This window comes from Erinaceus europaeus, chromosome 2 (genome assembly GCF_950295315.1).
Source record: "Erinaceus europaeus chromosome 2, mEriEur2.1, whole genome shotgun sequence".
NCBI classification, from domain to species: Eukaryota; Metazoa; Chordata; class Mammalia; order Eulipotyphla; family Erinaceidae; genus Erinaceus; species Erinaceus europaeus.
Window position 1 is genome coordinate 120701014 of NC_080163.1, and position 72089 is coordinate 120773102.

Consider the following 72089-nt stretch of genomic DNA (forward strand, 5'->3'; position numbering starts at 1 on the left):
GATCAATGAAAGAGGGTGAGACATGTTGGAGAAAGTCCCATGTAACTGGAACTTGGTCTACAGTAAGGAGGAGGAGGATTGGAGACAGGACTCAAGTGGTTAGTGAGTCCAAGTACTGGGACTGTGACCTTGCAAAGGGTTTGTGTTTTTATCCTGAAAGCAATCAAAACCTACAAAAATAGTAATTTTTGTACTTTCTTTATTAGAGGAATAATGGTTTACAGTCGACAGTGAAATACAATAGTTTGTACATGCATAATATTTCCCAGTTTTCCACATGACAACTCAACCCCCACTAGGTCCTCCTCTGCCATCATGTTCCAGGACCTGAACCCTCCACCCAACCCCAGAGTCTTTTACACCAACTCAGCACACCAACTCCAGTCCAAGTTCTGCTTAGTGTTTTCCCTTCTAGTCTTGAACTTCTGTCTATGAGTGAGATCATTCCACATTCATCCTTCTGTTTCTGACTTATCTCACTTAACATGATTCCTTCAAGCTCTATCCAAGATGGGGTGAAGAAGGTGAAATTACCATTTTTAATAGCTGAGTAGTATTCCAATGTGTATACATACCACAACTTAGCCATTCATCTGTTGTTTGAACACCTAGGTTGCTTCCAGGTTTTGGCTATTATAAATAGTGCTGCTATAAACATAGGTATCGCAAATCTTTTTTGGATGAGTATGTTTGGTTCCTTAGGATATATCCCCAGGAGAGTCATAGGGAAGGTCCATATCTAGCCTTGTGAGAGTTCTCCAGACTGTTCTCTACAGGGGTTGGACCAATTGACATCCCCACCAGCAGTGTAGAAGGGTTCCTTTGTCCCCACAACCTCTCCAGCATTTGTTGCTGCTACCTTTTCTGATGTATGACTGAATAGCAATTTTCTAATGAACACTTTGAATAGCTGTTGCATTAAGGGCACCTTGTCTGCATTAACACCCCTGAAATGGCTGAAGAGTCTTATCTCATCACTAACTCCTTTGTGTCAACCAGATAGTAGGTTCCCAAGGCTTAGAGGCCAGGCCTGGGCCCCTCCATCACTTCATCTCCACTACCTGTGCATCAGGTTTCTTAGGGTCTCAGTTTTGTTTTTCTTTTTCCCCAGGGTACCAGATAGAAAGGGGAGGCACTGCACAAGAGAGATAACCTGATCAACACAGCCTCAGTCAGGTGACTGAGGTCAGCATCACCAGTGAGAAGTCTGGTAGACTGGATCCTGACATGATGTAAGAAGACAGGCACTTTACCTCTGTGGTCTCTCTTCCAAACCCACAACCCCAGTCTAGCCAGGAGTAAAACATCAAACAAACCCAAACTGAAGGACATTCTACAAAGCATCTGGTCAACACTCCTCTAGCTCAGGTCATCAAAGACAACTCTGAGAAACTGTCAAAAGCTTCAGAAGATGTGATAGCTAAGTGCCACATGAGATTCTGGATGAAATCCTAGAGCAAGTCAAGTCATCAGGAAAAAAAATTGGAAAACTAGGGGGCTGAGAGATGGCTCATCCTGTAGAATGTATATTTTGCCAAGCTGGAGGACCCTGGCTTAAGGCTCCAGCCACCACATGGAGCACCAGGCAAAAGGGAAGGTTTCACAGATAGTGAAGCAATGCTAGGGTTTATCTCCTTCCCTCTCTGTCTCTCACCCACTATCTGGAGGAGAAAAAGAATTCACCGTAAGTGTTAGAGTCATATAGATATGAGCTCCCGGGGGGGGGGGGGGTAAATAAGTTATGCACTTTATTTGTGAACTGTAATAACATATCTTACTAATAGAAGATGTGATTAGGGAGTTGGGCAGTGACGCAGAGGGTTAAGTGCACGTAGTGCAAAGCGCAAGGACTGGCTCAAGGATCCCAGTTCGAGCCCCCGGCTCCCCACCAGCAGGGGAGTCGCTTCACAGATGGTGAAGCAGGTCTGCAGGTGTCTGTCTTTCTCTCCCACTCTCTGTCTTCCCCTCCTCTCTCCATTTCTCTCTGTCCTATCTAACAATGACATAAATAACAACAATAATAACTACAACAACAATATAAAAATAACAAGGGCAACAAAAGGGAAAATAAATAAATATTTAAAAGTTTTTTAAAAAACCCTCAGTCCCCACCTGCGGGGGGATCTTTGTGCATGGTGAAGCAGAGCTTCAGGTGTCTCTCTGTTCCTCTGTCTCCCCCTTCCTCTCGATTTCTGGCCATCTCTATAAAATAAATAAAGACAGGGAATCAGGCAGTAACACAGCAGGTTAAGCACACATGGTGCAAAGCGCAAGGACCGGTGTAAGGATCCCGGTTCGAGCCCCCAGCTCCCCACCTACAGGGGAGTCTCTTCATAAGCAGTGAAGCAGGTCTGCAGGTGTCTATCTTTCTCTCCCCCCTCTCTGTCTTCCCCTCTTCTCTCCATTTCTCTGTCCTATCCAACGGCAAAATCAATAACAACAACAATAATAACTACAACAATAAAACAAGGGCAACAAAAAGGAATAAATAAACATTAAAAAAAATAAGAAGATATGATTAACAGGAAAACTGACTGTAGACAAATGGGAGCACTCCATACTCTGCAATTTTTTCCATAAAGCTAAAATGGCTCTAAAAAATAAAGTCTATGCTTTAAACTCACATCCATAGGCTCATCTTATAAATGACGAGTCATTGCTATGGCATAATGCCAAGGTAAGCAGCTCTGTTCTGCATGTCAAAGGGCAGAAAACTCAAGACTCATGGGAAATGTCTGTCCTGCAAAGAAGTTCCATGCTAGGTAGCCCAGGGATGGCTCTCCAGCTCTCTGCCACCTGGGCAGGGGTCTGGCGATCAGATGGTGACAGCATTCCCTTTGCCCACTCCCCAAATACAATCGATGCCAAGGAAGGAAGGCCCTGTTCTCTAGACCGTCCACCCCAATTTCACTTGTTCCTCACTGTTGAGGGCCCTAGGTGACCAGCATTGTCTTAGAAATCAGGAAATTCAGTTGGGTCTGAGCATGGGACCTCTTGCACTGAATCTCACATGGAAGGAGTAGTTGCCTGAACTAAACCAGGGCTCAGTGTGTGGGGGAGAAAGGAGAATGCATGTCAGGGGCTGAACAAACCCAAGGTACATTCCTGTCCTGTGACTGGATGCAGTCTGCTTACAAGTACATAGCTGAAACTCCATCTCTTTGTCTGAATGAGAGAATGATGCTCTAAAACTGTGGTGAGATTTAGCAGTTGAGAGGACCTGTTTACTGCCATAGCAACAGCTGCTTCCCAACAAATGTGAGTTCCCTTGGTAAGAGAATCTGTTGTCAATTCGATAAACACTAACCTAAACACACACACACACACACACACACACACACAGTCTTTGTGCTCATTAGCCAACTTCAGTCACCCAAAGCCTTGACTGATAATGTCTGTTCCCTCCAGATCTAGAGAAGTTGCTCTCCTGGGAAGCTACTCCAACATGAAGCCTTGGTCAGGGAGTCGAGGCTACAGAGAAATGCTTCTTTTTTTTTTTTTTTTTGAATTTTTTTCCTTTTTGTTGCCCTTTTTTTTTTATTGTTGTTGTAGTTATTATTGTTGTTGTTACTGATGTCATCATTGTTGGATAGAACAGAGAAAAATGGAGAAAAGAGGGGAAGACAGAGAGGGGAAGAGAAAGATAGACACTTGCAGACTTGCTTCATGGCCTGTGAATCGACTCCCCTGCAGGTGGGGAGCCAGGCCTTGAACTAGGATCTTTAAGCCAGTCCTTGCACTTGGCGCCATATGCGCTTAACCCACTGCGCTATAGCTGACCCCCCAAGAAATGCTTCTTGGTCCCCACTCAGTAAGTGTTACGGTCACCTACAGATTATTGAAGTGATTAGTTCTCACTTGATGAATAGGTTTAATATAAGAACATAGATTCCTAGTAGAGGAAGAGGTTGTACATCGACTCCAGAAAATTGCACTTGCTTTAGAATCCGTAGCTCAGCCACTCATGCAGTTATTCATTTAGTTGTTATCCACAAAACATTCTATAAGTGCCCACTATGTGCTGGGAAGTAAGCTGAACTCCTGGTCTACAAAATTAAGTTGAGTCTCAATAGTAAGCACAAGCTTCAAAACACATACACATATATACACACACACACACACACACACCACAACCCTTTGGCATTTTTTTTTGAAGCTCCTCAATCTGAAACGAAACAGAAATTATATGCCTTACTTACAAAATCATTCCATCCCCCACAATCTAAGATGACGTGTCTGACAGTGTGGTTCAGATTTTCCAACTATAAATTGCCTTTAGGTCAAACCCAAGAACTCAATGGCAGTCAAGGAAACTTTCTTGAGAAAGCACGCTCTAACAGTGGTTTTGAGTGGAAATATCTTGACAGTGACAGCAGCATGGTTGAATTTCACACCAGAGAAAGGAAGCACTGACTTTAACCTCAAAACAAGTGAGACTCCTCTAAATCAGAAAGCCTGGACTAGGAACCTATGAGCAATTTTCCCAATACGAAGATACTTTAAGGCAGGCCCAGGATGGCTGAAAACCTGGCATAGAAAGAACTAAAGGTAGTGGAATTAGAACAGTGGTAAATGCCAGTGAGGACACAGCCAGCAGACGAAGTAGGAGGAAGTGGCTTTGAAAGCCATCACCCTCACAACAGGCTGAGAAGCAGAAACTTAACCACGCAGGGTGCATGGCTATTTTCAGACCTGGGGTTTTCACCCCATGTCCCCAATGCTGTAGGCAGTGTAGCTCCAATACAACATCATCATGTCCTGGAATCACAGAAAAAACCAAGAGAAGCCAGGACTGAGAAATGGCATAAGGGCGTAGCTCCACTGTGAAGTCTTGGACATATGATACCCACTCACCGGACCTCGATTTCCTCATTTGTTCACTAAGACTGTGTCAGTGAACACTGGCTTCTGTAACATACAACCACAGATCTGGTGCTTTACAAAAACATATATGTATCATCTCATGGTTCTGGAGGTTAGAAACCTGACATGGGGGGGGGGGGTCAGGCGGTAGCGCAGTGGGTTAAGCACACACGGCGCGAAGTGCAAGGACCGGAGTAAGGAACCCGGTTCAAGTCCCCGACTCCCCACCTGCAGGGGAGTCGCTTCACAGGCGGTGAAGCAGGTCTGCAGGTGTCTTTCTCTCCCCCTCTCTGTCTTCCCCTCCTCTCCTGATTTCTCTCTCTGTCCTATCTGACAACAATAACAACAATAAAAATGACAACAACAAGGGCGACAAGGGCAACAACAAAGGCAACAAAATGGAAAAAAATGCCCTCCAGGATCAATGGATTCATAGTGCAGGCACTGAGCCCAAGTATAACCCTGGAGGGAAAGAAAGAAAGAAAAGAAAGGAAGGAAGGAAGGAAGGAAGGAAGGAAGGAAGGAAGGAAGGAAGGAACGAACCTGACATGGGTTTCACTGTGCTAAAGTCAAGGTATGTTCAGGGATGAGTCCATTCAGAAACTCCCAGGGAGAATCTCTTTCCCTGTCTTTGAGTTTTTAAAGACCCCTACATTCTGTGGTTTGTGGATCCTCCCTCCTCCTTCAAAGCCAGCAAACAGGAATGCATCTTAGTCTCTCTCCCACCCTCACCTCCCCGTCCTCCTTAGGTGGACCCCATAATAATAAGGGACCATCTACCATCTACCTTGAGGTCTTTAGCTGAATCACACTGGTCAAGTCCCTTTTACAGTGTGAGGCCACAAACTCACAAGCTCCTCTGATTACTAAGGTATGAATGTCTCAAAAGATTCAGTCTGTCCACCACACACTCATCAGTGGTGGGGCAAAGCTCTCCCATTATCCCTATGATGTAACCCCTGGTGGTGTGTCTGTCCACCCAACACTAGTCCACACCATTGATACGGTTTCCTTTTCCAAATGGACATGAGCTGAGAGAGTAAACAGTGGCATGCCCCCCTCAAATGACCCCTGATCTTAAAGTTAAGCCTAGGTTCTCTAAGACCACAGTGGACAGCTTGGATCACCCAAGTTCCTCACAAGAACTCTGAGAGATGTGTCTCTCTTTTCAGATCAGGCCTCCTGACACTGCTCAGATGTCTCCCTGGAAACACAAACTCTTTTTTGTTTTAATTTCTTTATTGGGGAATTAATGTTTTACATTCGACAGTAAATACAATAGTTTCTACATGCATAACATTTCCCAGTTTTCCATATGACAATACAACCCCCACTAGGTCCTCTGTCATCCTTTTTGGATCTGTATTCTCCGCCCCCCAACTCCCACCCCAGTCTTTTACTTTGGTGCAATACACCAATTCCAGTTCAGGTTCTACTTGTGTTTTCTCTTCTGATCTTGTTTTTCAACTTCTGCCTGAGAGTGAGATCATCCCATATTCATCCTTCTGCTTCTGACTTATTTCACTTAACATGAATTTTTCAAGGTCCCTCCAAGATCGGCTGAAAACGGTGAAGTCACCATTTTTTATAGCTGAGTAGTATTCCATTGTGTATATATACCATAACATGCTCAGCTACTCATCTGTTGTTGGACACCTGGGTTGCTTCCAGGTTTTGGCTATTACAAATTGTGCTGCTAAGAACATATGTGTACACAGATCTTTCTGGATGGGTGGAAACACAAACTCTTATGGTGAAAGGTAGCATTCATTCACTGGAGCTTGTGATAGGCACACACTGCAATACCTAGAAAGAGGCAGGAGGTTCACAAACACATGACACAGGTGTCCCCCACACACACACCCTAACCTCCCTACTGTCTGAACAAATCTAACACACAAGTATTTGAAGCCACTTCCCTGCATGGCTGAGACCCAAAACCTGGCCACCAGGCCCTCTATACACCTACAGAGTGCATTCTATCTCTCCCTACACTCCTGGCAATGGAGCCAGCTTTCATTTCAGGCTTTCCTTCCCACCCTGTCTACCTGATCAAGTCCTTCCCCTTTTCTGGCCTCAAGCCCAGTTATACACATTATGTTTCTGTGAAGCAGTCAGCAAAGAAAGAATCAGAACTGCCTTGCCTGAGACAGGGACCCATAAAACAACAACAAATGAAGCTAGGACTATAGACAAATTTGGGGTGGCAGAATCCTATTTGAGGATCCTGGAGATGGGGTCAGAAGTCATTAGGTATCAGGAAAGCCTGGGAGGAGGAGTGAATTCCAATTCAGCAACTCCCAGCTCCTGGGAGTTCCCTCTCAGTCTACATGGTACATGCTGTTACCTTTGCAACTGTAAGCTTTCTCTCACTTGGGTGAGCTAGGGCACGGGGTTCAGAATATGTGACATTGCACTTGGCACTGCAACTGAGAACAATAGTAACTCTGCAGTTCAGGTGGATCTCCATGCAGAACCTGTAAGAACCCTTGTCAAGGAGGACCTTGGTTGTCCCATAAAAGCACCACAAGATGCCCTGCTCCACTAGCACTACAAACACACAGAATAAGACCACAGCAGGACACAGCATCTGCCAAGGAAATGCTGCAACAGAATCAGAGGGAGCACCCAATACTAGGGAACGTGGGCCCTTGGCCTCAGGACATGACATCCCGTGTGAACAGACACATTTAAGTAAGACACAACATCCCTGTGTCCCAGACACACTGCTCTGAGAGGGTGACCCATAATGCACCAGGGACCTTGGGTACAGCCTGAGGCAAACCCAGGATAGATGATGGAGCAGCGACCCGCTGAAGGAAGTTCTGTTGTGATGAATGCCAGTGTAGGTAAATGACACCCCACAGCAGGGAGATGACAGGGAAATCGGACACACATGCTGGCTGGAGAACCAGCTCTGGGTTTGAGGCAAGGTGGAAGTAAAAGTACAAAGAGGGGCAAGGCTGCCTAAGAGCACACCACCCTTGCAGTCACCCTCCCCTGGAGTACCCCTGAGCTGAGCCTGCACACACCCCCTGGGGTCCCCATCCTCAGGGCTCCCAGACCTTTCCCAGCATGATGTCACTGCACCTGAGCCCTTCCCAGCTCAACATCACCGTCATCCACCATGACTCAGTCGAGGAGTTTAGGGCAGTTGCACAGTTGCACCTGCAGCCGCGGCTGCGCTGTGAAGGCGACAGGGGCTGAGGGTCCAGCGGTACTGCGGGGGGGGGGGGGGGGGCGTAGATCTGTCTCACTCCCCATAAGAAAGGTGATTTCTGAGTCACTATGGAAACAGAAACCCCCCGAGGGGGCCACATCCTACCTGGAGCCACATGGAGGTCTGCAAATCGTCCAGGAAAACCCCAGAATCAATTCTTGGTTTTTAAGTTGGCGCTCTTCAGAGGTGTGTGATGAAATCTCGCGAGACCAGCTGGTCTGGATGGGATTCTTCTCGTCCATGCGGCCAGACTCTAAGACTGCTTACGTCATACGTACGTCATACACACCTGCCTCTTGTCATGGCCACTGCCTTGCTTCCTCTCAAGAGGCGAAAGGGAGAGCGGGTGTGATGACGTGTTTGGCGGGTGACTATAGAACGAGACGGTGACGTCATTGCTGTGGCCCGCTGCTGTGTCTTGATTTTATTTTATTTTTTATTTTTTTAGTTCTCTTCAAGGTCCTCGAGTCTGAATCTCTCTTTATCGCAAGTGCGCATGTGTAGAAGAAACTACACCTAAGTTTGGGTGCAGTAGGGGGTTGCAGGCATCCCTGGGGTTGTGGGCAGGTGTCCAGGTCAGTGAGGGGGACTACGGTATGTGCTATGTCGTGGTCAGACAGACTAGGCTGTCTGGAACCATTGCTTTCCCTGTAACTGCTCCCAAAGCGATCCACAGTCAAAGGCTCAGGTGTGCTTCCCGAGACCTGCAGATGAGCTCCTACCTGCCACCCCACATGCACCCCACTCCCTCTCCCCCCACTCTATTCCCCCCTACTCCAAGACCAGGTCCCTTCCCTTAGGCCAGTCCACTCCCCTTCCTCTACACTCCTCCTTCCCCCTCCCACCTCTTCCTTCCTCCTCCCGCCTTCACCTTCTCCTTCTCCTTCCCCTCCCCTACCCTCCCCCTCTTCCTCCTCCCCATGTCACATCCTACCATAGGGCACACAGGAAGTATGTTAAAACTGGGTTCCCAAGGCAGGCAGCCTTCTTCATTCACCTAGGCAAGACACTGTCTGCCTTTCAAGAAAATGAGTGTCTGTTGCAAAGCTGCTTTTCGGGGGGGGGGGGGGCTTAATTTTAATTGTGCTGAGGCACTTTCTGTAGAGTAGACCTACTGGATGCCAGTAGCACCCAACTTCCTAGCTGAGACAAATGAAAATATCTCCAGACATTGCCAAGTGTCCCCTGAGATACTTACCTTAAGTTGAGAACCAGTGACTAGTACAGAAAATGATGACACTAAAAAGTTATGAGAAATGCATTATTATACTTGTCAGGTAATTAACAACCACAATTCCTTCAACCCTAGCTAGAGGGAGGCTCAGAGGTCTCCTGGTCTACTCCCAAAGAGCCTTGAAAGAGAAGTGTGTCTCTGACATATGCAGATATAAGAAGTCTTTCCCTCCCCCCAAGAGTTAAGACATTCAAGAAAAAACACATTCCATTGCAGAGACCTAGCTGCAAAAATGAGCACCTATAAAAAAGTCATGTGTCTGAGCTGGGCAGTGGCACACCCGAGTGAGCACAAACATTGCATGAACAAGGGCCTAAGTTCAAGTCCCTGGTCCCCACCTATAGGTTAGGGGGGAGTATCATAAGCAGTGAAGCAGTACTGCAGCTGTCTCTCTTTCTCTTTTCTCTGTATCCCCTTCTCCTCTCAATTTCTCTTTATCTTATCCAAAATAATATTAATAAATATCTTTAAGCAGAAAAAAAAAAGTCATGTATTAAGTTACCTTCTAAAACCAAAACTTGTCCCACCCAGGCCAGCAAGATATGAGCACAAGTGCCAGTGAAAAGAAAAAGGCAGGAGGGATTCGGGCTGTAGTGCAGCGGGCTAAACGCAGGTGGCGCAAAGCACAAGGACCGGCATAAGGATCCCGGTTCGAACCCCGGCTCCCCACCTGCAGGGGAGTCGCTTCACAGGCGGTGAAGCAGGTCTGCAGGTGTCTATCTTTCTCTCCTCCTCTCTGTCTTCCCCTCCCTCTCTCCATTTCTCTCTGTCCTATCCAACAACGACAACAACAATAATAACTACAACAATAAAACAACAAGGGCAACAAAAGGGAATAAATAAATAAAATAAATATAAAAAAAGAAAAAAAATTTATAAAAAAAAAAAAAGAAAAAGGCAGGAAACTAAGTGAAATGCTGTCTCTGCCACTCTGAGAACTGCCTGAAGAGGTGAGGGTGGGGGACTTCTTGGGTACAGGTATTCCAGGTGTAGCAGAAGACTTAAGTGAGGAGGTATGTACTGGCTACATCTGACTCGAGTTGGACTCCTGAATTGGGAACTCAACTCTTTCCCTTTCTGAGATTCCTTTATTAACCTAATCAAAAATCGCTTTCCTCCTGGGTGTCAGTTTCTTCATCTGTAGAACAAAGAATGCGAATCAATGCCTCTTAGAGTGTTACAGTCACAGAAAGAGACAGAGCCATTGACCCAATGGAGGGGATCTGGAAAGGGATAAACCTGTGCAGTATGGGTAAACTATAAGGCAGAGCCTGACAAATTTTCTCTAACATTGTAAAGGACCAGATAGTAAAGATTTTAGACTTTGGGGGCCCTGAAGTCTGTTACAACTACTCAACTCTGCCACTTTAGCAGGAAAGCCACCCAAGGCAATATGTAAATAAATGCACAAGTGTGGGCTTCAATAAACTTTTTTTAACTGATAAAAGGCTGCAGAGACAACTTAATGATATGCAAAAAGGCTCTCATGCCTGAGGCTCCAAAGTTCTATTCCAGATACTACCATAAACAAGAGTTGAGCAGTGCTCACTTAAAATGAAAAAAATATGGGCTGGGGTTCAAGCCCCCAATTCCTATCTACAGAGAGGAATCTTCATGAGTGGTGAAGCAGTGCTGTTGGTATCTCTCTCCCTCTCTCTCTTTCTCCTCCCTTTCTTTCTCAATTTATCTCTGCCTCTATCCAATAAATAAATGTTCAAAGATAAGGCAAACCAAAAACATTTTTTAAAAATAAGTAGACTCATTTATCTACAACTACAGGCAGTGGATCAAATTTGTCAAATTAGCTGACACTGTAGGGAAGCCAGAAGACAAAATGCAGGAACGAGGACAGGCTGTGGTCAAAACCAAAAGGACAGGGTTTAAGAATATTTCCTGGAGCCCAGGAAGAAGCATCACTGGGGGAAAGGGTGAAGGGTATTGGGGAATGGCACACCAACTCAGGGAAAAATAGAGAAAAATGAGAAAACAGGGTGCAAGCACTCTAATGCTCCTCTCTTCTGTTCTCATACTAGGACTCTGTTGCCTGAGCCCTGGAGAAGACAGAACAGGAGGCCTGTTCTTGGTGCACAGAGGTCAGCCTCCAGTGAGTAAGTAGAGTGGGTATTAAGACAATGGAAGGCATCTAGCATGACAGACATAGAACACTATCTGTTTAGAGAGATGCCCACCGATACTCAACTGCCCCAGGGACAGGCCTCTTTTTTTGTTAATTTTTATTTATAAAATGGAAATATTGACAAGACCATAGGATAAGAGGGGTACATTTCCACACGATGCCCACCCCCAGAACTTTGTATCTCATCCTCTTCCCTGTTAGCTTTAACCCTATTCTTTAACCCTCTAGGAGTATGGACCCAGGATCATTGTGGTACAGAAGGTGGAAGATCTGGCTTCTGTAATTGCTTCCTCAGTGAACTTGGGTGTTGACAGGTGGATCCATACTCCCAGCCTGAGGGACAGGCCTCTAGAAACTCTTAGTTGTCACTGTTCTGTATCAGCAAGCAATCTCTCAAGTGTCTCTCCACCTCACCTGCCCCAGGGAGGGGTGGACCCCACCCCTCTCTACACCTCAGATGCTGGAACATCACTGTCATTAAACAGATGTCATTAGGTTATGCAAAAAGATTTTCATGCCTGAGCCTCTGAGGTCCCAGGTTCAATTCCCCAGCAGCACCATAAACTGAAGCTGAGCAGTCTCTTTCTTTCTGTATCTCTTTCATTAAAAGTAAAATAAAATATTTTTCTTCATTGGGGGGGTTAATAGTTTACCGTCAACAGTGAAATACAGTAGTCTGCACAGTGTAACATCTCTCAGTTTTCCACATAACAGTTCAACCCCCTCTATGTCCTCCTCTATGTCCTGCCATCATGTTCCAGGACCCAGCACCCGCCCCCCCCCCACACCAGTGATGTCTCTACAGCCATCCCAGCAGCTGACCTTATCCTCACTATGTACTAAACACTTTCCATGGGTGATCGTACATCATCCTCACAGCATACTTGTGAAATATAGATGATGGAGAATTTACAGCCAGAGCTACTGAAATTCATGGAATGGACATTTTCTCCCCAGTGACTCACAGGTACTCAGCAATTGAATCAAGATTGAGCCGGTTGTGTCTGCCTTCTCAGCCTATATACATGCCATCTGCAATAGCTCATACTGGACCTGGGTTGCAATTCAGCTTTTCTCCTAATCTGTGTCCTCCTTCCTCCTTCTCTTGAAATGCCACCCTCACCACCCTTCGGGGTCTGCCCTTGGACCACTAAGTCTGCTGCCTGGCAGTTCTATCCCCTGGGGTCCCACCTTCTGCCCTGTGTCCCTGTCTGACCCAGTGATGCAACAGCCCCACCAGCCTGCAGTTGAACTATTCTGAAATGTACAGTAGACCAGGCCATCTGCTTCCTCAAACACTGCCTTCTGCCTTGGTTGGGACGCAGAGAAAACGAGCAAAGACACCAAAGCAACAGTCACTTTATTTATGGACTCGGAATTTTCTAACTGGCCAGGATTGCTCAATGCCTCGAGTCACACAGGGGGAGCATGGAGGAGGTCAGAAGCTGCGGGAAGGGAAATGCTGAATGCGGAGATAACATCTAGGGCTGCTAAAGGCACTGTGATTTTTTCCCCCTGAAAGGTTCTTCAAGACAGTGGCCAAAGCTCCTTCCTCTAAGTGTTTTCCTTAGAGATTTTTATTTTCTAGAGTCTTCATTGCTAGTCCTTATCAGTCAATAAGCTGGTAGAGTTAGTGGTTACTGTACATACTAGGTACCTCTACCTATGTATAACTCATAAAATGTCAGAAGCCATAGGACTGAATCTCAGAAATCTTGATAAAAACATAGTCTCATGCCAAACCTAATGTCAAATTAGGGCAAATTTCATTTTTTGTGTATTGAGAACCACAAGGCAGGCCTCCCAGTTAAAGCACATATTTGTAAAATGCCTTGTTTTCTCCAATATACCCAAGCATGCATACAGTTGCCCCACTTCCATTTCATTCTTCAACTCTGTGTCTCTCCAGCAAGAAGTAACCCACCCATGATGAATAAAGCACAGACTGAGCTCATAGTTTTGTTTTGGGAAAATGGGGAACTGTCTCTCTGAGTGAGTGTTGTCTCAGCGCTATATGCTGCAAAACTTCCATTCATTTATTTATCCTTACAGATCCCTATGGCATCACTCTCGTTTTCTGTTTCTTTGTAGGGCTATAAGGACAGAAAGGAACTAGCAGGTGTTCTGAGCATATGCCAGGCCATGCTGAATATGCAGTTTCCTGAACCTCCGACTTCCCCTATTGGACCCCTGCATTTTCATGTTCTAGCTCATGTCCAATAGTCACTTGTATCTGCTTCTCTCACCTGCTGCCATCATTACCTGAGCGCTGACCAACCTACCTTCATCACTCATTCAATGAATATTAGCCCAGTTCCCTCTGCTTTGGACCAAAAACTAAAAGCAAAGTAAATAAGCAGGTGCTCCTTGTTTTTATTCAACAGAAGGGATTAAACAAGAAATTCCATTCTGCGCAAAGCACAAAAACTGGCGAAAGGATCCCAGTTGGAACCCCTAGGCTCCCCACCTACAGGGGAGTGGCTTCACAGACAGTGAAGCAGGTCTGCAGGTATCTATCTTTAAAAAATATATATTTATAAAAAGGAAACACTGACAAAACCATAGGATAAGAGGGGTACAACTCCACACAATTCCCACCACCAGATCTCTGTATCCCATGCCCTCCTCGATAGCTTTCCTATTCTTTATCCCTCTGGAAGTATGGACCCAAGGTCATTGTGGGATGCAGAAGGTTGAAGGTCTGGCTTCTGTAATTGCTTCCCTGCTGAACATGGGCGTTGACAGGTCAATCCATACTCCCAGCCTGCCTCTCTCTTTCCCTAGTGGGGCAGGGCTCTGGGGAATCAGAGCTCCAGGACACAGCAGTGGGGTTGTCTGTCCGGGAAAGTCTGGTTGGCATCATGGTAGCATCTGGAACCTGGTGGCTGAAAGAAGAGTTAACATATACAGCCAAACAAATTGTTGACTAATCATGAACCTAAAGCCTGGAGTAGTGCAGATGAAGAGTTGGGGGGGGGTCTCCATTTTGTAGATAGCTAGTAGGAATATTCTAGTTATATTCTAAAGGTCCTGTGGCTATACTAGTTTTATTTTTTTCCCTCTGAGCCTGAAATCTGATATGCAGGTGGATCCAAGTTATTGTCTGGGGAGATGATGTCATGGCTGGGAAAAGGACCAGAAAGTTGTATCAGGGAAGAGTAGCTCCGAAATATGGGAAAGGTGTATAAATATTGTTGACTATAAACTCCATCGATTTGATCTGATCTGGGGCCCATATTCAGCTTAGCTGAATATTATTATTACGTGAGTAATATTAGGTGAATAATAATAATATTATTATTATTAGCTTATGTGAACTCTGCATCCCTGTAGATCTGAGCTCATATTCTGTGGTCATGAGTAGGAACATTCCAAGCTGCCCCAATATCAGGACCCATCTTCCTCAGGTGTAGCATAGAGTATGTTGTCCAGCCTCCCTTCAGGGAATGGAACATTCTCTATCATTGTTGATCCAAGTTGATGTCTAGGTCTAATGGGGGTCCACAAAGGGGTCAATTTTGTCGTTCCTGATAGAGATGACCAATAACAATGAAGACAGGAATTTATTCGAGGTCTAGGCCCATCATGCCTGTTTGGGAATTTCAGTACTCCCTGAATACAGCCCCAGCTGATGGGGTGGCCTGATAGTGACTAAAGAATCATTGTTAAAGTATGCCAGTCTCTTGCCCTTATTCAGCTTTTGCAATCCTTGCTTTGATAAGGTTAGCTTTGGAGTGAGTGAGAGAACTGTAATAGGAAGTAGGTGAGGAGGGTATAAGTCTAAGTAGACACTATTTCATTATGAACTTTATACTGACTTACTGCAGACTATTGTGTACTTTTGCTTTCAGGTATGTATTTTGCTCTAATTTATGGATACATGTGAACATATGCTCTATCTCATGGGACCTGGTCTATATCTAGGTTTTGGAACTTTATTAGGAATTGAACCACCTGAAATGGAATTAGAGAATCCTATGAAAGGAAAGGTCTCATCTGAGTAATGAGGCTGAAGGGTTGACATTCCACGCCTGACATCTGTGGACACAGTCTGAAGTGAAACATTCTGAGGAGGTACTCATTGCATTGACTAGGTTGGGATCAGTGGATGCAATATCATTTGGTATGAATTGAGAGGAGCATGCAGGAAAGTGAGCTCCATCCTAGAGGCACCAGGACTGGGGGAAATATAGGCTCTATAGAGGAAGTAGGAGATTCCTACTGTCTTGGGTTTTAAGAAGGCAATAGATGGTTAATACTATAATCACATTTTTTGGCCATTGGGTTAACTTTGAAATATCCCTTTGTTAGGATTTGCTGTATCATACCCAACATCACCAAGTTTATGTCTTTTGACATTATTTATATATAGCTGTTCCACCAGTTGCTTCTGTTCACCCTGGTCTAAGCTTTTAAGAGCGTCAACATATCGAAGACTCAGCCTATGGTCTGTGCATTAAAAAGTCTGAGACATTCAATTAATTTTTACCCTCTCATATTAATTAAGTAGTGATTTATATGACTACAAATTAATAGGAGTGTACATAAACACCATTGCCACCACGGAAAGACTGTGTCCCATCCCATCCTCCCCCCCACCTCCCCAGCCCGTGAAGCTGAACATCCACCTTCACCCTCAACCAAGAGTTTTTACTTTGGTGCCTACTCCAAATTCAGTCAAATCCTGCTTTGAGTTTCCCTTTCTGTTCTTCTTTCTCAAATTTTGTTGATGAGTGGGATCATGCCATATTTGTCTTTATCTTTCTGACTCAGTTTACTTAACATAATTCTTTCTAGCTCCATCCAAGATGGGTCAGAGAAGGTGGGTTTATTGTTCTTAATAGCTACATAGTATTCCATTGTGTATATATACCATGGCTTTCTCAGCCACTCATCTGTTGTTGGGCATCTGGGTTGCTTCAAGGTTTTAGCTATTACAAATTGTGCTGCTATGAACATACGTGTACACATATCTTCTTGGTTGGATGTTATGGAGTCCTTGGGGGTATATCCCTAGGAGAGGAATTACTGGGTCATATGGAAGGTCTGTGTCTAACCTTGTGAGAGTTGTCCAGACTGCTCTCCTCAGAGATTAGAACAATTAATGTTCCCACCAGCAGTGCAAAAAGGTTCCTTTGTCTCCACAACCTCTTAAGCATTTGTTGCTGCTGTTCTTTTTGATGTATGCCATTCTTACATGGGTGAGGTGGTATCTCAGTGTCGTCTTTATTTGCATTTCTCTGACAATCAGTGACCTGGAGCAATTTTTCATTTGTTTGTTAGCCTTTTGGATCTCTTTTGTAGTGAATGTTCTGTTCATATCCTCTGCCCATTTTTGGATGGGGTCATTTGCTTTTTTGTTGCTAAGTTTGCTGAGCTCTTTGTATATTTTGGTTATTAGTCTCTTGTCTGACGTATAACATGTGAAGATCTCCCATTCTGTCAGTGGTCTCTTTGTTTGTGTGATAGTTTCTTTGACTGTGCAGAAGCTTTTCAATTTGATGTAGTCCCATTGATTTGTTTCTGCTGTAGTCTTCCTTGCAGCTGGGTTTGTATCATCAAAGATGTCCTTGAGGTTTAGGTGGGAAAGTGTTCCACCAATGTTTTCCTCTAAGTATTTGATAGTTTCTGGTCTACCATCCATGTCCTTGATCCATTTGTAGTTGATTTTTGTTTCTAGTGAGATAAAATGGTTCAGCTTCATTCTTCTGCATGTTTCAACCCAGTTTTCCCAGCACCATTTATTGAAGAAAGCTTCCTTTCTCTATTTAATACTTTGGGGCCCCTTATCAAATATTAGATGTCCATAGGTATAGGGGTTTAGTTCTGGGTTTTCAGTTCTGTTCCACTGATTTGTGTGCCTATTTTTGTTCCAATACCAGGCTGTTTTGATGATGATCGCCTTATAATATAGTTTGATATCTCGATATATAGTTTGTGATGCCTCCGTTTCTGTTTCTTTTCCTCATGATTGTTTTGGCAATTCTAAGTGTTTTCTGGTTCCAGATAAGTGACTGTAGTTTTTGTTCTATTCTCTTAAGCTTGGTGGGACGTTGATGGTTACCGCATTAAATTTGTATATGGCTCTGGGGAGAATATTCATTTTAATTATATTAATTCTTCCAATCCATGAGCATGGGATATCTTTCCATTTCTTGGTATAATTTTCTATTTCCTTGAATAGTGATTCATAGTTTTCAGTATACAAGTCTTTCACTTCTTTGGTCAGGTTTATTCCTAGGTATTTTATTGATTTTGCTGAAACAGTGAATGGGAGTGATTTCTGGATGTCCTCTTCTTCTGATTTAGTGTTTGCATCTTAAAGAAATGCCACTGATTTTTATACATTGATTTTGTAGCTTGACACCTTGCTATATTGCCTAATAACTTCCAGTAGTTTTCTGCTGGATTCTTTAGGTTTTTATATGTATACTATCATGTCATCTGTAAATAGTGAGAGCTTGACTTCTTCCCTTCCAATCTGTATTCCTTTGACTTCTTTCTCTTGCCTGATTGTTATGGCAAGAACATCCAATACTATGTTGAAGAGTAATGGTGATAATGGACAGTCCTGTCTAGTCCCTGATCTCAGGGGAAATGCTTTCAGCTTCTGTCCATTGAGTATGATGTCGACTGTAGGTTTGCTGTATATGGACTCCACTATCTTGAGGAATTTCCCAAATATTCCCATTTTTTGTAGTGTTTTGAGCATGAATTGGGTGTTGGGTTTGTCAAAGGCTTTCTCTGCATCTATTGAGATAAGCATGTGGTTTTGGTTTTGCTTTTATTGATGTGGTGGGTAACATTGATTGACTTACGTATGTTGAACCAGCCTTGCATTCCTGGGATAAATCCCACTTGGTCATGATGAACAATCTTTTTGATATAGTGCTGTATCCAGTTGGCCAGGATCTTGTTTAATATTTTGGTATCTATGTTCATCAGAGATATTGGTCTGTAGTTTTCCTTTTTTTGTGTGTGTGTCCCTGTCTGCTTTTGGATCAGGGTAATGTTGGCTTCATAGAAGGTGGAAGGGAATGTTCCTGTTTCTTCAATCTTGTGGAAGAGCTTTAGAAGTATAGATATTAACTGTTTCCTGAAGGTTTTGTAGAATTCATTTGTAAAGCCATCTGGTCCAGGACTTTTGTTGTAGGGAAGATTCTTAATAACTCTTTCAATATCTTTATCTGTGATTGGTACATTTAGGTTTTGTAGTTCTTCTTGGTTCAGTTTTGGAAGGGCATATGTTGCTAGGTATTCTTCCATTTCTTCCAGTTTCTCTAGCTTGGTGGCATATAGTTCTTTTTTTATATTTTTTATTTATTTATTCCATTTTGTTGCCCTTGTTTTATTATTGTAGTTATTGATGTCATCATTGTTGGATAGGACAGAGAGAAATGGAGAGAGGAGGGGGAGACGGAGAGGGGGAGAGAAAGACAGACACCTGCAGACCTGCTTCACTACCTGTGAAGCGACTTCCCTGCAGGTGGGGAGCCGGGGGCTTGAACTGTGATCATTACGCTGGTCCTTGCGCTTTGCACCACCTGCACTTAACCCGCTGCACTACAGCCTGACTCCCAGTGGAGTATAGTTCTTTGTAGAAGTTTCACATGATTTCCTGGCTTTCTGTGGTGTCAGTTGTGGTATCTCCTCTATCATTTACAATTCTATTTATTTGAGTCTTCTCCATTTTTTTTTTTTTTAGTGGGTCTGGCTAGGGGTTTGTCAATCTTGTTTAATTGTTCAAAGAACCAACATTTGGCTTCATTGATCTTTTGTATGGTTCTCTTATTTATTTTGTTTATTTCTGCTTTAATTTTAGTGATTTTGGTCCTTCTGGTTGCTTTAGGGTTCCTTTGTTCCTCTTCCTCTAAGTCCGTAAGGCATGCAGTAAGGTCGTTTATTTGAACTTTTTCTTGTTCTCTAATGTATGATTGTATGGCTATGAGTTTCTCTCTCAATACTGCTTTAGCTGTGTCCCAAATATTTTGATCGCTTGTGTCTTATTTTCATTTTTTCCCAGGAACATTTGAATTTTTTGCTTGAGTGCCTCTCTGACCCAGCAGTTCTTAAGCAGTATGTTGTTGAGTTTCCAAATTTTGTGAATTTTAGTAATTTTCTGTTTGTTGTTGAATGTTAGCTTTACTCCACTGTGGTCTAAGAAGATACATGGGATGATTTCAATGCTCTTGAATTTGTTGATACTGTCTATGTGACCTAACATGTGTTCTGTCCTTGAGGATGTGCTGTGTGGATTTTAAAATAATGTGTACTTCTGGTTTTGGGGGTGAAAAACTCTGAAAATGTCCGGGAGATCCAGTCTGTCCATCTCTTCATTTAATTCTCTTATTTCTTTCTTATCTCTCTGCTTCATTGATCTAACTGTGAGAGTGGGGTGTTGAAGCCTCCCACTATTGTTTTATTACTATTGATGTATTTTTGTAGTTCTTTCAGTAAGTTTTTGATGTATTTAGATGGTCCCTCATTGGGTGCATAGATGTTAATAATTGTTAAATCTTCTTGGTTGACTGATCCTCTAATCATTATGCAATTGCCTTGCCTATCTTTTATTACTTAATTTAATTTAAAGTCTATTCTGTCAGAGATGAGAATGACTGTTCCTGCCCTTTTTTGTAGTCCATTAGCCTGTATGATAGTTTTCCATCCTTTCACTTTAAGTCTGTGTTTGTCTTGTTGGGTCAGGTGGGATTCTTGCATGCAGCATATGGTTGGGTTGTGTTTTCTGTATAAGTACCACACACTAACTGATTGCACCACTGGAGCTCCCGGGTTGTGTTTTCTGATCCATCCTCCCACTCTGTGCCTTTTAATGGGTGAGTTTAAGCCATGGACGTTTATTGATATTATGGATTTAATGTATTGTAGTGCCAGTATCCAACAATTTTTCATCTGCTCTGATATATGGCCAGTATTATGGTGATGTTCTTGTTTATAAGAAGTCTTTTAGAACCTCTTTCTGGGCAGGGTTGGTTATGGTTGCCTCCTTTAACTGTTGCCTGTCTGATAAGGTTTTGATCCCTTTGTCTAGTTTGAATGAAAGTCTAGTAGGATATATTATTCTTTCTTGGTTGAAACCCTTTTTCTTTCTTTTTTTTTTTAATTTTTTATTTAAGAAAGGATTAGTGAACAAAAGCATAAGGTAGGAGGGGTACAACTCCACACAATTCCCAACACCCAATCCCCATAACCCACCCCCTCCCATGGTAGCTTTCCCATTCTCTATCCCTCTGGGAGCATGGACCCAGGGTCGTTGAGGGTTGCAGAGGGTAGAAGGTCTGGCTTCTGTAATTGCTTCCCCGCTGAACATGGGCGTTGACTGGTCGGTCCATACCCCCAGTCTGCCTCTCTCTTTCCCTAGTAGGGTGTGACTCTGGGGAAGCTGAGCTCCAGGACACATTGGTGGGGTCTTCAATCCAGGGAAGCCTAGCCAGCATCCTGGTGGCATCTGGAACCTGGTGATTGAAAAGAGAGTTAACATATGAAGCCAAACAATTTGTTGAGCAATCATGGATCCCAAGCTTGGAATAGTGGAGAGGAAGTGTTAGGGAGGTACTCACTGCAAACTCTAGTGTAGTCCTGCTTTCAGGTATATATTTTGCAGTAGTTTATGGATACGTGTGCACATAAGCTCTCTCTCACAGAAACTGGTGTATATCTAGGTTATGGGACTTTGTTAGAAAGTGAACTACCTGAGATGAAATTAGAGTGTACTATTAAAGGAAAGGTCTCACCCGAGTAATGATGCTGAAGGGTTGTCATTCCACACGTGAAGTCTCTGGATACATTCTGAGGTGAAGCATGTTGAGGTAGCAATCGTTGCTTTGAAACCCTTTTTCATTGAGGGATTGATAGATATCTTGCCATTTTCTTCTGGCTTTTAGAGTTTGAGTGGAGAAGTCTGCTGATAGTTTTATGGGTGGCTGTTGCTGTTACTGGATAGGACAGAGAGAAATAGAGAGAGGAGAGGGAGACAGAGAGGGGGGAGAGAAAGACAGACACCTGCAGACCTGCTTTACCGCTTGTGAAGTGCCCCCCCCCCCCCCCGCAGGTGGGGAGCCAGGGGCTTGAACCAGGATCCTTACTGGTCCTTGTGCTTGGCACGATGTGCACTTAACCCACTGTGCTACCGCTGGACCCCCACAGAAATCCTTTTACATAACCATTATACTGTCTCCCCAACCTAAAGATTTTTTTTCTTTAATAAAAAATTAAAGAGAAGAGGAAAATGAAGAGGAGGAGAGAGGGGACAAAAGCATCACTATGGCACATGAAATGTTGGATGTTAAACTCAGCATCTCATGCTTGAGAGTCCAACATGTTATTCACTGTGCTGTGTACCAGGATACTCCAGCCCTTATTTTTAAAATTGTTACTTATTAAATCATTTAGTCCTCACAATAATTAATATAATTACCCTCATTTTACAGGTGAGGATTTTAAGAAAAAGAAGGACTAAGTTATTTTCCCAAGAATACATCAGACTGAGTTGGAACCTACAGAGGGCTGTCTGACTCTGGATATTCCACCAGTAGCTGTGTCATAACTTCTTTGACTACCAGAATCTACTCCTTCTGCAGTGGGGGAGGGTGTCTGCCTGGAAATACCAAATAAATAACACCCTAACACCCTGGGTGCAGGGAGCAGTCCCCTACCTACAGATGGAAGAGAAAGAGGGAGGTAAAGGAGGAAGGATGGGGGAGGGAGGGAGGAACAAATGGATGAATATTCAAGCTCCTTCACCTCTAGGGGCTGACTCTGCTGGCCTCAGTAGTTCTCTTGTTCCATCTCCTTCCTCCCTTCACAAACTTCTTGACTCATCCCCAAGAAATGGAGTCTCTAGCCCTACTGAATCTTACTGGCTTTGCGATTGCTTAGACTAAGAGTGTACAGAAGGTATGTTGAATGGTGCTTGAGGCTGGGTCTTAAACAGACATTCAGCTACCCCTTCTTTTACTGTACTGCACCATGGTTTCCATATTGGGAGGAAGTTCAAACTCCACGGAGAAGCTATATGTCAGTATTCCAGAAAATAGCTCTAGCTGTGCCACCTTCCCATCCTCCTGGCCCCAGCATCAGAAATGTGGAATGAAAAGTCTATAGATGGTTCCACCACCACCCATGCATTGTGCAGCCAGCTCACCCATCCCCCGAATATTGTGGAGCAGAGAAAAATCATCCCCACTGTACCAACTAACTTTTGATCACACAGCTGGAAGGTGGTACAGCAGTAGAGTGCAAGACTTGCCAGTATGAGGTTCCCAAGTTCAAACTACTGTGCTGCATGTGCCTGAATGATGCTCTGATCTCTCTCTCTCTCTCTGTCCCTCCCTCTCTCTTTTGTTAATAAATATTTTACATTTAAACTCTCACTTGCAAAATTTATAAGTAAATCAAAACAGCTTTCAACTTCCTAAGTTAGAAGCCACAAGAAGAGATACATCCCCAGAGGACGCCATGAAGACTGAAAACCCAGAGAGAACCAGTGCACACTCTCTTCACTAAAGCTATTTAAGTTGGGTTGGGTCAAGACATTCACTGTTTCCTCCTACTTTGGCAAATGCAGCAGATCTTTCCTCTGAGAAACTAGCTCTCCCCCCACTGCCAGCCCACTGAGCTGTGAAAAGTGCAGTCATTAATTATAGTATATTCTTCAGAAAGAATATCTAAATATTTCTGAGTAGCTGATTTGCAAAACTTGTAATCATGGAAAACCTGAATCATGCACACATAAATTCTTCCTGCTCCCAGATCTCTTCTACATGGAGAGGAAGAGTCCTTGGGACATAGAGAAACGTCTGCCTATCAGCCTCTTCCAGAGAATTCCTCCACTGTGACTAGAGCTCACCAGGTCACCTGGACCCATCCATCTGGACATGGCAAAGAAAAATAAAAATTTTGCATTCCAGATGGATTTTGTAATTTAGTGCACCGAGGGCAATCACTCAGAATCTGGCAGTTGAAGTCATCTAATTTATTACTTTTTTGTAGTTTAGACTTTTCCATAGATGTGCAGTAGAATCTCCTTGTTTTAGTCTGCATACCCCGAATGACTTATAACATTGAGCATCTTCCTATATAGTTATTTACCTTACTTGGTGAGAAATGGTTTATTTTATTTTATTTTATTTTATTTTTTGCCTCCACAGTCATTGCTGGGGCTTGGTGCCTATACTACAAATCCACTGCTCCTGGTGGCCATTTTATTTTCTATCATTTTATTTTTTAATTTATATTTATTTATTTTCCCTTTTGTTGTCTTTGCTGCTGTTTTTATTGTTGTTGTAGTTATTATTATTGTTTTTATTGATGTCCTCATTGTTAGATAAGACAGAGAGAAATGGAGAGAGGAGGGAAAGAAGAGAGGGGGAGAGAAGGATAGACATCTGTAGATCTGCTTCACCGCTTGTGAAGCGAGTCCCCTGCAGGTGGGGAGACAGGGGCTCGAACAGGGATCCTTCCTCCAGTCCTTGTGCCATATGCGCTTAACCTGCTGCGCTACTGCCCGACTCCCTTTTTTTCTATCTTATTGGATGGTACAGAGACAAAATGAGAGAGCCAGGGAGACAGAGGGGGGAGAGAAAGATAGACATCTGCAGACCTACAACACCACTCGTGACATGACCACCCTACAGGTGGGGAGCCAGGGGCTCAAACCAGGATCCTTGCACTTTGCACTATGTGTGCTTAACCCAGTGTGCCACCACCCAACCCTTCTTAAAAGGTTTTTATATGGCTCTGAGAATAAACTGAGTGTCTCACAAATACCACCAAGTGGACTCCCTGGCCCAGTTTTTAGTCTATATGGTCAAAGAGAAAAAAGGGAGAGAGATCCTCTCCACCATCCATAAAGTTCTCCCACAGCTGTCCATGCTCCAAGACGTTCCCAAGTGGTATTCCAAGGGTTTGAACTCAGGCCCTCATACATGGTAAGACACATACTCTACCTACTGAGCCATCTTCCCACCCCTTAAAATGTTCTTAAAGTACAAAGAATAAGGGTCAGGCAGTAGATTGCCTGGTATAGAAAATGTTACCATGCACAAGAATCTGGGTTCTAGTCCCTGATCTCTACTTATAAGGGGGAAGTTTCACAAGTGATGAAGCAGTGTTGCAAGTTCTCTCTCTCTCTCTCTCTCTCTCTCTCTCTCTCTCTCTCCTCTCTCTCCTCTCTCTCTCCACTCCTCTCCTCTCCTCTCTCTCTCCTCTCTCCCTCCACTCCTCTCCTCTCCTCTCTCTCCTCTTCTCTCTCTCTCTCTCTCCTTTCCTCTCCTCTCCTCTTTCTCTCTCTCTCTCTCCTGTTCTATATTCCCCTTCCTTCTCAAATTCTCCGTATCAAATGAAAAGAAGGAAAAAATAAAAAATAAAAAATAGAAGAAAAAGAAGCAAAGAAGGAAGAAAGAAGAAAAGGGAGAAAGAAGGAAGCAAGGGAAGGAGGAAGGAAGGAAGGAAGGAAGGAAGGAAGGAAGGAAGGAAGGAAGGAAGGGAGGGAGGAAGGGACAGGCTGCCAGGAGCATTGGGCTCATCTTGTAGGCACCAAACTCCAAATAATAACCATGGTGGCAGTAAAAAAAATAAACAATCGGAATGAAAAAATAAAATAAAAAGAACAAAAGTGGCTTGTTTTCCAGAATGTCTCATCAATCTACCTCACAAATTCCCCCCTCAATGTCCGAGAAGCTAATTATCTCTATCTCAAAAGTTAGTTCTTATTCAGGGCTCTGATAACATTTTCTAGAAACCCTCAACCCAGAACAGATGAATAAATCTCAGGGAGGCCGCTAATCCATGGGAGAGGAGCTGGCCAATCTGTCAGCTCAGAAAATCTGGTGCTCTCTCCAGCCTCAGGCAAGTTTTTCTTTCTTCTTTTCCAATACTGCTGGAACACTCCCATGTGGTGACCAGAGGCTTGAACTCAAGTCCTCTCTCACGGTAAAGTGTATACTCTACTGGTTAAGTTATCTCCTGGTCCCTTAGTCTCTTTATTTTTTATTTATTTTCTGAAAGAAAGGGAAGTCAGAACATAGCTGTCATATGTGGTACTGGGAATTGAACTCAGGACCCCATGCGTGCACATCCTTCATTCTACCCACTTAGCAACTACCCAGGCCATTTAATTCCCCCTTTAGAGAACCTAGAACTGAGTGAAAACAATCAAATATTTGACAGAAACTTTAAAAATAAACAGAAGATGAAATGAAAAATAAACAGAAAAAAAACACCAGTTTTGTTTTTTAAAAAAACTTTAATTTTAACAAAAATAAAAAGATTAATATACCTTTTAAAAGGACACAAAAATAAATATTCATTAAGCATGTTACAGATGTGTGACTTAGCATCCATTGGAACTAAAGACAAGAGCCTATCACTATCTTGTGAAAATCTCAGAAAAGAACTGTTATCCTTAAAAATACAATACTTCCTTAGTTGTGTTGATCAAGGGAGAAATGCCATTTGACTTTTTGTTTTGTTTTTGTTTGTTGTGTTGTTGTTACTGTGGTGGTGGTTTGGTTTGGTTTGGTTGAGGGTTTTCAAGCCTGTCTTCACTTCTGATGGATTTTTTTTTTTTAAGATAGAGGATAAAAAGGAGAGTAAGTAGGAAAGACACCAGAGCACTGCTCCCTCACTTATAAAGCTTCCCCTTTGCATGCTCCCATGAGGTGGCTGGGGAGTTGAACCTGCATCCTCATGATACCTGGCAAAGTATGCTTTCTACTGGAAGAGCCATCTCTGGGTCCTGAGCAAGTACCATTTTAACTGAAGACTTCCTGTATTCACATGTGAATGCAGGCACATTAAAAGACCTCTAATTGGGGAGTCGGGCGGTACCACAGCTGGTTAAGCGCAGGTGGCGCAAAGGGCAAGGACCAGCTTAAGGATCTGGGTTTGAGCCCCCGGCTCCCCACCTGCAGGGGAGTCGCTTCACAAGCAGTGAAGCAGGTCTGTCTTTCTCTTTCCCTCTCTGATATCACCTCCTCTCTCCATTTCTCTCTGTCCTACCCAACAACAATGACATCAATAACAACAACAATAACTACAATTTAAAAAAGACCTTTAATTGGTAAATCTCACTCCTGCTATGCCAGCAGCACCTTCATAGCAAAGCAAGTGGGAAAAGTCAATGGCATTCTTCATGTCTGATTATAAATAAGAGAATCATGGCTGTGAAGCTCAGGTTGACTGAATTGGGGTGATCTTGGCTCCCAACTGTTCCCTAAGTCCCAACTCATCCCTACTTCTCAAAATGCAGATGGGCAGATGAGAACATTTCCCCTCACAGTGTAAGATTCTCAGTCAGTGATGGTGGTGGTCAGAATGAGTATGAAGGAGAAGAGAGAAGATCCCCACCTCAGATTCACCCCAAGCCCTCTCCCAAACTGCCTGGTGTCTACACCAACTACAACTATGGAACCAATTTGGAAAATTCATCAAACTCTGCCCACAGGACACACATGAGGGCATCCAATCATGACCAGTCTCCTCCAGCATATCCCAGGCACACCACTTGAGATAAGGAACAATCTAACCTGACAAAACGTGGTCTTTTTTTTTTTTAGGAAAAAAAAAAAAAGCTAAATTGGCTTGGAGGTACATCACCCCACACATTGGGAGATTGGTGGGAAGGCATGGACATCCCCACCCCCACCCCTGGCCTTTATATCAAGTCAACATTTTATTTTATTTTTTACTTCTTGGAGAAACGGACAGAGAGGCAACACCAAGGTTTCCTTCTATGTGGTGGGGGCCAGGGTTGGGCTCAAACCTGAGTCTCATACATGGCAAAGCAGCACACTATCCAAGTGATCTATTTTGCCAGCCCTCTGAGCCATCATTTAAATCCTCTGTCCCCAGTTTCTGATCAGTGTCAGATTTAGGTAAACATGTTGACATGTTCCAGGACAGTGAAATGCATCTGACTTTCTAGAAAACAGGCAGGTACCTCCAGGACTACCACGGGGGCTTTTCCCCTGGAAAATCACTGTGTAGAACTTATCTCTATTGCAGAGCAGAGTTCAGAGTGGAGCAGAACCACTTTGAATCCCAGAAAGTACTAATAGGCATTCTTCCCACCAGAGTCCATCCCACAGTCAAGGCAATAGAAATAATACATTACCACCACCACCACCACTGGCCCACCCACCCATCAGTACATCCCACCACACCACACATGAAACACCAATAGCTAAGGGATAGATCTGAGCAGATCAAAAGTACATCCAACATACTTGTCCAGGCCATAATTATTGAATATTTTTTAACTGGGGCTTTATATTCTGCCCGCTTTATTAAAAAAGAAGAAAGAAAAGATTCAAAGCAGTTTACAATGGGGCAATTTAAAATACAAGCATTTCTAAAGCAGGTCAAAAGCATGTGGGAAGAAGAAAAGAGAGAGGTATTTCAGTGGTTTGATTTAAAAAATAATAATAAATTCAGTTCTAAGTTTCCTGGCAACATAGGTGAAAAGAGAATGTTCTCATCATCCACAGATAAAAATATACCAGTTCATTTTGTGATGGGATTCTGTCCCAACCCCAAATTCTAGGATGAATAGATACTTTTTTTTTTTTTGCCTCTATGGTTTTTGCTGGGGCTCAGTGCCTGTACTACGAATCCACTGCTCCTGGTGGCCATCTTTTTTCCCTTGTTGTTGTAGCTGTTGCTGTTGTTGGATAGCACAGAGAAAAATTGAGAGAGGAGGGGAAGACAGAGAGGGGGAGAGAAAGATAGACACCTGCAGACTTGCTTCACTGCTTGCAGTGACCCCTTGCAGGTGGGGAGCCAGAGGCTCCAACCGGGATCCTTGCACCAGTCCTTGCACTTTGTACTATGTGCACTTAACCAGGTGCACTATCACCCAGCCCCCGGCATAGACCCTTCTATCAAGCTAAGAGTTTAGTTGTCACTTAATGAAACAGAGACTAATGTCCATTTTTAAATCCTATGAACAGACTTCCAAGCAAAAAGACACTTTACATCTAACCAAATCTATGGAATCATAAATCTGTTGCTCTGACAAAAGATAAAGGCAAGAATAGTCTTCTTCTCACAAGTTGTTATTACACACTGAGTTTGGGTCCCAGAAGCAGCTACCTGCTGGTAATATTCCAAGTCTTCCCCACCCCTAAAAGTAGCCCCCAATGGTTGACAGACTCTAGGCAACTAATGATCATTAGAGTAGAATGCAACAAGTACATGTTTGTATCTGTGTTGCAGTGACAGCATCCAGACCAGTTAGCTGGTTAAGTTTCAGCCTTTGCATCTGAGCAGGGGAACGCATGGCTACAAGATGGAGTCCTCTGTGCATGCCCTTACTAAATTAAGAGCAGAGCGAGGTGGTCCCACCTGGGTCCAAAAACCCACATCCTTAAATAATTACAACAGTAATTGTAATGAAGAAATGCGAGACCTGGGTGTATGTGTGCGGGGTGGGGGGTGGGGGTGGCCTAGGACTTAAACTGTGATCTGCTGGTTTTCTCTGAAAAAGGGTCTCTGGTGTGAAGCACATATATCTGGAAACACCCGGAAGACATGATCTGACTGTGGATCCTCAGGCTGCACCAGGGTTCCCACTCCACAGTTTTTTCTTGCTTCTTCCACCAGCTGCTGGGCATACACCTGTTCAATCTAGAAGAATAGTGCCCATGGTTAAAGAGGAACTTGGGCAGTTGGGTGGGACCTTCCTAATCAGGTTCTTTGATTACTCCCATTCGATGGTTCTCACTCAAGACCAATGAATGAACCCAGAACAGGCCAAGTAAAGAGCAAACAGTATTCCTGCAAAGACTCCCAAATCTCTACATTCTATCAATAGCATCGCAAGCTACATAGCCAGTATTCAGAATTCCACCACTAGAGTTTCATTCCTTTGGCTAGAATTAAAATAAGAACTTGCAAAATCCTAATCTGTCACTTAGATCTTAAGGTGATTAACAGTAAAACCCTTCTGGAGAGGGGGTTTTGGCTAAATAAATAAATAATAAAGGAGATAAGCTAGAGTCCTGAAATATGAAAAGACAGTTCACAGGAGACAAGAATCCACTTCCCCCTCCCACCCTCTGCATAAAGGTCTGGCCCAGGTCTGCCTCTGCACACAGGTGGAAACCCCTGTCCTGGCTGACTATTCTGTAGAAGCTGGCCCTCCTCACCTGCACAAGAATGAGTTTGGAGCGCATTGGGATCACATCTGGAAACTCCTCCCCAAAGCACAGCACCACTCTGCTGTCAGGGAGCCGGCTCTGGCTGTTATAGAACTGCTGGAGCTCTGGAAAGACATGGGAAGGAGAGTTAAGAAGTCCCAGCCTTGAGAGTCGGGCAGTAGCATAGTGGGTTAAGCGCATGTGGAGCAAAGCACAAGGACTGGCTTAAGGATCCCGGTTCGAGCCCCTGGCTGCCCACCTGCAGGGGAGTTGCTTCACAGGTGGTGAAGCAGGTCTGCAGGTGTCTGTCTTTCTCTTCCCCTCTCAGTCTTCCCTTCTGCTCTTGATTTCTCTCTGTCCTATCCAACAACGACATCAATAACAACAATAATAACTATGGCAATAAAACAACAAGGGCAACAAAAGAGAATAAATAAATATAAAAAAAAGAAGTCCCAGCCTCACCACCTTCTTCACCTGGGAACCCTAAACTCAGCACGCTGCCTCCAGGAGTCCCCAAGCTGGTTGGTGGGAAATAGATCTCAGCCAGTGTTGTCACAAGGAAAGCATTCTCTCCACTATGAGGATGTAGAGAAGGAAGCCAGCACTGCTGGTAGCCAGATCGTGTTCATACACCCTGAACTTCTAGAAGAAGCTGGCATATGGAGAGGCAGGGAGAGGACTGGTTATATACCCTGCAGACAATATGTATATGTGGACACATATAGTAATACTATTATTTTATGGTAGCATTATGTTATAATATGTGACCTATATAGATCCATATAATAATAGCCAGCACTCAGACCTTCTGCTTGCCTCTTAGGGGCCAGTTCCATGGACTTGGAGTATGTAAGGTCAGGGTACCACAGAGCAGTACATCAGCCCCTAGGGACCCAGCTGAGATGTAGAGTCTGAGTCCAGAAGCCTGTGTAGAGTCTGGGACTCTGTGTTTCTAGTCAGGCCCACCAGGGAGCTGCAAGATGTTAGGTCCCTTAATCCCACCCCTGGACAGTATCTGCACTTCTTAAAATTTTTATTTATTTATTTTCCCCTTTTTTGTTGTCCTTGTTGTTTTTTTAATGTTGTTAGATAGGACAGAGAGAAATGAAGAGAGGAGGGGAAAACAGAGAGGGGAGAGAAAGACAGACACCTACACACCTGCTTCACTGCTTGTGAAGCGACTCCCCTGCAGGTGGGGAGCCAGGGGCTCGAACCCGGATCCTTAGGCTGGTCCTTGCGCTTTGTGCCAAGTGCGTTTAACCCGCTGCACTACCACCCGACTCCCAGTATCTGCACTTTATTTCACATACCAAGAAATCAAGGTAGGGCCACTTGGGAATGCCCAGGGTTCTAACATCTGCTGCTTTTGCGCCTGTCTCCTCCACGTGCTCTCCCCACCCCACCCCCACGGAGACTGTGGGCCATCCCTGGACTTGGAGCACACAGGTGCCAGACAAGGGGATGCTTGCTAAGACTGGGACTGTGACACGGTAGGCACACACCTCTCAGGAACTGGGTGGTATCGAAGATCTTGACCACCTTGTCCCGCTCCAGCTTGTTAGGCCGGTCCTTGCAGAGCACAGCATTGCCACTGCAGAACACACGGCCCTGGCACTGCCGCTTGACCAGCACACCCTGCCGGCTGCTGTGCAGCACCACACCACGCTCTAGGTGCCCGAACAACTTCTTCGTCACTTGGCGTTGCCGCTCACTGGAGATGAGGTCCGCCGGCGGGAAGTACACCAGCTCCATGCCCTCAGGGCTGTACAACTTGATCGTGGGCAGGACCTGGTTGCTCAGTGACAACTGGCAGCCCTTGGGGCAGGTGGTGGTGGTCTGACCCATCAGCTTGCCCCCATAGTAGAAGCTGATGACCATCTGAGAGAAGGCTGTGGGAGAGAGGAGGCCAGTCAGGGAGGGGGCTATGGGAAATGTGAGTTCCCTGGTCCTTCCTAAGTAAGTGACCAGAGCCCTTCTCTCTCCTGAGTCAAGGGGGGTGGGTGGGTGGGTGAGGCTTAAACTTTCTGGACATCTAGAACCTCACCGGCAATTTGGGGAAGTCCATGCACCCCTTCTATAAGTCATGGATTTTTACAAGTGTGAATAAATTATGAACTGGCCACAAAAACAACTTCAAACATAGCAAACCTTGCTCTCCATTCTGGGGAAAGGCTGCTGACAATATTTATAAGCTGTTTTGCTTTTGTTTTGTTTATTTTTAGAAAGAGACAGAAGGAGAGAAAGAGAAAGAAAAACAGCAATGTCTCTCTCCTTCGCTTTCTGGCTGTCTATCTGAAATATTTCAAAAAGGAGTATCTCCAAAATTCCTTCACCCAAACCTATTCTCAGGAAAAGAGTCTGAAAAACACCCAAGTAAGGAAATGTATCCCAACATGTGCTATATCTCAGATGATAAGACTGGGAGAGCGGGGTAGCACCATGAAGAAATAAAGAAAAAGATTATTCCCTTTTCAATAGCCCCTCAATCTCCGATCACCCTGAAAAGAAAGCCACTGGTCGACTTCTAGCTCCTAATTCTGACTATCTCCTTTTCAAAGAAAGAGAGAGAACATGGGTCCCCAGATCCTGGGCCTCTCCGAACCCTGCAGCTGATTTGCATTGACTTTGCTTTGGCCCCTGACTGCCTACTTACAGCCTAATTGTGTCACTGATGGTCCCTCAATAGACAGTGAAAACATCAACTTAGCTTTTAAAAAGTGAAGCAATTTGGAGGGAGACAAACAGTCCAGGTGGTGTCCAGATATGAAAAACAACTGCAAAGGTGGGGCTCGCATGACTGAAATTTGGGGCCCTGTAAACTAAGCCAGGGTAAAGGTCACAGCTAGATTCAGGTGACTCCCAGAGGAACCTGCAAGCTCATATGTGTGCAAGCAATTCAGTCTCATGTATTACTGATGATCTAGGAGAATCTGAGGCAACTTCTAAAAAGCTACAACCAGTCCAGAGCTGCCCTCGGAGCCACACAAGCTCTAAGCTGACATACTCCAAACCCATCCCCCTGGGGAATCGTGCAGCAAGTACATTATCTGACAGTTGGCTGGAGTGGCTCTGGAGGTGCCTCACCTGGAGAAAAGCCATTGTGTGCTATAGTACTCAGGCCCCTCCCACAGGGCTCTGCTCAAGAATAATTTGCTCAGGGAGCCAGACAGTAGTTCACCCAGTAGAGCTCACACCTTGTAAAGCACAAGGCCCTAGCTTGAGCCCTGGCACCACATGCAAACACCATGGGCAGCACTAGGGGAGTTCCATGGATGGTGGAACAGTGCTATGATGTGTCTCCTCTTTCTCTTTCTCCCTCCTCACTTTCTCTCCCCACTTCTAGTTTCCACTTTCAGAAAAATAAAGAATGAAAACAGAAATAATCATTTGTTTGGGCAATCAGTAGACTGCCCAATACAGCTGGCAGGTTCCATCATCTCCACACCAGAGCTAAGCAGCATTCTAGAATCACACAAGGTTGGGATTCAGTGTAGCAGGCACTCCAGCCCAGTACATTTACTTGGCATTTGGGGAAAACCAAAGCCTTGTGAGGTCAGCGATGAGTGACAGTGCCAGCATCTGACCTCACAGGCCCCGTATACCTTGGTCACTACACTGCCCACCACTCAATGCCCTCTCCAGAGGGCCACATTTATCACTGCTTCCAATACCTTGACTCACTCCACTTCCTTCATTCTGCACAGTTCTGAACTTTGTCCCACATGAGCAAAACACTACACGACTCTGTCCCTTTGCCCTGTCTTATCTCTGCTCAGTTCTTATCTTGCACCAGTGCCTCTTGTCTGTGTGAACTTACTGCCAGAACAAGTGGAGGGAACAGGTGTTCCAAGGCCAGGATGGGGGTTCTCCTAGTGCCCCACTGCCTCGCAACATGGACTCAAAAAGGCTCAAGCTGCAAGGAGTGACTGAAGACCTACCACCTCTCCTGGTGAGAGTAGAGACCCTGGAGGAACAGCAACTCACAAGGGACCCCACAGGGAACACAGCACAGCTCTCTAAGCAATAAAGCCTCATTCCCCTCACCCTAGTCTGTTCCCAACAGCAATGTGTCCTCTGAGGTCAACACTGACCGCAGGGGACAATCTGGCCAGGGAAACAGAATAGCACCAATACTAGAAGCACAAACCCCAGAGCCCACCTGCTTAGGACATACATCATCCCAGGTATATGACTTGGGGCATGTGGCTTCAGGGCTCTGTGCCTCAGTTTTTTCTTTTCTTTTTAATTTATTTAATTATTATTATTATTATTACTATTTTTAACAGAGTACTGTTTAGCTCTGGCTTATGGTGGTGCAGGGGATTGAACCTGGGACTTTGGAGCCTCAGGCATGAGAGTCTCTTGGCATAACCATTATGCTATCTACCCCTGGCCCCAGTTAGTTTTTTCTTTTTTTTTTTTTTTTTTTGCCTCCAGGGTTACTTCTGGGACTCAGTGATGGGAGCCCTGGCACTACAAACCTACTGCTTCTGGAGGTCATTTTTCCTTTTTTTTTTTTAATCAGATAAGACAGAGAGAAAATGAGAAAGGAGGGGAAGATAGAGAGGAGGAAAGACAAGACACCTGCAAACCTGCTTCATCACTTGTGAAACAAGACCCCTGCAGGTAGTGAGCCCCCTACAGGTAGGGGAGCTGGGGGCTTGAACTGGGATCCTTGCACAGTTGTGCTTAGTACTGTGTGCACTTAACCCAAGGTGCTACTGCCTGGGCCCCTGTGCCTCAGTTTTCTCATCAGCAAAATGGAGCTAACAATAGTAGCTGCCTCCCTGGAGAGGTATGGCTTTGCCTAGCACCTGGGAGCAACCTGTAAGCAATGATTGGCTAAACTGGGGTAGTAGGGTGAAAAACTAGCTTCTGAGATGAAAGCCCAGAAGTTACAAGTCACATGCTAGGTGGAGAGGGTGGGGCAGACAGCATAATAGTTATGCAAAAAGACTTTTCATGCCCAAGGTTCCAAAATCCCAGGTTTTATCCCTTTATACCACCTGAAGCCAAAGTGGAGCAGTGTTCTGGTAAAAAAGAAAAAGAAAAAAGAAATCACAGTGCCAGCTCCAGACAGTCCTCGCAAAGGGCTGGGCCAGGGATTTGGAGCCTTTAGCACATTCAGCCTACACAATCACCTCATGAGGCAGAGGCTATTCAAATGTATATCAAGTCCCCAAGTAAGGGAGCCAAATGTCCATAGGAATGACACTTGCCTGCAAGGTCTAGCTGCCAAATGGAGAGCCCAGACTTCCTGTCTCCTCATGGCTGGCTCTGGATCTGTATTCCTTTTTTGTTTTTCAAAGACTTTTTTTTTTTTTAAGAGACAGAGGGGCTATCATTAGGGCTTGGTGTGTACACAACTCTCTACCATTTCCAGTGGGCATTTCTTTTTTTTTTTTTTGACAGACTGTGAGAGAGACAGAGGAAGAGACAAAGAGAAAGAGAGACACATGCAGCACTACTCCACTACTCATGAAGTTTCTACCCCTGTAGGTGGGGACAACGGTCTTGAACCCAGGACCCAGCCTCTGTATCTGTGTTCTTGACTCTTTCAAACATGTGCACAGATTAGACATGGGCAGCCACAACCAGGTTTGGATCTGCAAGCAAAGAGCAGTGTTGCTAATGTGAGGTTGCTACAAGCAGGTATATAGGAAGATTTCCCTTAAAAATCCAGGCCTCTGCCAGGTTCCAGATAATACCATGATGCCAACCTGACTTCCTTGGGCAGAGGACCTCACCATGTGTCTTGGAGGCCCACTTCCCTAGATCCCTGCCTTACTAGGGAAAGAGAGAGGCAGACTGGGAGTATGGATTGACCTGTCAATGCCCATGTTCAGCGGGGAAGCAATTACAGAAGCCAAACCACCCACCTTCTGTATCCCATAACTACCCTGGGTCCATACTCCTAGAGGGATAATGAATAAGGAAGCTATCAAGGGAGGGGATTGGATATGGAGCTCTCGGGGGTAGGCAATGTGTGAATGTGTGGAAATGTACCCCTTTTATCTTATGGTCTTGTCAATGTTTCCATTTTATAAATAAAAAACAAACAAACAAACAAATAAATGCAAGTCTTTGTGAGAGAGGTAGCTCAGCAGCAGAACACATGTCTTGTATGTATGAGGTTTTGAGATTGATCTCTGGCACATACACACACATAAAACAAAATTCCATTTGGTACCAAGGAGAGAACAGAGTGGTAGAGCAAAGAATTTGCATTCAAGAAGCACCAGGTTTAATCTCCCAGCACTTTATATGCCAGAGCTGAGCAGTGCTCTGGCTGCTTGCTCACTCTCTCAAACATTTTTTTTTTTTTGTGGCCGCCAAAGCTTTATAATGCCAATAGCTTCCCTTGTGTAAGTGAGTGACTGTCAGGAGTCCTCATTCTTATTCTGCATGGACAAGGTCAGGTAATGCATAGGGTCTAGGAGGTGACAGGGTGCAGCAGGGGCTGTGGCAAAGTGGAGCCCTTATTCTCTGGAGCAGAGACCCAGAGAACACGCAATGCCTCATTAAGATGGACCACAGAATGTTAGGGCTGGAGATTCAAGGCTTCCTGGTGTTGAAGAGGAAATGGAGCTCCAAGGGGTGTCTTATTAAGGTCCTCATGCAACAAGGGCTTGTGGGGCAGTGGAGGCAGGTTCTCCTTCAAGCAAGAAAAACTGTACAAAGGGGGCTACTGGCATTATAAAGCTTTGGTGGCAAAAAAAAAAAAAAAATTTGTTTGAGAGAGTGAGCAAGCAGCCAGAGCACTGCTCAACACTGCACAATGCCACTAACCCCCAGTAAGACACCTTTTCACTTTCAATCATAGACAGAAACAAAAAGGGAGAGAGATAGAGAGACCAGGAGAGATACTACAGCACTACCCCACTGCTTTTGAAACTTCCCTTTTGCATGGCACTCCCAAGGGCTCAAACCCAGGTCCTTGTATATAATAAAATGTGTGTGTTCTACCTCATGAGCTATCTCCTGCCCCCCCCCCCACAAAATATGAAGTTAAATCCAAATCTCTAGTTTCTAGAAAACTGGGAAGCTAGAGCCTGACTGGGTCTCTGCTCCAGAGAATAAGGGCTCCACTTTGTCACAGCCCCTGCTGCTCCCCATCACCGCCTAGACCCCATGCATTACCTGATCTTGTCCATGCAGAATAAGAATGAGAACTCCTGACACTCACTTGCACAGAGGGAACTATGTGAACAAAGAGGTAAGGTATCTACATCTCCCAGAGGGTGTCTAGGGTCTTCATTGTATGAGGGGGCTAGCTGCCTCAATCCCTGTGTGCAGTCAGCCCTGGACTAACTCAGAAAGACTTGCTTCTGAGGCTGTCCCCTCTCACCCTGATGTCACAGCCTCTGCTGCCCCTAGGAAGCATCAGTCAGCAGACTCCCAGCCACAGGCCAGCTCTAACCAGGTCAAAGGCCCAGTCCCGTGACCCAGGGCCTCCTAGAACTGGCTAGAGAACTGTCCAGTGAGGCCTAGGATGCTCACTAACTACGTTGCCGTGGGAGAGAGATTTAATATCTGTGCCTCATTTTTCCCATCTGTGAAATACAACAGTTACCAGCTCCAAGGGTAGCTTATGAACAGGATCTCTGTTCTCTTTATATATACATATACATATATATATATATATGTATATATATATTTATTATTTTTTTTGCTTGAAGGAGAACTTGCCTCCACTGCCCCACAAACCCTTGTTGCATGAGGACCTCAATCAAGACACTCCTTGGAGCTCCTTTCCCTCCTAAACACCAGGAAGCCTTGAACCCCCAGCCCTAACATTCTGTGGTCCATCTTAATAACGTTGATGTTAGCTTCCCATCAGCCCCAGCAACCATGAGGAAAGACATCAACTCTGTTTGCTCTAAAGTTTCTGATAAGGAGACTGAAGGTAAATTCAAGGGGTCACTGGTAGGAGCACAACCAGAGTCCTCAGGGTAGCTAGACACCCAAGAGAGTAAGTAGCACCTAGACAGAAAGTCTGGCCATGTCCCAGCTGTGAGGCCCCTGCTGCATCTAAGCCTGAACAACAGGAACTGCAACTACACCTCCTAGAGGGGCAGGAAGACAGGAGAGGAGGCCATAAAGGCTCAGCATTGATCTTGAAACCAGTGAGGGCTCAGTAATGTCAGCTACAACCACTGTCATCACCACCATTACCACCAGTAAGGGCATTATTGCCGTTTGTTATAAACTTGGGCAAAGGGAGAGAGGAAAGTCAACTGACACCTAGCAACATATAAAGGCCTGCTATATCCCTAGCATAAAATCTTTTTCATGTTGTTGTTTTGCAGTCAGGGCTTTGTGCTTGCATCTATCTCTCTCACTCACTGTCTTTCTTCTCTCTCTTCAGCTAGTCAGATACAGAGGCAGAAAGAGGAGAAACATTACAACACTACTCCCATACTCATGAAACTTTCTCTTTACAAGTGGTTGCCTGGGGCTCCAACTCAGGTTCTCATACTTTGTAAAATATGTGCTCTACCAGGTAAGTTATCTCCCAGACCCTAGTAGCACCAAGTTTTGACAACACTACATTTAATCCTCACAACATTCCCATGACATAGTTGTCATTATTCCTTTATTTATGTATTTATTTGTTTGTTTGTTTTTAATTGCCACCAGGGTTATCATTGGAGCTCAGTGCCTGCACAAGGAGTCCCATGCTCCTGGAGACCTTTCTTTTATTCTTTTTTTTTTTTTTACTTGATAGACAGAAATTGAGAGTGAAGGGGGGATAGAGGGGAAAGGAAGAAAGAAAGAGAAAGAAAGGAAAAAATGAGAAAAGAAAGATTCATGAACTTTGCTGCTTGTGAAGCTTGTCTCCTGCAAAGAGGGACTAAGGATGTGAACCCAGGTCCATGCACATGGTTATGTGTACACTCAACCAGGTGTCCCACCACCGGCTCTACTGTTCCTTTTTTATAGATAGGGAGCCTGAGGCTCCTAGTGATTACTCTCCCTGAGGTCACACAAGAGGACACAGCTGAGCCTTTAGCATGCTCACTCCCATAGGTAAGCCTGTGAAGAGCTCTTTAACTCAACCTGTTGGTCTAATTAGAGAAGGGACTGGTTAGTTGCTATTTCTCAAACCAAACAATAAGAAGGAAGAATTGTGTTCCTTGCTTCTGACTCCAGATACTGCTCCTCTACACCACCCCCCCCCCCAGCTCCTGAATACTCCAGATCTTTCTCCTTAGAGCACCCACAACCCCACCCATCCCCGAGCACCTCCATACCTGAATGGTGTATGTCATAGGCTGAATAGCCTGGCACCAGCGGTAGGCCTGCTGGAGAAAGAAAAGCAGAATGAGAGCCGGCACAATGAGAACCAGGCAACCCCAGCTCCCTCTCACAGAGTTTCTTTATAAGTCCTTGGCCCTGGGTCCTGCTGCAGGCTTCTGCTGAATTCAGTGTTTTTTTTTCCTCCCAGTGAAGTGAAGTGTGTTTCATAAATACAGAGAATGGGGCCTCAGCCTAAACTGAATGGAGGGAAAGGAGCTTCTGCTGCTATGAGATCTGTGACCATGTGTCAGTGTGACACTGCGGGGCTAAGTTTCTTCCTCCATCCTTCTGCCCTACCTGCTTCCGTGTAAGTCACCCATGCAGACTGTTTCCCAGGGGAGCTCACTCAAGTTAGATCTCCCAAAGGTAAAGCTGCAGGACAGGAGAGTTTTTCCAGGACCCTTATCTGACACCACACCCCATGCCTGGCAGCCCCTGGGGATTGCTAGGCCAGCTGTCATATTCAAGTGTTCCATGCCCATGGATGGAGGACTACGGCAAGTTTGGGGAGGAGGCCTCAAATAATAGTGGGGAAAATGCCTCACTTAGCCCCCATGATTCCAACCATCCTCACCTGAGCTTGGCTGCTGCGCCCACCACTCAGGGAGGAGCTGTGTCCTGCAGGCCTCCGGCGGGGAAGGACTTCTCTTCACGATCCCCATGTAACCATCCACGGAAGGCTGAGCAACAAGCAAGAAAAGAGAAGAGAAGATCAGGCATCACTCAGTGGGAACCCGGGTTTGCAGAGACAAACAGATTACACTTCATGCTTAAGGAGAACCACATGTCATCTTCTCATGAAACAAAAGGAAGGTTTGATATTGTATCTTGAAAAATCTAAGACAATAAATCCTCTAGGCTTCATAAGAACTATGATGGTCACCTTTGGAAGGTAGGAGGAGGGGGACAAGGGAACTTCAGTGGTGAGTGCAGTATGAAACTATACCCTGCAATCTTATAATCTTATAACGCACTACTAAACACAAATAATTCTTTTTTAATCTGCCGGGCTTAGTGGCCAAACCAGGGTGAGGAATCAATCACCAGACTCTCTAAGGGTCTTAACAAGCACATCAGCCTTTCACATGGAATCGCTGCTGCAAAACCAACAACCAGCTCATGCAGCAGCCCTGATGCCCACAGGACACCAGTGACCGTGACCTTCGCACAGCACTGCAGAGCTTCAGCGATTCCCTCAGTGCTGTGTCGAGATTTTTCTATGCAGGGCCAATTCCTCAACGGAGGTTGAGAGACCCAATTAGAAAACAATCTTGAAATCTCTTTCTCCTGGGATCCTAGTGTGCCAATGAAACTATAACTCCCTCAGCTGAGTCAGCAGAAAGGCCTAGTACAGAAGAAGGGGCCTGGCTAGGGACATCAAGAGCCAGAAATTCACCAGGTGGGCTGTTTAATGCCACCCAGAAACCTTCTAGTGGTTGTCCGCAGAACAGCCAGGTGGTACAGAGTAGGCTCGCTGTGTTAACTTTCTTTCTTTTGTTTTTTTCCCCTCCAGGGTTATTGCTGGGCTCGGTGCCTGCACCATGAATCCACCGCTCCTGGAGGCCATTTTTCCCCCTTTTGTTGCCCTTGTTGTTGTAGCCTCGTTGTGGTTATTATTATTGCCATTGTTGATGTTGTTCGTTGTTGGATAGGACAGAGAGAAATGGAGAGAGGAGGGGAAGACAGAGAGGGGGAGAGAAAGATAGACACCTGCAGACCTGCTTCACCGCCTGTGAAGCAATTCCCCTGCAGGTGGGGAGCCAGGGGTTCGAACAGGGATCCTACGCTGGTCCTTGCGTTTTACGCCACATGCGCTTAACCCACTGCGCCACCGCCCGACCCCCCCCCTTTTTTTGCCTTCAGGGTTATTGCTGGGGCTCAGTGCCTGCACCACAAATTGTTGCCCTTGTTGTTTATCGGTGTTGTTACTATTATTGTTGTCGTTGTTGTTGGATAGGACAGAGAGAAATTGAGAGGGGAGGGAAAGACAGAGAGGGAAAGAGAAAGATAGACACCTGCAGACCTGCTTCACTGCCTGTGTAGCGACTCCCCTGCAGGTGGGGAGCTGTGGGCCCGAACCGGGATCCTTACACCGGTCCTTGCGCTTTGCGCCACATGCACTTAACCCACTGCGCTACCACCTGGCCCCCTCAAACATTCTATTATTATCATGTTACTATAAAGAAGAATGTCTGCAGCACCCTTATCCTCAGCCAGGGTTGGGAGGGGTTAGTTCAACTAAGCTGTACCTACAACCTAGCCCACCCATCCCCACCCTCCCACAATACTCACAGAAGCACAGTCAAGAAAGTAGGTGATTAGGAAGTAGCTTAGGGGGTAGAGTATTTGCACGCCTGAGACTTCTGAGGCCTGATAGAACTTGCATGCTTGAGACTTCGGGTTCAATTTCAGCAGTGCATGTACTACAGTGGTACTCTGGCATTTCTCTCTCTCTCTCTCTCTCATATAAGATTTATCTGAAATGAAATTAATAAAATAAATCTTTAAAAAAATAAAAGGCTAAAGGCAGAAGGGAAGGACATCCAAAGAGCTAAAATTAGTATTCCAAAACCCAGGTGTTTTGCCTTAGGTGGTCCCATTAAGTCTTTCCTTATAATCTTTCAAGTATGAGTTATGTGCAGTTTTGATGACCTTGTCTTTCCTGCTTTCCAACCATCAAGGGCTCAGAGATGTATATCAGAATACCTGTAGCCCACCAACTACAAGTACAAGAACAATATCCAGGTTATACAGAAATAGGAGAGAAAGCTTCCATTTTACTGCCTAAAAAAGGCAAGTAGATATGTTGCTGAGCTAGAGCTAGAGGTAGATATAGAGATAGAGATAGAGTGGACTGCAGCACCAAAGCTTCCTTCAGTGCAGTAGGGGCAGAGCTTAAACCTGGGTTGCACACATGGCAAAACAACACACTATCCAAGTGAGCTCTTCCACTGACCCAGGGACATACTATTTTCTCCTTTTTTTAATTTTATTTATTTATTTGATAGGACAGAGAGAAATTGAGAGGAATGGGGGAAAGACAGGGAGAGAGAGATAGACAGAAACCTGCAACATTGCTTCACCACTTATAAAGCTTTTCCCCTACAGGTAGAGACCAGGGGGGCTTAAACCCAGGTCCTTGTGCATAGCAGCATGTGCACTTAACCAGGTGTGCCACCTCCCAGTCCCGGGAAATTCTATTTTCAAAGCTCCCCAGGACTCCTCTGGAGGAAGCCAAGGATGGTGGTGACTGGGGCTGACCTATGGGGAGGCTGGCTGTCCTGGCTAGCCTGGAATTCCATCTCTGTGAGGTGAAGGCCACCCCTGAGAGAGCCCAGGCCTGAGTGTCTTAACCACTCTTCACCAAAGACATACATCCTGATGTGATGACAGGTCCTTCCTGCTATCGGAGTTAGACCCCCACACTCAGCCCTCACACACCTCCTTGATCAACTCGTCAATTTCAGAGCGCCTGCACTCCATCTCAGTGACTTCGTTCATGCCAACGGAAGTTGCCACTCCTAATTTGCCTGTGGAAAACCAGACAGAGGCGTGACATGCAGCACTGAGATATCACAAGCACCATCAAGACCTTTGCCAGTTTTTTGTTTGTTTGTTTGTTTGTTTTTGTCAATGCCGAATTGAAGAAAATAAGTCCCTTAGTGTCTTCATTGTTTGAGAAAAGCTTAGGCATTTTCCCACCAGGCATTTGAAGTAGTCATCTGATCAGCCAAGTCAAAAGAGAGAAGTTGACTGCTTTGTCTAACTTGTAGAGGCCGAGACAGCATTCAGGTTTCTTCCTTCAGTTTGCTGAGAGCTGCAGATAATCCACAGCAGACAGGCTTTACAGCACCCTTAAAAACTAAACTGAGCCCTGGGGCCATACTCCCAGAGGGTTAAAGAATAGGAAAGCTATCAGGGGAGGGGAGAGGATACAGAGTTCTGGTGGTGGGAATTGTGTGGAATTATACCCCGCTTATCCTATGGTTTTGTTAGCGTTTCCTTTTTATAAATAAAAATTTTTAAAAAACTAAAAACTTTGGTGGTGGATGTGGTGTGGAACTATACATTATATTAAAATCTTGTAAGAAATTGTTAAAAAAAAAAAAAAAAAAAAAAGCTAAATTTACAAACCAGGGCATCTGAAGGCACTCAGATTTCCTGGCAAAATATGTTTGTAGATTGAGGTCTTTTTTTTTTTAAAGTTAATTGGCAGGAAATCTCTTTTGGGCCTTTCCAAATATACACATATGCATCTACTTATACACTATGCACATGTGCACCCACAGAGACAGTACCCTATGAAGACTTTCACATGCCCACTTCAAACCTGCCTAATCAGCAAGTGTCTAAAGGCACAAGAATGGACACAAGTGGTATTTTGCACCACCTCACTTCTACCCTGTCTCAAGCTTCTTCCCAGTCAGAAAGTCACCTTATCAAGCTGACCAGCATGAGATGCATCACAAAACACTGGTCCAACTAGCTATAGAACTGACCTGTCCTTTAATCATAAAGTTTTAGTCCTGTTGGACAGATTTAAGAATTCACTTTTGTCTGTCGATGGGGGAAGTGAGGGACAGTTGGGGCACCCCCAATGTAGCTTGCAAAGCACTGAAGTACAGAGATGGGGAAGGAGCCCATCTAGACATTATGCAAATGTGGGGTTGCTTTGCTTCCTGAGAACCTGCTGCCCCTCTCCTGCCCACCTTTGAAGGTGAGGCTGGCTGCATCCCACACAAAATACAAATTAGGGTCACCTGCCAGTTCAGGCTGGGCTGATCCTAGGAGCTGTTGGGTTAAAGGAAACTTTCTTATTCCTTCCAGTTCTGATTTACAATTTTGTGAAGATGCAAAAGCACACTAAACAGGGAGAGAAGACTGACAGAGGACAGCTTAGCCTTTCAAAGTCACCTTAGCATATGATCGAAGTGGTCCCATCTAAGTCACTGATCCTCCAGAGGTAGGTCAACTTATTTGACTATCCATTAAGGATTCAGACTCAGGAGAATCAGGTGTTAATTTACAGATAATCAACCTGCCAATGGTTAATAAGAAAGCTAGGCCCTAAACCCTGGTTGTACTACCCTTGTGGGATGGTTGTAGGTTCAGCTCAGCTCTCTCTCTCCTGCTCTGACCATGCATGCCAGCATCTCAGATTCTGTCAAACATCAACTTCTCTCTAAAATCACACTGGCCCACCTATGAATAAGACCCCTCTCTGCCCCTGGTTCTCTGCATTGAATGGATAAGAAAGTCAAAGAGTTAAAAGAACATTTAAAACCAGGAGGGGCCTGTAGACGTTAAGCTCATGAGCAGCAGCATTAGCCTTCCACTTTGAAAAAGGATTCTGAGGCCAGATCCATACTCAGTGCATCCTGATTGATTAGTGATGTCTGCTTAAAGCACACAAGCAGAACTAGGGTATATGTGCAGAGTTTTGCTGTCACTGCTCCTCTCTTCACAGGTGCCTTCTTGGAGTTTTATTTTGTTTTATTACTTTTTTTTTTTAGTGCAACCAGAGTTATCGATGCTAGTACACAAACCCACTGCTCCTGGCAGCCTTGTTTTCCTTTTTTTTTTTTTTTCTTTTCTTTTCTTTTCTTTCTATTTTATTGGATAGGACCCAGAGAGAAATTAAGAGGAGAGGGGGAGATAGAGAGGGAGAAAGAAAGATACCTACATATTTGCTTCATTGCTTATGAAATTTCCTCCCTTGTAGGTAGGGAGCAGGGTCTCCAACCTAGGTCGTTGTGCATGATATTGTGTGCATTCAACCTGGTGTGCCACCTCCCAGAAAAAAAATTCCCCCCCCCATCTTGGGATTTTATAGCTAGTAGAGACTTCCAGAATTATATCATCCCAGAGTAGCCAAACAAAGGCCAGGATCTGACAATACAGAGACACATCCCATTTCCAGCAATGAGGTCAGCGTAGTGCCATCACCCTAACTTAGTCCTGAACTTCCACCCCTTCATTTCTACCTCATTTCCACCTATCTCAGAAACACAAGAAATTCCTTATTCACATGTGTGTGTGTGGGGGGGGATCCTTACTCAAGTTCAGCTCTGTTGCTGGACCCCAGAGAGGACCTACAGCCTGTTTCTGTAAAGCAGTGAGCCCTTTCCCCCACCATTTGGAAATGGCCACTCAGTCAGCACATAGTGGCTGAGGTCAGCAGAAAGGGATCTATCCCCAAGTCTGCTTAGACAATGAGAAGAGCTCTTTTGTTTAGCTAAAAACTGTCCACACTCCTATGGCCCTGAAGGCTACGATTGGACCCCAGATCCCGGACTTTCTGGCAATGACTGGGAGGAGGCAGCCCTGGTGAAGCTGAGTGGCCACGAGGATAGTTACACTTTTGCTCTTCTTCTGGGATGATGCGGTAAACTTTGTATGGCTCAGAAATGTCCAGCTGAGACCGGTCTGTCACTTCCTCAAAATCTGGGCTCTTGTTCAAAGCACAACGTAGCCTTGTCTTCCAAGTGGCTGGTTCAGCTTTGTCCCCTTCCTTAAATTTCCCTTTAAACACTGCCCAGGCCTGCAGAAAGGAAAAGAAGCACATTAAACAAGCTTGTAGGCAGGCACAAGTCTCCATACCAGGGTCAGGCTCACCCTCCTGGACGTTATTTCAGGCCATCAACTAGCAGCCAAGGAGATTTTAAGGCTCAGCAATCTCAGTCAGACTACTTTCTCTGACAGATTTGAAAAGATCCAGACTTGGAAGAGCTCTTCCCCAAAATGGTCTGTTTGGGGACTCGAACCTAGGCTCATACCTACATCTTCCTCCTCACACCCACCTCAACACACACACACACACACACACACACACACACACACACACACACACTGAATCTGTCTCTTGGCAAATCCTCAGCCTGGACTGTAGGGCCAGGAAGAGCCTGAGGTCAAACATTACAAAGAGGAAGTCGCACATGGTTTCACTAGAATGTTCAAAACAAAGAACAATTTTTTTTCTTCCAATCAAGCCCTGACTGACATTTAGTATAAAAAGGGAACATTTGCAAAAAAAAAAAAAAAAAAATCTAAATGTAGTCACCCACTGCCTGGCTGCTTTTAATAGAAATTTTGTTTTGCATTTTGATGTTTATTTTAGTCTCCCCCTACCACCACCAACCCAGGGTGTTGTTTAATACCCAATGAAATGTTCTTTTTCTTGTCTGTTGGATTTTTTTTTTCAAAAGTGTTTTCTGATCAAGCCTTAGAATCTCAGCTAGGGCCAGAAATTCAAAGCTGGAAGTAGTCGGGAGAGAGCTCAGCTGATATAGCACAAGCTCAAGGTCCACAAACTGGACCTTCCAAGCTCTAGGTTCAGTTTCATGCCCCAGCATCACACAGGAGTACCATAGACAAAACTGGAGGAGTTCCACAGGCAGTGAAGTAATGCTGTTATGTCTCTCCTCTCTCTGTTTCTCTCTCCTCCTGCCTCTCTAAAAAAAAAAAAAAAAAAAATTCACATAGCCATCCAGCCATTCATTGATGTCTTACATATAATATTAAGGCACTGAATTCATTCCTCAAGGTCACATTTAAAAAATGATGAAGCGTTTAAAAAAGTAATCAGGAGCCAGGCAGTAGAGCACTTGGTAGAGTGCACATGTTACCATGCATAAGGTTCAAGCACCCAACCCCCTCCTGCAGGAGGGAAGCTTCAGGAGCAGTGAAACAGTGCTGCAGGGGTCTCTTTTCCTCTCCCAATTAATCTACCCTCCCCTCTCAATTTCACTCTGTCCCAGCTAATAAAAATTCACTTTAAAACAATAGGGAGCAGGGAAAATGACTGCCAGGAGCAGTGAATTCATTATGCAGGCACCAAGCCCCAGTGATAACCCTGGTATCAATAAAAAACTAAAATAAAAATATTTCAAAACTAGAACACAGACGCACAATTAGGAAACAACTACCACCAGGTGAAAAGCTGACTCAGATCCATCTGCCAGTCTAAATGCAAGATCTAAAAGGAACTCAGTCCCTATTAGAAAAAAAAAAAAAAAAACAGACATACGGACCATGCGAAGAGGGAACTGCCCAATGTGTGTCTAGCCTGAGGTTAAATGCAGGCAGTCCTGACTTCTAACCCCACAGGTTCCATTTCATGTGGTGTGTGGGCTCAACATAATACACGCATACACACAAATCACCTAGCAAATGGATATAAATGCTGATTCCTTGGCCCTGCTCCTTAAGCTTCTCATTCAGTGAGTATTAGTCCTGGGAACCTGTATCCTAGTGATTCTGACATTAGCAGTCAGCGATCACACTTTCAAAAACTCCACAACAGCCCTGAGTCACAATTCTATCCTTCTAGAATAGGTTTGACTTTGCCCCTTCAGATAAGACATTGCTGATCACAGCTCAGTGCCAGCTCTCTCTCTTCTCTTAAGGCTCTGGGCTCAGATTTTGCATCTCTGCCCAAGACAAAGAAATTGAAGGATTTTCTTTCTCTTTTTCTTTTTCTTTTCTTCCTCCAGGCTTATCAATGGGGTTCAGTGCCAGCACTACAAATCCACTGCTCCTGGTGGCCATTTTTTTCCATTTTATTGGATAGGACAGAAATGAATTGAGAGGGAAGATGGGAGATAGAGAGAAAGAGAGAAAGATTGACACCTACAGACCTCCTTCACCAATTGTTAAGCATCCCCCCTGCTGGTGTGGGAGTGGGAGCTCAAACCCAGATCTTTACAGGGTTCCTTGTGCTTAGTACTATGTGCACTTACTTGGGTGTACCACCACCCGGCTCCCTGAAACATTTCTTTAATGAGCAGGAGTAGTCTTTCCCTCTTCTGACATAGATGCAGAACTCCCCAGAAATACTCTTTTAATTTTTTTTATTATTATTTATTATTGCCTAGAAATTGAGAGGGTAGGAAGAGAAAACGAGGGAAAGAGAGAGACCCCCACAAACCTGCTTCATCACTCATGAAGCTTTCCCCCTGCAGGTGGGGGCTAAGGGCTTGAACCCCGGTTCTTGTGTTCTGTAATGCATGTGCTTAAATTAGGTGCACCACTGCCTGGGCCCCCTAGAAATACTTTCTAAAGTAAATGGTCTTCAGTGCTTTCTTTATTTCTCTTTTTGAGGTTAGCATAGGACTTGGGGGCATGGAAGGAGGGAGGAGGTCCAATGGACTCTGGTGGGAGAATATTTATTGGTGCTTTGGTGGGAGGGAGGAGGTGTGAGGGTAATACATTTTGAAGAGGTAAAGAGGTGAGAAATTGTACTTTAGAAACAGTTCATAGGTTTATAAACCAAGGTTACCTCAAAAGCAAAGAAAAAACTAGTACTAAGAATGAAAAGCTTTCTTTTAAAAAATGACTGGTTGATTTTTATGAGAACAGAGAATAAGAGAGAGGGAGAGAAATCAGAGCACAGCTCACTGCTCACCTCTGTTGATGCCAGAGATCAAACCTGGGGCCTTGAGGGTAAGTCTCATGCTTTACCACTGAAATATCTCACCAGCCCATATTCACCCATTATTAACTGTATCGCAAAGCATGCGCTGATTTATTGTCCTCTCAAAGAAGTATAAGAGCAAACCATGTACATGTTGAACAGTAATTTTGAAATTTCCTGGTTTCCTTGTTTATTTTTCCCCACAACCAGAGTTATCACTAAGAATGCCAGCATGACTTTTTTTTTTAACTGAGGGTGAGAGGCAGAGAGAGGTAGAGAGGGAGATAAGAGACAGAAGAAAAGACACCAGTAGGACTACTCCACTGTTCATGAAGCTTATCCCTCACCCCTCTAGGTGGGGACCGGGAACTTGAACCCAGGTCTTTTACACATGGTTGTATGCTCTACCAGGGGAGCCACCACCCAGGTCTTTGATTCTTTTCTTACATAATTCAGAGTGTATCATCTCCAATGACATTGGGGCTGAGTCATCCCTCATGGCAAGGACCGTCCCATGCCTGATATCCAGAAGTGTCCCTGGCCTGCCTCCACTTATCAGACACAGGTAGCATGCCTACCACCACTGTGATAACCAAAATGCCTTCAGGCACTGCTATGTGTCTCTCCAGGAGACAAAATTTGAGAAGAATGCCTAGGTTGATCCTTTACATAAATGAAGCTGGAGGAGCATGAATCTGAGGCAATGTAAAGCCTTCTAGGACTAAATCAGGGATAGCACAGCCTCCAAGGCACTGTCACTGACCCTGACTCACCCACTTCTGTCCTGCCCATGGCCCCATAATAAAACAGTAGACTTCAGGTGGCTAGACCTGAAATATCAACAGAGGTGGGGAGGAGTGTCTCAGAGCCCTTTGAGAGCTCACACTGGACAGAAACAGTGATTCTGAGCCCCCTTACATCAATCCCCCCCAACTACCCCAGCCAGAGCTCTTCACTCTCCACCACAAGCTGCAGCTCCCATGGCTGCCAGCCCTGCTACTAACACCAATGCTGTGGCCATAAAGTTGTCCTAATTTGGCATCATTGGTACTTGGAAAAAAAAAAAAAAAACTTTTTTTTTTTTTAAAGGCTGGCTGAATTTGAAATACTAGTGCTACTAAGTAGGAATTAACTTATCACAGACTCTGGGCACTTGAGAGAAACACTCATGAATCCTAACCCTTGGTTAATTTGTTCACAAAACGGTGACAGAATACTTTTTTTATTATTACTGTTTTAATAATGATTGACAAGATCATAGGATAAGAAGGGTACAATTCCCACCACCAGAGTTCCATATCCCATCCTCATTGAAAACTTTCCTGTTCTTTGTCAGAATACTTTTTAAAGAAAAAAAATGTGGGTGTGCCAGGGAGGGTGGCTCAGTGGTGGAGCTCAGGGTTAGCATAGGTGGGGTTCAGAATTTAATCTCCAATACAGCATGTACTGGGAAGATGCTCCTGTTCTCCTCTCCCCTTCCCCCCTCTCCCCCTCCCCCCTTTCCCTCTTGCACTCAAATAGAGTCAGCATTAAATGGCATAAATCATGGTGAGGTCATGTATGGAACAGTAAAAAAGATAATAAATACAAATAAATAATCATAAAGATGAGCTGATATCAGAGCCTGGCAAGAGCACTCAAGAAAGAAGCAAAATGAGCTGAGTATTTCTTTCCATCGCCTGTCCAGTCAACATCATACTCTGACCTCAGAACACTTCCCAGCAGTGAAGTGGCTTCTTACCTGCCACTTACACTTACCAGAGACTACAGGAAACCAGGGGTGGACATTTCTTCTTAACTCAGAAATGTCTGAAAGGTTTTCTTGATTTCAGACACAGGAAGGCTCTCTGATTAACCAGGAAAATCCCTCAGCAGTGGCAGTGGGCTTCTTCTACCAGTGAGAGAACAGGTGCATCTAGGGGGCACTGGATGCCTCTTTCTAGTGGATTTTCCTCTCAGCCAGGTCTATGGCCTTCTGCAAAGCCTCCCACTCTGGATGGACACCTCATCTCCCTCCCGCCCCCATTCCTGCTGAGATTGTAGACTCATTTCAGATTGCCACATGGGGCAGCTGCGTAATCAACGGAAACCTTGGGAATCTTGCACATTTTTCTTAACACTGTTGAAATGGCTGTGGAGAGCATTGCATAAGAGGCATAAATCTGGGGCTTTGCTTCATTACCCCTAAAGCACAAGCTGAACGAAGCAAGGATAAGGTGAAGGGAGAGACTGTGCATCTCCACTGGCAAGCCACATGCAAGGTCCTGCAGTTGGCGGGTCAGCCCAAACTCTACTCCCAAAGAGACCTGTGGAGCAACAGTCTGAAACTGTACCCCAAGCCTTCCAAACCTGTTCTCCTAGCCATGGTCCACTCCTGGCAGGAAACTCAACAAGAATGAAAGAATGTGTTCCAACACCACCACTACCACCACCCCACAAGGGGAGATCTGACAATGCAGGAGAGATTTGGGGTTGTCAAAAGAGAGGTGTGGGTACACCTAATATCTAGAGGCAGAGGTCAGAGATCCTGCTGTTGAACCCTCCATAGTGTTCAGGATAACCCCCACAAAAAATCTATTGACCCAGATGTTAGCAGTGTCCAGGCTAGGAAGCCTCAACCTACATCCATCAAGGATCTAGAACTCCCAATTGACAAGTTAACCCTTGGCATGGCTTACACAGCCTGAGTCTTTCCCAAGAGAAGTACAGCCTGATACCAAAGGCCAAAAAAAAAAAAAAGTACTAGCAGGCTGCCCATCTGCAGAATGCACCTGCTTCGCCATGCAAGTGACCCAGGTTCAAGCTCAACCCCCACTGCCTTAGACGAAACTCTGGTGCCATGGTGTTTTTCTCTCTTTCTATTTCTGCATCTGAAAAAGTCAGCCTGGAGTGGTGAAGCCTTAACAAATTAAAATAAAAAAAAAAGTACCAACAAATGGAAGTAGAGTTCCCAAATCACCAAGAAGGAGGCATCTGCTGCCTCGACCTAACCATGTCTAAGTTCCTGTCCCAAGTGGGAAGGGGTCTCTGAACATTCAGGCCACATGGACCCCACACAGAAAGAACAGTCTCGAGAGTATCAGAGCTGGGTGAACCCAAACCCCAGACTGAATGGGCTTTCTGAATGTGTAGCCACAATAACACCACACAGAGATTGAAGTGCTGAAATGCTTCCTGAGCCAACCTTGACCTACTTCTGCTCCACTGTGGGATCAAGGTATTTTCTGCCTGCCTATGCCAGGAGCCAGTCATCCCTAGCTTGGAACCTAGTGCTGGCCAGGCTCCTGTCAGCCTTGGTCTGCTAGGAGTTAGAGAAGTTATGGCCGCCTGATTCAGGCTCAATCATCGGAGAACGAGAGGGTCTTGGACAAGTCACGTGTCCTCTTAGTGCCTCTGCAGGAAGACAAGAAGGGTACTGACTGCATAGGATTGTGTGAGAGGAAAGCAAAACCATATGTGGGCCAATCCTGGCCCAGAGCAAACACCCAGTGCAGGCTGTGCTTGCTCGGGTGTTTCATCGTCTCCAGGGAGCTAAGGCTACTTTTAGACACCTGTTGCAGGCCCAGGACCTCCCACAAGGTCTGGCCCCAGAGTCAGCACTAGCAGTGCTGCTCTCAACTAAGCCAACCTCAAACAGTCCAACAGATGTACCAACTTGGAAAGAAGGAAGACTTCATGTGTCCTACAATTCTCCATGGAATTTAGATGTTAGACGAGGAGGAGGAGGGCCTTGTCTAAGGGTCTTAAAGCCCTCCCCACCTGATAACACTAATGCAGAAGAAATAGATGTTTTCTTGGTGAAGAAAATAGCCTCAATTTTCCCCACCAGAAACAGTGAAACAGTATACCACCCACTTCAAAGTTGACCAAATCATACAACAGATGTAAAATAGTCAGAATTTCTGAGAGGTGCTGGCATACCATCAATTTTTCATGGTTGTTATTGTTTTGCTTTGTTTTATTTTTTGTCATTTCCAGGGTCTCATCACTACAGACCAACTTTTTCAAACAGATAGAAAGACAGGCAAGCATACAGACAGACAAGAGATAGAACAACACAAGACTTTCCCCAGTGCAATTACACTCAAGGCAAAGGAGTACTATCTTAGTAAGTACTATCTTGACCAGCCTTATCAATGCTTATTTTTAAAAAAAATTGAATTTGGGGCCAGATGGTGGGGCACCTGATTGAGAGCACATGTTACAATATGCAAGGACCCAGGTTTGGGCTCCTGGTCCCCACCTGCAGGGGAAAAGCTTTGCAAGTGGTGAAGCAGGGCTGAAGGTATCTCTCTGTTGCTCTTCCCCTCTACTTCCCCCATCACTCTCAATTTCTGACTGTCTATCCAATAAAAACTAAAAAAGAAAAAGGTTGAATTGGCAGCCAGGAGATGCTTCACTTGGTAGAACACAGGCACTGTGTACATGAGGCCCTGGGTTCATGTCCTGGCACCATATGCGAACACAGTGGAGAACACCAGTGGAGAACACTAGTGGACCTCTATGGATAGTAGAATAGTGTTGTGGCAGCTCTATCTTTCTCTATTCCTCCCCTTCTCTCTCATAAAATCAGTTTATTACTTAATTAATTTAAATGGGATTTTCTTTCTTTTTATTTTTTTTATTTTTTAATCTTTATTTATTTTAAATAGAGACAGAAATTGTGAGGGAAGGGGGAAAGAGAGAGGGAGAGGGAGAGAGGGGGAGAGAGAGAGAGAGGGGGAGAGAACTGCAGACCTGCTTCACCACTCATGAAGCTTTCCCCCTGCAGGTGGGGAACAGGGGCTTGAACCCAGATCCTTGCGCACTGTAATGTGTGTGCTTAACCAGGTGCACCATGACCTGACCCCCTTTTTCTTTTCTGTTTAACCAAACCACTACTCAGTTTGTGTCAGGCATTAAGCCTGGGACTTCAGAAACTTAAGATTAATCTTTAAGAAAATAAGAAGACACCACTTATACTAACACAGCCTGAAAAGGAAAACAGAACTTGGCTGGTGTGGGGTTCAGGGGAGGGGAGTTTGAGTCCACACCTTGAAAATAGAGGCATCCACTTCCTGATTATAATCTTGTTTGCCGGCATGTTTCCAGGGAATCCGGAACATGGTCTTCTCATCATTTTCCCAAATCAGTCCTTGGTACATGTTACTGTCAGTTTGCTCAATTAGCCACTGCCGAAGCCTCCGGCCCCCGTTTCGATCACACATCCTGGGGAAGAGAGGCAGACATATTCTGTGATGTTACAAATCACAGCAATCTGTTTACTTAACAGCCAAGAACTACTAACAGGAAAAGAAAAAATCTCTGATCCAGAACCTCAACCACCCATTGCGAGAACACAATGCTTCAAGGATCACAGAGTCCTGAGTAAAAAGAAAGAGCTTCCTGGAAATTCACAGCATCCAGGAGACAGAGGTGGACCCTACCCAAGAGTTCTGGTTGTCCTTTTCCTAGCTTTTATGCACTCTTTCATTTCAGGGAATAAGTTGCCTCAAATAACACTAGGTCATCTTTAGCATGAGATGGGGAAGTCACATTCCCATGTCCAGCTCCCTTCAAAAAAGCAGCTGTCACCTGAGGCCCAATTCTAGGGGTCCAAGTGCAGTGTGTCCAGGGATCAAAAGATCTCCCAGAAAAAGGAAACCTTCCAAAACTATCCTTTCTGGATTACACCTGCAAGGTTGTTCTAGAGATATGAACATGTGTTTAGGCATGAAATAGGGCTGGTGTCCCACTCGAGTCCTGCCATCCCTCAGTAGATTGTCTTTGGTGACTAACCTTGGAGCATCCACAACCTGACTGGAAAGCCAGGATGACTGTGGGTAGTTCTCTACCCTGCACATGTATAAAATTCTTGAAACATGCCTGATCCTTAGAGGACTCTAAGGAATAGGTACTGTTACTAGTATCCCTATTCTCTTCTCTGGACTCTCAGGACCCATAGAAAAAGAGTGGGCAAGATCAAGAAAGTCAGCTGGGACTCCAGAACAGACCAAAAGTAGTTGGGTAGACCAGAAGGTTTCAGAATCTTGGGACCTCATCACCACAAGATTCCAAGAGATATCCCTTGGGAGGATGTTCTTGCCAGAGTTGAGAGCTTTCTCAATAGTATACAAAGGGAGAGAGAGAGAGAGAGAGAGAGAGAGAAAGAGAGAGAGAGAGAAAGAGAAGTCATGTCCTATCAACTTACAGCCAACATTTACAAGAACAGGGTGGAAATCCCCATGGCAGCTGGACAGATGCCCATCAGAAAAGAAAAAGAGAGAGAGAGAGAGGAGTAGAAAAAGAAGAAGAAAAAGCATTCCTATTCTTCTGGTTAAAAATGTGGCCCCATAGGGTCAACAAATTTAAAACAATCAGCAATGTCAAGACATATTGTCTCTAGGAATTCAGTCACAGTCAGAGCCATCCTATTCTATAAAGCAAGGAGCACATTTCACCCTGCAGGTGGCTGTGAGGACTGGAGAGGGAGACCAGGTTGGGGAGAAGGAGGTGAAGTTTTACTGTGATGTTTCTATCCAGCTAGCTCATTGGTGGGTCTTAAAGGTAATGATATATGTTAAATTGGAATTGGACTTCAGTTGGGGGGACTAGGGATGCCACCGAAGGCTTTTCTGTAACTAAACCCTGGACAAGTCACTGGAAGCTCTCCCTGGGGTTCTTCTCATGGGCAAAGTAGCTGGATTTCAAAAGTCTCAAAGTACTAATAGTGACTCCTGCATTCAAAATGAAGAGGGACAGGTTTGTGATGGGCCCCTAGTGATAGAAATGGCACACTACCACCAAGCACCCTTGGAAAATAACCAAGCAAGGTGCAGGCTCCTACATATCCTTCATGGAGGAGAGACGGAAGGTTTTTTTTCCTCAATTAAAGGGTCAGGGTATGGATGAGGATGAAAGGGGCCAAGACACAGGAGAGGGCTGGCCTGTGCACATCTTGCCCCAACTGCTAACATCTTGCCCTCAAAACAGGATTAACAAGTTACACTGTACTCCAGGAGCTATCTGAAATGAAAAGGCAAAGTTTTGTATACGTATAGGCATATTTTTCCCTAGAGAGTAGGTCAATGTGTTCTGGTTCAGGATCTCCAATGGACTCATATCCTTAATATTATTAAGGACAGTATCTTAGTAACATATAAGAGACAACAAAGAAAAAAGAAAGAATGAGAGGAGATGCTGAGAGGAAGAGTGGGTGCTACAATTAGAAAGTGGAAAATGGCTCTAGAGCTCAGAGAATCCAAAGCCCTCTTTGTGCAAAAGAGGAAAAAGTTTATCCGGCCAGGCACCAGGCCCCTCCCTCAGGCTCCCAGTCTATTTCACTCACCCTGAGAAGAAAATGTAGCTGCATTTCAGTTCTCAGCACTTGAACCAACCATCCCACCAGAATTTTCATGGGCGACACCTCCAAGACTCTAAGCTAAATTACAAGCCTAAGGTTCAGTCATCAGGTGAATCCACAACAATTGAACTTTAACAAGTTAATTCCACTAAATGCCCAGCTAGGGAAAAACAAAAAACTATAAACAATTACATGTTTATAATTTCCTCTTCCTTTTAGGTTTTTAGGTAATAATTATCTCTACAAAGCAATCACTATCTGGAGCTAATCTACAGCCCTATAAAAGTGCCTGGGGGTCAGGAAGTGATACGAGGCTGCCCTGGATTCTGGGATGAACCCAGACTCACCTGTCCCACACTAATCAGGGTTCCTGGACATTTAGTTAGGTCCCTACCAATCTCAAGACCAGGGACCAACAATTATCAACACCACTGCTCCTTCTGGCCCCAGCCTTGATGAAAATTATTATCAAGACATACCTGCCTTTAACTAAAAGAACAAGCTTAGACCCTTAGGGCTGACACTTGGCTTAGACTAAAAGAAAAAGGGGAGCGAAATTAGACCATGTGTAGGGAAAGATAAGTTTTAAAACTCCAGAAAATTCAGTCTCTAGTTTCCTTTCATAAAACACTTAACAGTTCTGGGAAAGTAACTTGTCTCACCTTAGAACATCTGCCCATGGCCTTGGGGGCTCATTTTACACCAAAGTACCCTTGTAAGCTGTGACTCCCTTTCTGGCCAGGAAGAGCCAATGTGTCATAGAAAAGAGAACCTCAGACAGAGGACCTAGTGGAGTTTGTATTGTTATGAGAAAAACTGAGAAATGTTATACATATACAAACTATTGTATTTACTGTCGAATGTAAAACATTAATCCCCCAATAAAGGAAAAGAAAAGAAAAGAGGGCTTCAGAGGCACTCAGAAATCGGAAATGTCATTCACCAGGACAGCAGATATAATCTGCGCCCTTCACAATACTCCCTCACAAGTACAACAGTCCCCGGGGCAGTTTCACAGCTAAGATCTACCTTCCTCCTTCCATGTGGGCAGCGCGGTGCTGAATGAAACCACCCTGCCCAGGGCTTAAGAGAAAGAGCCACTAAATCCTTTCAAACGTTTTCTATGTTAACCAGATTCTAGAAAAAAATTAAAAATAATAAAAATTTTAAGCCTCATCCATCTATCAGAACTTGGGTTGGGTTCTAAAGAAATATAAGAGAGGAATAAAACAAACCAGGGGACAATCATGCTGCAAGGAAGACCATGCCGTAAGTTGCTTCGGCACCCCCAAGACAAGTTGGAGCTTCCTCCCTCAAGCCTCGGACCCTACCTGTTGCCCGGGACGCCGCCCGGGTTCGAGCTCGCCACCTGAGTTCCCACGCTGGCTCCGTGGAGAGATAGCACCGCTCCGCGTCCGCGGTAGGTTTTAAGGGAAGGGGGAGGTCGCTGGCCAAAGAGCGACGTTGCTGGCGGCCAATGAGCGCTGGGAGGTGCCGAGCGTAGCTGCCCAATGGGCGCGGCCTGCGAGTCCTTCTTTGAAGCACTCGGTTTTCCGAGAAATCATTGCCAGCGAGGGGTCGGCGGATCTGATTCCAGGTCTGGGTCCGCCCTTCTTCCCAGGGTGGCAACGGAGTGCCGGGGGAAGCGAACCTCGAGAGTCCCGGGACCCGAAGGCGGCGTAGGAGGGGGTGACCTGAGGAATCTCCGAGTGTCACAGGAGTCTGCTTGCCCAGGTCAAGATCAAGGTCAATGGTGGGTGTGGGGTGGCTGGGGTCATAGGCGCCCGGCCAGGTCAAGGTCAGCTGGGAAAATCAGAACACAGCTGGGGTGCGAGGGCAGGAGAGCAGAGATGATCAAGGTCAAGGCTGGGGTAGTGGGACCTTGGTTTATCTTCTTTCGTGGGACCACAGTCCACTGTTCCTGGACAGTGGCAGACTGTCCACCTGTGATGCCTCCTTTTAAGAAGAACAGGTCAATTAGAGACCAGGTTCCCGTCTCTAGGTAGCTGCGATTGACTAGGAAGAATACAACAAAAGGACTCAGCTAATATACCATGCCTGAAACCACTGCCCCATGAGGCAGAATAGAATCAGGGGGATCTAGCATGCTAATGCTAGAATGTACAAGTAGTGAAACAGTCCTTATAAAATCTCCCCCCTCCAGAAAAGGGGGTTGGGGCCCTCAGGAATTTTGGTGACAGGTGCAGTGAGTTGTACACACACGTGTAGGTGTGAAATGATACCCCTAAAATCTTAGAATTTTGTAAACCAATGTTCAACCTCTAATAAAAGTTAAGAAATTAATGTCTTCTCCCAGAAAATATTAAATGTGAGGGGAGTTCCTTTGTCTTCACTCTCCAGGCTTTCCTGAGACTGAGCCAACATTTACTGTCAATAATGGGCTCTCAAGAAATTAGAGTCTTGTAAACAGAAGGGAAAGGTTGTATTTTCTCATCGTCCCTTTTGGAGTCACCTTTGATAAAGGAAAATGAGGATTGTAATTGATTTTATTTTATTTCTTTATTTTTCCACCAGTGTTATGGATGGGGCTTGGTACTTACATGACTCTACTTCTTGCAGTCTTTTTCTTTTTTTTTTTATAATGGTGTGTGGGGGAGGGGGGTGTATGCATTCTACCAGATGTACTACCAACCAGCCCCTTGCTTTCTTTCTTCTTTTTTTAATGAGAGCACTGCTCGGCTCTGGCATATGGTGGTTCGGAAGATTGAACCTGGGACTTTGCTTTGGAGCCTCAGATATGAGAGTCTCTTTGCATAACCATTATGCTATCTACCCCCTTTTCTTTTCTTTCTTTTTGACAGGACATAAGAGACAGAGAGGTAGGGGAACAGAAAGACACAGAGAGGAGATAGATTTGCAACTCTACTGCATCACTCATGAAGCTTCCCCACTACAGATGGGGACCCAGGCTTAAACCCAGGTCCTCTAGTAATGTGTGCTCTCTACTGGGTGAGCCACCACCTGGCCAGGGTTGTAATTGACTTTTGCTGCCTCACTGGATAGTCACACACCATCAGCAATACTTACATTTTATTAATTAGGCTTTTTGAGGACCTACAAAAAATGTATGAGACTGAAAAGAAAATTGTATTGGCCTCTGCATTGCAAATTTAAAGACTAAATGTTTAAAGGAAGGTCTCCCAAATACAGCTTGTGAACTTCATAACTGTAATTTATTTACCAATAAACATTTCCTTATATTTGGAAACTATGTGAAGTTAGAAATCACTTGGTAGAATTTCCTAATACCAAGGTTGTTGGGAAGTCCGAGCATCCACAAATTAAATGAGCTTTCTCATCACCAAATCATTTTAAATGAAACTACTTTTTGGAGCTCAAATTATTTCAGTACCTAGATGATGTGGAAATATTTCAATGGGTTTGTTATGATGGGGAATGAGCTTCCAGAACTCAGAGTACCTAGGACCTAATATGTTCTTGAAACGATCTGTGATGTGTTCTTGTCTTCCAGAAATTTCCCTTTATGCCTACCCAGATTTACTTTCCTACAGACTCTGCCCACTGCACAAAGATGTGTGCTCAAATTTCTAATCAACACTCCACTTGGGTTAAGACAGAAGCTAAAGAATGTAGAGAAGTTAGCAGTAGCAAAGTCATGGCAAATTTTACTGGCAGTAGATGTCACTGTATACATTGTAGGAACTATTCACAATGCAGTGGCTTGTGGGAAAACTTCACATATTAAATACAGTAATTCCTTACTGCCTAGGAACTATTTTCTAACTTCTGTGTTTGGTTCTATTCTTTTCTAATGGTATGGTTTATTTTTTTACTATTATTAAGCTATTATGTGCTAGATAAGGTGTCAAGGACAGAAGATCCCAAAAGCAAAGCATCAGTTCACCTGCTAAAGTGTCTCATCATCCTACTAAAAGTCATCTTGATTTCTACAGTAGTTCTCTAAACTTTACCAGCTTAAATCTTTCTAGCCTCAAAGTTCTCCCAGTGACTGCCATGACAGGCTCAGATGCCCATCTGGCATCTAAAGATCATATACTTCTAACTTCATCATTGTCCAACAAAAAATATATATCCTCCATCAAAAAGAATTCTACAAATCTCTCTTCATTACCTCTGACTGCTGTGCAAAATTACCAAAGTGAGAATGGCATGAAATCACACACAAATATAGTCTCTTTCTATTCCTGAAGGCCAGGAGTCCAGTAGATAGATCTCTTGGGCTTAAAGCAATGTATCTGCAGTATACTGCTCCATCTTTTCCAGCTTATCTTTTTTTCCCTTTTTTTTTTATTGTTTTGTTTTGTTTTGTTTTATTGGAGAGAGAGAGACCTGCAGTATTGTTTCACTGCTTGTGAAGCTCCCCACCCTCTGCAGCTGGGAACTAGGTATTTGAACCTGGGTCCTTGAGCATGGTAATATGTGTGCTCAACCTGGTGCACCACTGCCCAGCCCCTCCAGCTTTTTTTTTTTTTTTGTCATATTCCTTGACTCCTGGCCTACTTCAACTTCAGTGCCAGCAATGGAAGATTCAATCCTTTAACATTACTATCTTTCACTTCTGCTACCCTTGCAGTAGACTGAATTATATATATCCTCCCAAATAATCATACATTGAAGCCCTAACCCCAAAAAATGTTAAGAGGTGTTGACTCAGTTTATCTGACTGTGAGCTGGCCTGACTCCATCACTGTGCTCATCAAGTTTCCTTATCTCTCCAGGCCAGCCACCCATTAACAGGCCATCTCGGTTCTGCTGTCTCTTAGGGTCTCTCCATCCAACTTTCTCTGATCTGCCCAGTCACTGTTTCAGTCTGAGTTCCACTTCCTGTAATGAACTATTATTACATATTGGTCTATGCTGGAGAAATACAGTACACCTACAGAGTTGTGCTTGGAGGGTACTGTACCCAAACTTGGGAAGGCGAGACAGCAGAGGAGCTCACCGGGATCCATGCTGCTGATGGGGCAGGCAGAGTGGAGTGTGGGCAAGCCTGAGAGCAGGTCCTGCTGAGTTCAGCTTCCCTTCTTCCTGCATGTTTGGTGTCTGATGGAGTTGACATGAAGGCTGTGGCAAGAACATGTTCTCAGTGGAGAGTTTGCCATGGAGGTGTCAAACAGTTAAGAGAGAGACCCCTCCCAAAGGCTCTGAACCCCACCCCCACTCTTGCCCCCTGCTTCCTCCCTCATCTGATGCTTGGGTGTGGTCATATCTAAATCCTTAAACATGAGCCCTCAGCCCCAAAGAAGTAGGAGAAAAATGCAACCTTCCTTGCTAATGGTGATCATCAAGGGCATGAATGATAGGTAAACTGGGTCACAGTCAGATTTCCACATTTGCAAGTGTTTACACAGAAACCTGGGCTACAATCTTAAAAGGTCTGCTTCAAGCTGAGCACTTGGCAGGTGTCTAGGATCCCAGATTTGGGGCAGAGGTGGGGGAGGGTGCCACTCCCAGTAGTGGTTAAAGAGGCTCTCTGCATCCTCAGGATTTGTACAACAATGTCTTTGAATACCTGCTTTTCTCCAGAAGCCTAATATTTCAGTACATATCAAAAAGAGGGGGTTCACATGACCAGCCCCCCATAAACCCTAGGTGCTGAATCTCTAGGGAATGCACCTGGCACACAGCACTTCACCATTCAATGCTGTGTGACCTCACTGGTCTGGTGTCACTGTGTGTGTCCCACACTGTGTCCTCTTATGGTGTCACTTTTATCTGTAAGTACCACTGGGTTCGAAGTCCTGGGATAATCCCTAGTGAGTTACCAGACCTAAGGAGTCTTCTTGGAGACCCTCAACTCAGGAGAACATGAAAAATAAAGCATCGGGAGTGGGGCAGTAGCGCAGCGGTTAAGTTCACAAAGTGCAAGAACTGGCATAAGGATCCCGGTTCTAGCCCCCAGCTCCCCACCTGCAGGGGGCTGCTTCACAGGCAGTGAAGCAGGTCTGCAGGTGTCTTTCTCTCCCCCTCTCTGTCTTTCTCCATTTCTCTCTGTCCTATCCAACAATGATGACATCAGCAACAATAATAATAACTACAACAACAATAAAAAACAAGGGCAACAAAAAGGAAAATAAATAAATATATTTTTAAAAGTTTAAAAAAGGGAGTCGGGCGGTAGCACAGCGGGTTAAGCACAAGTGGTGCAAAGCGTAAGGACCGGCATAAGGATCCTAGTTCAAGCCCCCGGCTCCCCACCTGCAGGGGAGTCACTTCACAGGCAGTGAAGCAGTTCTGCTGGTGTCTGTCTTTCTCTCCCCCTCTCTGTCTTCCCCTCCTCTCTCCATGTCTCTCTGTCCTGTCTAACAATGACAACATCAATAGCAACATGAATAATAGCTACAACAACAATCAAAAGACAACAAGGGCAACAAAAGGGGATAAATAAATAAATGTTTTTAAAAAAAGTTTAAAAAAAAGAATAAAAGAAAAATAAAGCATCTTGTGGAACAGAGGTGGACAGAGGTTCTCCTAGTTTGTCTCCTTCAGATTCCCCATGCTTCCTCCTGCAATGAATTTGCACTTGTTTATTTCAGGCACCCTAATTTAGTGTTGGGCTAAGTAGGAATACTGAACCAGAACTTACTAAGAAAGGATCCCAAGTAACACACACCTGTGAGAATGGTCTACATTATCAGAACAGGTAATGGCAGGTGTTAGAGAAGTTGTGAGGAAAAAGGGTCTCTGCCATAATGCTGGTGGGAATATAAACTGCTAAAGGCCCTTAGAAAGAGTGTATGGAAAGCCTTTAAACAAATAAGCATGGAAAATTACTTTATGATTCAGAAATACCATTCTTACACATTTACCCAAAGTACTGCTTCAAAGGGATATATGCACACTTATGTTCATAGCTGCATTATCCACATTAGCCAAGGAGTGGAAGCAGCCTAAATCCCCCATCGACAGATGACTGGCTAGAGCAATTATGGGATAGTTACTCCATGGAATACTAACTACTCTGCTATCAGAAAAGATAATTTTGTGTCCTTTAGAACAAAATGGATAAAGCTTATTGAAATAAGTTAGGAGACTAAAGGGTCAGATGGTGGTACACCTGATTAAGTGCACACATTATAGTCCACAAAGATCGGGGTTCAAACCCCTGGTCCCCACCTCCAGGGAGAAAGCTTCACAAGTGGTGAAGCAGGGCTGCAGGGGTCTCTCTGTCTCTTTCCTTCTCTATCTCCATCTCCCTTCTCAATTTCTGTCTCTATCCAATAATAAATATTTTTAAAAGTAAGTAAATTAAAGACAACTACCAGATGGTTTCACTCATATGTGGAATCTAGAGATCTGATGCACATGAACTTGCAAAAGAAAAAAAAACAGAAGTAAACAAACTGTTTCTAAGACTTTGTGAGAACTATGGTGGTTATCATTGGGAAATAGGAGAGTGGGGACACAGAACTTTGATGGTGGGTGTGGTGTGGAACAATATCCTGTAATTTTACTATCTTGTAACCTACTATTAATCAAAAAAATAAAAATAAAGAAATAAAATAAACAATAGCGGAGGCAGGTAAAGATCTCTCAAGCAGGATACAGAAAGCACTAACTACAAAGAAGTGAGAAATCAGTGGGAATTCATTCAACTAAGAACTTGTGTCCATTAAAAGCCAGCACTGAGGGTACAAAAAAAAGCCAAGACCTGGATAAGATATCCATAGACTTGGTTTCAATAAAAGCCCTATGTCCAAACCATGTAACAAGATCCTCTGTATCAGACCACTGAGATAGCAAACGTGAGAGGGTACTTGCTTTGCTGTGCAATGACATTGCTTTGTCTGGCTTGACCCAAGTTTGAACCCACCCTCTACACAGTGGGGGAAGCTTCAGTGCTCTGGTGTCTTTCCTTATCACTGTCTCTCGAACTCTACCTCTTTTTGTCTAGAAAAAAAAGAAAGAAAGAAATCCCCACTAGGGAAAGAGAGAGACAGGCTGGGAATGTGGATCGACCTATCAACGCCCATGTTCAGCAAGGAAGCAATTACAGAAGCCAGACCTTCCACCTTCTGCATCCCACAATGACCTTGGGTCCATACTCCCAGAGGGTTAAAGAATGGGAAAGCTATCAGGAGATGGGATGGGATACAGAGATCTGGTGGTGGGAATTGTGTGGAGTTGTACCCCTCTTATCCTATGGCTTAGTCAATGTTTCCTTTTCATCAATAAAAAATTTTTTAAAAAAGAAAGAAAATCAGCTCAGAACAATGAAGCCCTGGTGACAACAACAAAAAAAGTTTGACTTTATTTTGTTTTTCTTTTAGACACAAAGGCAGAAAGAGAGTGAAAGAAACCACAGCAACAAAGCTTCCTTCTTATGTGGTTAGGGACAGGCTCGAATCCAAGTCTTGCACATGGCAAAGCAGCACAGTATCAAAATGAGCTAATTCACGGCCCAATAACAAAACAAAATTTTAAGGAAATCCTATGAATTAATAAGAAAAAGACAAATTCCAACCTAATCCTTAAATTATATGAATATTCTTTGCTGTCAACTATATCAAGTTGTTTTAAGATTGAGAATTCAGCAGAGGAGCCAGGAGGTTGTACACCCAGTTGAGCACACACATTACCACGTGCAAGACCCAGGTTCAAGCCCCCGCTCCCCACTTGCAGGGGGAAGCTTTACAAGTGATGAAGCAGACCTGTAGGTGTCTTTCATTCTCCCTGTCTCCCCTCTCAATTTCTCTCTGTCCTATCAAATAAAAAATAGGGAGAGAGAGAGAAAGAAAGAAAGAAAGGAAAGAAGGAAGGAAGGGAGGGAGGGAGGGAGGGAGGGAGGGAGGGAGGAAGGAAGGAAGGAAGGAAGGAAGGAAGAAAGGGACAAAGGCAGGGGCTGGGTGGTGGCACACATGGTTAAGCACACACATTACAGGGAGTCGGGCTGTAGCGCAGCAGGTTAAGCGCAGGTGGCGCAAAGCACAAGGACCGGCATAAGGATCCCGGTTCGAACCCCGGCTCCCCACCTGCAGGGGAGTCACTTCACAGGCGGTGAAGCAGGTCTGCAGGTGTCTATCTTTCTCTCCTCCTCTCTGTCTTCCCCTCCTCTCTCCATTTCTCTCTGTCCTATCCAACAACGACAACAATAATAATAACTACAACAATAAAACAACAAGGGCAACAAAAGGGAATAAATAAATAAAATAAATATTTAAAAAAGCACACATTACAGTGCGCAAGGACCCAGGTTCTAGCCCCCAGTTCCACCTGCAGGGGGAAAGCTTTTTTCAAGGAATGAAGCAGAGCTGCAGGTGTCTGTCTATCTCCCTCTCTATAGCCCTCATCTCTCTTGCTTTCTGGCTTTCTCTATCCAATAAATAAAGATAATAAAAATCAACAAAAAAATTTTTTTAAAAAAAGAAAGGGACAAAAAAAAAAAGAAAGAAAGAAAAGGCCATCACCAAGCCCCAGAGATAATCCTGGTGGGAAGAAAAAAAAAGAATGTAGCAGGAACAGACTACACATGTAATGCCCTCTGCTTGGTAATATTTGAACTCTCATAATAACTATCCATTTGGTCTTTACCAAAAAAAGTGTTCCTCCTCTAGCTGGTGTCTTTTGCTGTGATAACATGTTGCCCATTTTCTATCTCTAGTGCTATCTCTCAGTGAGAAAGCTTTGAGATCCTTGAGTTTGAACAAATGCTCAGGTTTTGTTTGTTTGTATTTTTTTTTAAGAAATGAGATTTACCAGAACAGAGCTAACCAGTTCTGAGAGATCACTATTGCCCTCATAAAAAATTTATCTTTGTGCAAACAAGTGGTAGGTTGAAAGTGGCTCCCTCTATAAGAATATTGAAACAGGAGCTGGGGAATAACTCACTGGGTAGAGCACATATATCAATAGGCATAAGGACCTGAGTTCCAGCCTCTACCTGGGAGCACCTGCACAGAAAACAACAGTGATGTGGTCTCTCTCTCTCTCTCTCTTTTTTTTTTTTGCCTCCAAGTTTATCTTTGGGCCTCAGTGCCTACACCACAAATATACTGCTCCTATGGTCATTTTTTTTTTTTTTTTTTGGATAGGACAGAAAGAAATTGAGAGAGGAAGGGAAGATAGGGAGAGAGAAGGATAGACACCTGCAGACCTGCTTCATCGCCTGTGAAGCAACCCCCCTGCAGGTGGGGAGCAACTGAGATCCCGGTGTGGGTCCTTGCTTTGTACTATGTGTGCTTAATTAACTCAGTGCACCACCACCTGACCCCCATGTCTCTCATTCTCTCTCTCCCTATCTCTTCCCTCTGTTTTTTTCTGAAATTGAAAGGTGGAAGAAGAGTTCACCAAGAATGATGGAGACTCAAACTTGAAGCCCCAGACAGAAGCCCCAGCTGTAAATAAATAAATTAATTAATTAATTAAATATTTTTAAGAGTATTGCTATAAATGGTCCCTTTTCAGGGTCCATTGATGACAACCCATTTCAGCAAACATGTTGCCATATACAAGAACCCAGAGGCTTCATGAGCAGGTGTTGCAGGTGTCTGTCTCTCACTCTCTATCTCCCCCTCCCCTCTCAATTTCTCTCTTCCCTATCAAATAAAAAGGAAAGGGGGGAGTGGAAAGTGGCCACTGGGACCATCATGAAGGCACTGAGCCCCAGTAATAATCTTGGTGACAACAGAAAGAAAGGAAGGAAGGAAGGAAGGAAGGAAGGAAGGAAAGAAGGAAGGAAGGAAGGAAGGAAGGGAGAAAGAGAGAAAGAGAGAAAGGAAAGAAAGAAAGAAAGAAAGAAAGAAAGAAAGAAAGAAAGAAAGAAAGAAAGAAAGAAAGAAAGAAGTGGTCTATTTCATAAGAAGAGTGTTTGAGTTAAATCTGCTGCTGGCAAAATAACTCACTTGGACAATGTGCTGCTTTGCCATGTGCACAACTCAGGCTCAAGCCCAACCCTCGATGCAGTGAAGGAAGCTTCACTGCTGTGGTTTCTTTCATTCTTTTTCTCTCTCATTCTTCTCTATATCTAAAAATAAATTAATAAATTATTAAAAATTAAATTGCATCTACATAATCTATGACATCATGTTCATGCCTGAATTTTATAAATCTGTCTCTGTCAATAATCATCACGATACTTGAAGGGGGGAAGAAGGGGAGGGGAACTAAACAGTCACTGAACTAATCAAATAGCCAAGAAGCATATGAGATGCTGGTCAAAGCCATTAGCCTGAGAAATGTAAAACCACAATCAGAGTTCAATCACTACACACACACACACACACACACACACACACACACACACACAAAATCTTTAAAATTACAATATCAAATATTGGAAAAGATGAGAAGTAATTAGGACTTTTCCAAAATGATTGTGCCACCTTCATTTCTACAGTGTGTGAAAAATTTCTCAAGCTAATGGCTTTGACCAGCATCTCATATGCTTCTTGGCTATTTGATTAGTTCAGTGACTGTTTAGTTCCCCTCCCCTTCTTCCCCCCTTCAAGTATCGTGATGATTATTGACAGAGACAGATTTATAAAATTCAGGCATGAACATGATGTCATAGATTATGTAGATGCAATTTAATTTTTAATAATTTATTAATTTATTTTTAGATATAGAGAAGAATGAGAGAGAAAAAGAATGAAAGAAACCACAGCAGTGAAGCTTCCTTCACTGCATCGAGGGTTGGGCTTGAGCCTGAGTTGTGCACATGGCAAAGCAGCACATTGTCCAAGTGAGTTATTTTGCCAGCAGCAGATTTAACTCAAACACTCTTCTTATGAAATAGACCACTTCTTTCTTTCTTTCTTTCTTTCTTTCTTTCTTTCTTTCTTTCTTTCTTTCCTTTCTTTCTTTCTCTCTTTCTCTCTTTCTCTCTTTCTCCCTTCCTTCCTTCCTTCCTTCCTTCCTTCCTTCCTTTCTTTTTTTTCCTTACTTTTCACACACTGTAGAAATGAAGGTGGCACAATCATTTTGGAAAACATGGTTTAAACCTGTGCTTACTCTAAGCCCACAGCTTGTATTCCTTAAATACACCCCCTAGATAGGAGACTACACGAAGCTACTAAATTACACAGAAGTGACTTACCTGAAGGTTCATTCATCATATCCTTGATGTTGAGCTGGAAACACTCGAAATGTCAGTCAGATCAGCCTACAGTGCCATACCAATATGATAAAATACTGCACAAAAATAAGAAAGGGAGCCAGACAGATGCAAGGTGGGAGTGCAAAGGACTTGCATGAGAGCGGTCCCAAGTTCAGTGCCTTGTACCACCAATAACCAGAGCTGAGCAGAGCTCTGGTCAAAAAAGAAAAAGGAAAAGAAATCATCTCCACATTTGGTCAAAAGGACCAAATTTACAAGCATGTGGAGTCAAAGATGCAGAAGCAAAAACAAACAAAAACTTGAAATTTTGATGTATTTCCTCTCTACAAAAGCCAAGGACAGGCAAAATTAACTAGGTTCGACCTCAAAACAATGGTTACTTGGAGAACTGGGGAGATAGCCTAGTGGTTATGCAAAAAGACTTTCATGCCTGAAGCAACACAGATCCCAGGTTCAGTCCCTGAACCATCATAGGCCAGAGTTAAGCAATGCTCTGGTTAATAAATAAATAAATATTAAAAAATAAAAAGAGGTTACATGGTGTGTGTGGGTGGTACTAAATGGAAAATGACTGACATGAACTACACAGAACCATCTCAGGTCTGGATTAGACTTTCTTTTTTTTTTGCCTCCAGGGTTATTGCTGGAGCTCAGTGCCTGCACTACGAATCCACAGCTCCTGGAGGCCATTTTTCCCCTTTTGTTGCCCTTATTGTTGTTGTTGTTGTTACTGATGCCACTGCTGTCACGATTATTGGATAGGACAGAGAGAAATTGAGAGAGGAGGGGAAGACAGAGATGGAGAGAGAAAGACAGACACCTGCAGACCTGCTTCACCACCTGTGAAGCGACCTCCCTGCAGGTGGGGAGCCGGGGACTTGAACCTGGCAGGTCCTCTTGCGTCACACCATGTGCGCTTAACCCGCTGCGCTACCGCCTGTCCCACCAGGGCTGGATTAGTCTATGCCTTGGCCCCTTTGGGAGACTGTATGGAGAATCCTTCAACAAATAAAAATAAAATTACCTTATGATCCAGCAATACCACTCTTAGGTATTTACCCAAAGGCCAAACACTAATTTGAAGGGATATATGAACCGCTATGTTCATAACTGCAATTTTTACAACAAACAAAAGTGGAAGAAGCCTAAATGTCCATCAACAGATACATTCTAAAGAAATTATGGATATATATTACATTGAATACCACTTCACAATCAAAAAAAGATGATTTGTCCTTTGAGACAAAATGGATTAAACTAAAGGTGATTATATTTAGTGAAATAAGTAAGAAAATGAAAGACAACTGCCAGATGGTTTTGTTCATGTGAAATCTAGAGATCTAATACACATGAACTTAAAAAAACAATAAAATTGGGAGTCGGGCGGTAGTTGCAGCAAGTTAAGCGCATGTAACGCGAAGCGCAAGGACCGGCATAAGGATCCTGGTTCAAGCCCCTGGCTCCCCACCTGCAGGGGAGTCGCTTCACGGGCAGTGAAGCAGGTCTGCAGGTGTCTGTTTTTCTCTCCCCCTCTCTATCTTCCCCTCCTCTCTCCATTTCTCTCTGTCCTATCCAATAACGACATCAATAACAACAACAATAATAACTTCAACAATAAAAAAGGGCAACAAAAGGGAAAATAAATAAGTGTAAAAAATTAAAAATAAAAAAATTAATTAAATTAAAAATAGGAAAAAAATCTGAAAGTTAAAAAATAAAAATAGGGAATCAGGAAGTAGTGCAGCAGGTTAAGCGCACGTGACGCGAAGCGCAAGGACCGGCGTTAGGGATCCCGGTTCAAGCCTCCGGCTCCCCACCTGCAGAGGAGTCGCTTCACAGGTGGTGAAGCAGGTCTGCACGTGTTTTTCTCTCCCCCTCTCTGTCTTCCCCTCCTCTCTCCATTTCTCTCTGTCCTATCCAACAACAACAATAATAATAACCATTACAACAATTAAAAAAAAACACCAAGGGCAACAAAAGGGAAAATAAATAATTTTTAAAAATAATTAAATAAATAAAAATGGGAGTCGAGCCATAGCGCAGCGGGTTAAGCACACGTGGGGAGAAGCACAAGGACTAGCAAAAGGATCCAGGTTCTAGCCCCTGGCTCCCCACCTGCAGGGGAGTTGCTTCACAAGCACTGAAGCAGGTCTGCAGGTGTCTCTCTCTTGCCCTCCTCTCTCCATTTCTCTCTGTCCTATCCAACAACATCAATAACAACAACAATAACTACAACAACAATAAAATTGATTAATTAATTAATTAATAATAAATAATTTTAAAAGTTGCATCCACAGTGCTGGGAGGACAGCATGGAGGCTAGTTATGCAAATGACTTTCATGCTTAGGCTAGGTTCAATTCCCCTACACCACCAGGAAGCTGAAAGGGAGCAGGGTTTTGGCCCCTTTCTGCCTCTTTCTCTATCTCATTCAAAGAAAATCAATCAAATATTTTTTAAATATTTATTTATTTATTGGATAGACACAGCCAGAAATTGAGAGGGAAGTGGATGATAGACAGGGAGAGAGACAGAGACACCTGCAGCACTGCTTTACCACTGGTGAACTGGTGAAGCTTTCCTCCTGCAGGTGGGGACTGGATTCTCGAACCTGGGTCCTTGCTCACTGTAACATGTGCGCTCTAACAGGTGTGCCACCACCCAGCCCCCTAATCAAATATTTTTTAAAGAAATTTAAACAAGGAATCTCCAGTCCTTCTCTTCCAGCTAAGACAAGTGAACTGAGGAAATTTATTCATGTTCTATCCTATACTTGGGTACCTACTTCCTTCACTTCCTATTTGAGACTGGAATGCATTCATAACACACCACTATGCACCAAAATCCACTCAAAAGGGACCCAAGATATGGATATCAGACCTGATACTATAAAGATTGAAGAATTCACTGGTGAAACATTTTAGGAGTTAACATTAAAGACATTTTTGTCTTTACTCTTTGTTAGTACTCGGCCACTAGTTCCAGATGCTAGCATAATGCTAACCGGACTACCCTGGGCAGAGGACCCCACCAATGTGTCCTGGAGCCTTGGTTCCCCAGAACAACACCCGACTAGGGAAAGAGAAAGACAGGCTGGGAGTATGATCAACCTGCCAATGCCCATATTCAGCAGGGAAGCAGTTACAGAAGCCAGACCTTCCACCTTCTGCATTCCATAATGACCCTGGATCCATGCTCCTAGAGGGATAAAGAATAGGAAAGCTATCAGGGAAGGGGAGGGGATACAGAGTTCTGGTGGTGGGAATTGTGTGGAATTGTACCTCTCTTATCCTATGGTTTTTGTCAGTGTTTCCTTTGTATAAATAAAAATTAAAAAAAAAAAAAACAGGAGCAAGCAAACTGCTCCTGTGATTTGTGAGAACTATGATGATTATCTTTGGGAGTTGGGAAACAGAGATAGTTGGGAGGGTAGAGATGCAGAGCTTTGGTAGTGGGTGGGGTGTGGAGCTATATGCTCTAAGCTTACTATCTTGTAACTTACTAAGAAAAATATATTCTTTGTCTTTGTCCAGAGGTATTTACATATATATATATATATATATATATATATATATATATACATATATATGAAAATTGTCCTGTTGTAAACTTCAGTTTTGTACAACAAAACTGATGAATATAGGGTTGGGGGTCTGGCAGAAATAACTTAGCAAATAGCATGCACATCTTACCATATATGAGATCCTAGGTTCAATCCCTAACATTACATGGAAATACCACAAGGGAACTCCATGGGTGATGGATGGAATCATACTAGGTATATCACTCTTACTCTTTTCTCTCTCTCCCCTTTTCTTCTCCCTTCACCTTTCTCTCTTTAGGTATATAGAAAATTCTGGGACTGAGAGGGTTGCTCACCAGGATCATAAAATGGTAAATGAGGCCTTCAATCCATTCCTTAGCACCACATTCTTAAAAATGAATACAACCGCAACTGACAAGGATTTGGCCTAATGCACTTTCATGAGGTCAAGACTCAGGACCCAGTTACATGTAGGGCCCACAGGTGCAAGAAGGTATGTGATTCACCTGGGAGACCAAAAAATGCTTGGAGTTTGGTGGTTTATCCTGGCAGATAAGGGAGAGATCCATTCATTAGTTTACTTAACAGAAGTACTATATGATGATCCTTGATTAGGGTGTGTGATTAGGGCTATGTGTTTGTATATGTCTGTGTGTGCAAGCACCCAATGATATACACAAGTGGTAACTTTTTTATGGTAGAAGCTATCCAACAAAAGTGAAATTTCGTTAAGGAGTTGGGGCCGACACTGACTCAATGGTTCTAGGAAGAGAAATATTCAGGAACAGGGTGTGTCTGCCTTAAAAATGTGACCTTTAACCC

General features: G+C 44.2%; 1 protein-coding gene across 3 annotated transcripts; it reads right to left on the minus strand.

Annotated features, from left to right (window-relative positions):
- Positions 1 to 21120: 21120 nt before the first annotated feature.
- Positions 21121 to 57053, minus strand: IRF8 (interferon regulatory factor 8). Of its 3 annotated transcripts, none has more exons than XM_060185057.1 (9): positions 56998 to 57053; positions 53358 to 53532; positions 45270 to 45453; positions 42354 to 42442; positions 39487 to 39592; positions 38867 to 38917; positions 31115 to 31501; positions 29619 to 29734; positions 21121 to 21407 (listed from the first exon to the last, which is right to left on the minus strand). In XM_060185057.1, the coding sequence occupies exons 2-9, from the start codon at positions 53529 to 53531 to the stop codon at positions 21405 to 21407; spliced, it is 1110 nt and encodes a 369-aa protein (XP_060041040.1). In that variant the 5' UTR covers position 53532; positions 56998 to 57053; the 3' UTR covers positions 21121 to 21404. The 3 variants fall into 3 exon arrangements, with proteins under 3 accessions (XP_060041040.1, XP_007531585.1, XP_016047237.1); XM_007531523.3 differs by lacking the exon at positions 21121 to 21407 and adding an exon at positions 25699 to 29097 and having other exon boundaries at positions 38867 to 38914; XM_016191751.2 differs by lacking the exon at positions 21121 to 21407 and adding an exon at positions 25699 to 29097.
- Between the last annotated feature and the right edge of the window lie 15036 nt (positions 57054 to 72089).

Bases quoted from the DNA above. Each gene is read 5' to 3' on its own strand.
- IRF8 (XM_016191751.2), bottom strand. From the start codon at position 53,531: ATGTGTGATCGAAACGGGGGCCGGAGGCTTCGGCAGTGGCTAATTGAG. The intron at 42,443-45,269 runs GTAACTATCCTC...GGTTTTCCACAG, and splicing joins CCCAGAAGAAGAGCAAAAGT to GCAAATTAGGAGTGGCAACT. The intron at 29,098-29,618 runs GTGAGGAGGGCC...CTATTCTTCTAG, and splicing joins CCAAACTCATTCTTGTGCAG to ATTGAACAGGTGTATGCCCA.